Below are 70,202 nucleotides of genomic sequence, written 5' to 3' on the forward strand. Positions count from 1 at the left end.
TATGACGTAACCTGCAACACCCGCGTCAACGCCGCCGTAGTAATGCTGCTGTATAATATCTAAGGACAGGCCTTAGGGGCACTAAAAATGGTACTAATTCAGCGGTGTCACTCACGAATTCGAGCAAATCGTGCAGTCTAACGCAACTAGTTGTGACCAATCGCGCGCGTGATGCGAACTCCTCAACCAATCGCGTTGTAGCGGTGTCACACCGCTGTCTGTACTGGGGGGCTACCGCGAAAACCGAAATTCGCAAATTGCGGGGATCTTTCTCTTTTACTCCAATGAATGCTTAATTAGAGGGACAGAGAAAGATGCACGCAATTTGCGAACTTCGATTTTCGCGGTTATAGCCCTGGCCCCATTCATGCCCCATTCTTATTGCCCGTAAGGCCAGTCCTTAGATATACGTCAATGTGATGCAGTAGTTATCTGCATGTCAGCTTTACCTACAAAGCCTATAGTACCTATGTAAGGTTAGTCGCTTATATAGGGAAGGCTTTTCGGTCAACGACGCTGTAAAAGCGTAGCTTAAGAGCCAACGGGAGTGCTCATTTCTCCATACAAACATACTCCTCGTTTTCCTACGTGGTTTTTGAAGCTAGACTAGCTAGAGCAATGATTTTTTCAACACAGATTAATATTGTCAATATCTGTATCGGACCGTTTTGCTTTTTTTGATATTTTTGTTTTTTAAGGCGCTAGAGCCCTTCAAAAATGGCCAAAATGGCCTAATTGACTATGCCGCAATGAGAGGCGTGGCATTCAAAACTGATATCAATTAGCCAAAAAAGCAAAACGGTCCGACACAGATAATTTTATAATCATTTAGATTTCCAAATTTGGTTACGATTGGTTAAGTTTTGGAGGAGGAAACAGAGGAGTACGAAACCTCGATTATTTTGATTTTTACGCAGGATTTTGCGCCTTGTCCTTATCGCACTACTTTTAGGTGCCGCTTCCGTTAGCGAGACGGGTATATTTACCTAAAATATTTAAAATTCAGCTCCTGTTTCGTCTTAAGGGTCCTTAGTTTAGTAGTAGGTACCTACGTGCAAACTTATACGAAGGCGTCTCAGATTAAGAAAAAAACAATTGGTACTGTACTGTACCGTCATTGGTCTTATTTTTGCGAGTGAGATGCACAATTGTCATGATATTGTTTTGTTTTGTGAGTAAAACTCTAACAGATACCTAAGTACTTCTACTACAACATGAGTCTAAAAAGATCATAGATATTATATTTATATTTTAGTGACAAAGACATTTGAAGGCGTATAAAACAAAACGCCGCCTGCCACATACAGATACGCAGTTTAGTAACCATAAAGATCCCCTCGCAAAGATTTCCTTAAAACGCTAGTGGAGAGAAAAAATGTAGTAATAAAATTGGCAATAAAATAAACGTCAGGTACGTACGTACTTTATAGGTTCTGGGTCATTAGGTCTGGTCCAATTTATGGGTTTACATCATCTGAGTTGTGCTGGACGAAAGGTCCGTAGTTAAACTAGCTTGACTACGATTACAAAAGATAGTAAATTTGGGTTCAATTCAGTTAGTTGCGTCTTTCTTTAATTGAGATGTATTTTGGGGTTGCTTTAGATTTGAAGTGAAACTTACTGCACGAGACGATCTTATATTTGGTCGGTGTTTTGTGGTTATGTGGTATTTAGGATCAACGTGTATGTAGTTACATGTAGATTCGAATGCAGAGTCGAATCCGTGGTGACGCGAATCGAGTGTGTAAAATTTTCAGTGGTAAAGAAACGTCTTTAGATAGGGCTAGTTTAAAGGCCATTACGATGAATACGAAATACTTGTTAACTACTGTTAAGAGAGAAAACACCATACATCATTAAATAAAGGATTCTATCTACGTACATATCATTAGTGCTCTATAATGCGTTCAGAAACCATAGGAAATGACCAGCATTATTACAACCAATTTTACTATGAGAACTTTCTTATCTGTGGTAGTAGGTAAAATGTGTATTTTAATGTTTTTACATTATAGATTTTTGTAAGGTTATGAGTTTAAATTTGGAACAGCTGTCAAAACTCAAGTGGGTCTCGATTCTAGTATCTATATCTATATTAAAACAGTTATCGATACGAAACGTCAATTCAGTATGTTTATTTAATATAATCCATACGCCATTTGATCTCGAGTGACATGAGAATAGGGACTTCATTCGTTTGTCTATGAATTAAAAAAAAACTACGGATGTGTGACATGCGTGAAAAAAGTTTTCATTTACCGCCATTTGACGTACAGTTTATCTTTTAATTAGTTTTAAGTATAAAATTAATTTAAATTTGTTGTTTTTAAACAAACTCAAAGCAAAAGTTTCATGTAAAATGAGCGATAAAGATATTTCGGAGACGCGACCTCTCAAATCTGCGAGTTCCACCAGAGAGCAACGATGCCCCATGTCGGCTGAAATATGAGGTTAGTGAATTTATCATAGAAAGTTTATATGTGTGTAGATAAAGTAGTGTGTGTAACTGTATATAAATAGGCATTAAAATACTCGTGTGATCCTTTTAAGAAACTCACTGCGTTCGTTTTTTTAACCCTCACTCGTATTTTAATGCCTTTCATTATGCAGCAGTCACATAAACTACTATAATACATAAAACACGGAAAGGCGCAGCTCAAGATCACAATCAGACGCAGTAATGGCGGGCGATCCTCGTCTGACAGTTCGAGTCGTAGTGTCATTTATTTGAGCTACGCCTGTTTTCCGTGTTTTATGTATTAAATCCTTTATTTAATGATGTAGGTATGGTGTTTTCTCTCTTAACACTACAATTTAAATGTTGCATCGAAAATACTTCGTAGAGGAAAAACAAAAACGATTCGTGATTAGCGATGAATGCGTTAAGAAAGCATTTGGATTCCAACCCGAAACCTTTTTATAAAACCGGACAAGTCCGAGTTGGACTCGCCCACCGAGGGTTCCGTGCTTTTTAGTATTTGTTGTTACAGCGGCAACATAAATTTTCACAGATGATATATCATGGTGGTTGTATGATGAGATATCACGGTTCATGAGATACAGCCTGGTGACAGACAGACGGACAGTGTAGTCTTTGTAATAGGGTTCCGTTTTTACCCTTTGCGTACGGAACCCTAAAAATGATACTATGAAGTATTTGAACAAATTAAATTATTTTTCAGAAAATATTTTAATTTGTTTTTATCAAGTAGAAACACTACTATATAAATTATAAACTGAAATAAATGTCATATACTAAGAAAAAGTGACCAAGGCCTCCAGTGCCCCAGGCTGGAATCGAACCAGCGTCCTCTGCTATCGCGGCAGGTGCCTGAACCACTCGGCCACCGGGCCACAGCGACATTAGTGAAATTTTCCAAGTATATGCACTTCCTACTGAAGGCTTGTGGCGCCCCCTAGCCATCTCTAAGGTAGAACAGTATGGTTCGAACCTTCTATCTGGATCATTCTCATGATGATACCGAGCTAGCGAGAGAGATGGCGCTGCCAATCAATACTATGAAGTATTTGAACAAATTAAATTATTTTTCAGAAAATATTTTAATTTGTTTTTATCAAGTAGAAACACTACTATATAAATTATAAACTGAAATAAATGTCATATACTAAGAAAAAGTGACCAAGGCCTCCAGTGCCCCAGGCTGGAATCGAACCAGCGTCCTCTGCTATCGCGGCAGGTGCCTGAACCACTCGGCCACCGGGCCACAGCGACATTAGTGAAATTTTCCAAGTATATGCACTTCCTACTGAAGGCTTGTGGCGCCCCCTAGCCATCTCTAAGGTAGAACAGTATGGTTCGAACCTTCTATCTGGATCATTCTCATGATGATACCGAGCTAGCGAGAGAGATGGCGCTGCCAATCAATACTATGAAGTATTTGAACAAATTAAATTATTTTTCAGAAAATATTTTAATTTGTTTTTATCAAGTAGAAACACTACTATATAAATTATAAACTGAAATAAATGTCATATACTAAGAAAAAGTGACCAAGGCCTCCAGTGCCCCAGGCTGGAATCGAACCAGCGTCCTCTGCTATCGCGGCAGGTGCCTGAACCACTCGGCCACCGGGCCACAGCGACATTAGTGAAATTTTCCAAGTATATGCACTTCCTACTGAAGGCTTGTGGCGCCCCCTAGCCATCTCTAAGGTAGAACAGTATGGTTCGAACCTTCTATCTGGATCATTCTCATGATGATACCGAGCTAGCGAGAGAGATGGCGCTGCCAATCAATACTATGAAGTATTTGAACAAATTAAATTATTTTTCAGAAAATATTTTAATTTGTTTTTATCAAGTAGAAACACTACTATATAAATTATAAACTGAAATAAATGTCATATACTAAGAAAAAGTGACCAAGGCCTCCAGTGCCCCAGGCTGGAATCGAACCAGCGTCCTCTGCTATCGCGGCAGGTGCCTGAACCACTCGGCCACCGGGCCACAGCGACATTAGTGAAATTTTCCAAGTATATGCACTTCCTACTGAAGGCTTGTGGCGCCCCCTAGCCATCTTCAGTAGGAAGTGCATATACTTGGAAAATTTCACTAATGTCGCTGTGGCCCGGTGGCCGAGTGGTTCAGGCACCTGCCGCGATAGCAGAGGACGCTGGTTCGATTCCAGCCTGGGGCACTGGAGGCCTTGGTCACTTTTTCTTAGTATATGACATTTATTTCAGTTCCTAAAAATGATGTTGTTAGATATTTCAAAACCATCGCGTTTGTTTGAAAACTGATTTAAATTGCAAATGCCACTTCCGCAGACTTTTTAAAACCTAAGTATTTTTTATTTTTAGATAAATCCATATTTAGCCTCAACCGATATTAGGTTGGCAGAGCTAATTAGACAGTAGGAGCAATTTGTCCGCGCAGGTAAACAGGGCGACGTCGCCAAGAAATTCAATTAATCCCGGCAGCGTTGCATGTTCTTGCTGACGAGTTTGCAGGCTGGTGGTTGTTTTGCGGGTTTGCTTGCGTTTATTAAAATACTGCACAGCCTCTCAATTTTAGTAGGAATCATTTGAATATGATTACAATTACTTATGGAATCATGACAGGGCGAAAAAGAGGTAGATGTTATGGCTATATGGACAAGAATTAAAGTTACCGCAATTGATTGTTAATAGTCATTTAATCGTGCTTTTTTGCTTACCTTTTTTACACATTTTTATTTAGCTTTACTGCGTATATACCTAGTACCGTAAAATGGGGTGAGTAGGGTCAAAACTGAAATTCAAACCTCGGTAACATTTTATTTTTACATATGAAAACTGAATGGTGTATATAATAAGTGTTCCGGACGTTTATATTTTAGTTTTTATTTTTATTTTGGGTAGTTCCATTTCATAACTTTGACGATAAAGAGGAAAACCCACCTCACCCCGTAGTGCCTCGTATTTGGGGTGAGAAGGGTTTTCATACAAAGGTGATTTTGGAAGATTATTGTATCGATTTTTTTTTATTATGCGTACTACTATAGCTCCATTTTAAATTGGAATACATTATTTTTGTAGCAGTAGCCTTAAAATCCCTCCTCACCCCCCTCTCAACCCTTCTCTCCCCATTCATAACCCAACTCTCCCCGCGAAACCTACTCACCCCGTTTTACGGTACCTATATCTTTTTGTACCTATGGTGCTTCAAATTTTGTAAATTAAATTTGAACCACTTCCGGGGTGTCTGATTGAGCCGAAATTTCGCATACTTCCATATTTCCGATGACAATGCAATAATATGCTAACATGGAGCTGATCTGATGACGCAGTCGGAAGGTAGCTAAAGGAACTCTTCGATGGAAAAACATAAACAGACTACTTGATAGACATGCAAAGGAGAGAAAGTACAGTCGGCAATAAGTGTGTATCGAAAACATTTTTCACGGTTACTATGTTATTCTGCTTGATTTTATGTCACTGGTGCTCGCATTTAAAACTGATTCACTTTGCGATATATGTTCAAATAATGAATCAAATACTCGCGTTATACCTTTTTTTTTGCAGTTTTTAAGAATTGGATTTCCACATTTTTCTTTCGAAAACGAAAAGTAAAAATTTAATTTAGGTGATTACCTCGCAGTGACGACCTTCATATGTACATAGTATATATGTTAACGAATGACACAAAATAATGTGATTTGCTTGTATCTCATATTAGGTCGGCTTGTCTAGGTTCTAACGTGAGGTTATTTTAGGTAATATATTGTAATACAATACTTCTGCAGTTTGAATTAATCTTTGATCTTAAAAATTTATCCTACCTATCTTAAGTTAAATTCTCATGCTCGAAGGCACTCCCGAGTCCCGCAAAGTGGCCTGTATCTCTTTTTTCCGTTATAATCGATTATTAATCATGACCTTCCTTTTCATCACCTGTGAACCATACTCTGCTGTTGACTCCACCAACATCAGCGTCAAGTTATATTTTAATCTCAAAGTTATACTGATAATTGATTGCCACAACAATATACCTATACATAATTATTAAACGTTAGTTGGCAAGCACTGTCGTGGGTTACGTGTAGTTAAATCACATTTCCCGCCGCACATCACGACGGGGTCTAACCAAGTTACGGTGCGCGGTGACGACAGCTCAACTTCAGCGCTAGTTGAAGCACACTTAATTACAGTTGGGAAACACCTATAGGTTATGAATATGGAACCAGCATTATCAGTGTCAGTGACCGAATAAGGTAGCTCTTTGACGGTAACTTTTATTGGAAAGGCGTTTTCCGAGCATTAAAAAAATTACATCTATTTTTAATAAAAAATATTGCTACATATTTAACTACGCTCATTTTGAAACTGTGTAGGTCAAGAATGAGCATTTATACCATTTGAAGTTAGTTACACCTTCACAAAGAAGACCAGTAAACTATTTCAGAATGACTTTGGGTGACAGTCGTTGATTATTGTTGTTTAGTTAATATTCTTTGTCTGGAAACCGTTAACCGTTATACATAGTTTTAAACAAACGTTATGAAAAATAAATAACACAGGCACAGGTTATTTTATTCTTTGTAAATACAGCAGTGGTAGAAAAGAAATAAACACTGTGGTAAGGCTTTATATGTTTGTATTCTTGGTATTACTTGGTGCATAAAATGCCAGTCACACTTACTAGTACTCGCATTATGATACGCTGCGTATTGTAATTCCAAACAATGCTCCAAGCAAATATCTCCTTCTTGCGATGACACACGTATCCTGTAATTTAAAACTCGACTTCGAAAATCGGTTAGCCGAAAACATTCCTTATTTAATTATCGTTAGAGCACAGTCCGAATGCAAGTGAAAGATGGTGTAATGTCGCTATAGCAACAGGTTGTCTCTTACATTCCCACCACCACCCCTATCTCAAAGCTGGCTTAGTTGACTTGAGTTATTGAATAAATCGTTGGTTCGTAAACACTAACGAGTTTTAAACTTTTAGTCGTAAAATGAGAATCTACTAGGACTGGATAAACATGTCCTTCTTTAACTTTATTTTGGTATTTGTTTCTAAGTACACTCAGCGTCACGGACATCGCACACCTTCATATGGTGCGAGCGATTACAAGTGCTTCTAGCTCTTAGTGAAATGGTTTTGTCTTAATAAATTTGACATCATCTAAAAGTTAATTTAATTACCTTCGATCTCTCTTTTGTTTATGTGTTTTATTTATTAAGGAGATTGTCGGCCTTCGAAAAAATCCCTTGCGCCCGAAGATATGCGCTTTCCGTGACGCTGAGTGTAGTTCGGATAAACATGGGTAAACAAGTTTCTGTTCATAGGCACACTAGAAAATGGCGTAGCGTATCTCGGTTGGGTTTCGTAAAATGAACCCTTATTAAGAAGTTGATTGTTGCCATCATAGTCTACTCGTATATCGACATAAGTTTCTTGTCAAAAACTCGGGTGTGCCCCCCCCTATCCAATGACTGCCTGCGATTTAGACGAGATCGTCGATCTATCCAGTTGGGGTTTTTATTCCTACAATGCATCTATTCAACTAGGGAACAAAAAAAAAACCCGCTCGCTCGCTCGGCCACCGGTGGACTTGGTCACTTTCTTTATTAGTGTATGCTGTCTTGTCTATTTTAGTTTAATAATGCATCTCTTGCTACTTAGCTGCCCCAGTGGTTAGCAGTTGTTCGAATATATTTACTCAGTTGTATCTACATAAAAATATTAAAAATACTGATGATCAAAATATAGGTCGCGTAGGTGCAATGTGTTACCTACGCCAGTTTTCCTTATAATTATTTTCATTACCAATATACAGAATTGGAGATATGGAGAATTCCAAGAACATGCGAATTGCAGTTAACATATGAATTGGCTGAATATTTCAAATAACAGTCCCCACTCCCCCCTAGGACACTTTGTATGCAAATACGCTATTCCATTTTAAACTCGAAACAGCGCCGTGCAGGGTGAACAATTCATATAAGAAAATTATAAACTTAAAGAGACATGCTAGATATAAGTTAAAACTTAGGAACGGCGCCATTACTTTTTAGATTTTTTTCTAGTTTTATGAATCGATGAATATTTTTTCTGCTGTTTGCCTGAAGAAAAGTAAGTTATTTGTAAAAAAAAACTACTTAGTTATATTTAAGAACTGATAAGTATTGTAAATAATAAACGTCTTTAGGGAACCATATATTTCCGACCAATGGACACCGCATCGACACTTAGATTACTAAAACGATGCCCAAGAGTGGAAGCAAATTCATAAAAAAAATTACGAATTCTACGAATGTACGAGTATTTAAACTCTTTAAAACAACGTTAGTTTAGTACCGAATAGCAATCCGATTCCTTGAGGATTTACCTAAGTACCTAAAACAAATAGGTATCGTTTGCGGTACGATAAAGAAACGCTTTGTGTATCTCTATCACTCTTCAATATTAGTGCGACAGTGACAGCTGCATTTCGTTAGCTACTGAGCGTAAACGATTGGCACGTTGGCTAGGCACCCTGGTGTTGAACTATACATTTTGCTTAAGTATCAGCTTCTAGCACATTCCAACCGTCTTAACTTCTCATGTCAAGTGCCACGTCAAGCACATTTCTCCTTAGGATACGTATTCAACGTCACTGCCAAGTCGGTACAAACGTAGTGTAGAAGAATCTAAATGTTCCTTGATAAATCCGTTATTGATCCAAAAGAACGAATATGAACCGCAGCAAGCACTTAGTCTAATTATCTCTTGAAAAATCTGATAAAATGAAACCCATTACTTCTCCTATCCATTTCTTTCATATTCGTTTTAAGAAAACGTTAATATTCCGCAGTGCAGCGGCGCATTTGCGTCTGTAAGCAGATTTGTCGTTTGGATCGCTTAGCGAGCACTGGCCACTTTAAGACAGAAGTAGTGCGTGCATAATTATATTGCATCGTATTTTCACGGAAACGTACGAACGTGTCTTGCTATTTTAGTCAGTTTTGGTACAAAAAGTACTGAATTGACTAAAGTAGCATGACTAATATTACGAACGTTCCGAGAAAATACGATGGACAACAAATATGGTGTTGTTTTCCATAGTATTTTTCCATATAATATTTAATTTTAAGAGAAAAAAAATTACTCTACATATTGCTTCATTTTTCGTATCACCACGAAAAATGATTACGGAAACATTTAATCCAGTAACTTTGTCGAATTTTGTAACCTGGCTCTTTTGCGTCAAATCCGGTGGTTCTGATTATTTGCAGAGTTATTTATGATGTTGGCCCAATGAATAATACAAGTTTGTGACTTCGAGCGCCGAACGCAACTTTGTCAAATATCGAAAAACCCGCGAAAATTTCGGTTTTCTTTAAGATTTGGGCGATTATAACCCTAAAGGACTAGTTTTTGATAGTGCCTTCTCAGGGCGTTTTTAAAGTGGACTAGATTGGCTACAGTACGAGACTAGAATTAACTCTGTACATTTAGTAGTTTCCGAAATAAAACCTTTCAAAATTTATATTTTTTTGAAATTGTATTCGTAGGCTAAGTAAGTGCAGTGAGTATGCACTTATGTCTCAGGCGATGCTGCTTGGCACAATTGTTTCTAAGATCAAACAAAGCTGCTACCCCCCAAAAAAGGGGGGGGGGGAATGGTCGGCTCCCCAGGTGCAAGCTATGCTATATTTCTTCCTGCTCTTAGCAACTAGGGCAAGTTATATATCATTTTCATATAACTTAAGGACGAGCACATTATATTCATACTTTTAAAACGCCAAGTTAAGTTTTTTTTTTTACCTTTGACTTTGGCCATAAGTAAAGTAAGTAAGTAAAGTAAATACACTTTATTGCACCACAAAGAAAAAATACAATAACAGATTTACAGTGTAAATAAAGGTAGCAACAGGCGGTCTTATCGCTGTAAGCGATCTCTTCCAGACAACCTTGGGGTAGCAGGATATAAAGATAAGAAAACTTTTAAAACAGGTAGCGCACGAAATAAATTACAGGAATAAGAAGATTACACATTCATAATTACATTTCTATGGAAATCGTCACTCAATCCGCTTCATATTTTTCCAAAAAAATGTATGACTGCCTGCTTTGAAGTGATACTTTATAGAATAAGGAATCCCTAAATTATATGAAAATGATAATAATTATTTGCCCTAGTTGCTAAGAGCAGGAAGAAATATAGCATAGATTGGACCTGGTGATCCGACCCTTGCGTCTCCCTTTTTGGGGGGTAGGCACGGTACGATCTCGTGTCTACCGGCTCAAATTAGCTTTGTTTGATCTTAGAAACAATTGTGCCAAGCAGCATCGCCTGAGACATAAAGTGCATACTCACAGCACTTACTTAGCCTACGAATACAATTTCAAAAAAATATAAATTTTGAAAGTTTCTCTTTCGGAAACTACTAACTAAATGTACAGAGACAATTCTAGTCTCGTACTGTAGCCAATCTAGTCCACTTTAAAAACGCCCTGAGAAGGCACTAAGCAAAAACTAGTCCTTTAGGGTTGTAATCGCCCAAATCTAAAAGAAAACCGAAATTTTCGCAGGTTTTTCGATATTTGACAAAGTTGCGTTCGGCGCTCGAAGTCACAAACTTGTATTATTCAACATCATAAACACGTCTGCAAAAAATCAGAACTACCGGATTTAACGCAAACGCGAAATGTATAAAATTACTGTATTAATTTGACGGGCTCCAATCTTTTACATCGGAACCAAATCGGTCAATAAGTTCTGAAGATAAATGGTTACATTCATTCGTGTGCACATACAAACAACCACCCTTCCTCACCTCACCTCCACCACCTCACCTGTCACCTGTCACCCTGTTTCATTTACGGGGGTAAATTAAATATATGGTAATGAATTAGTAAAGCAACTTCAATCAAACATCTTTAGGCTATTATTACGTAGCACTTAGTGCTACGTCTAAAAACCCTAGTCGCCCGCGCTAGCGTAACCAATAGAAGCACGTCCTGGTCTAGGATGAATTGAATAGGCTAAAAGCTATTGGTTGCAAAATTGCTCAGCGCAAACGGAATAAAATAGATTTTTCTTTCATAATTTTGTAGGAAAATCAGAAGCATGAGCAGAAAATCAACTGTCATGTCAATCAATCAATTGCACTTAGAGTGTATAAAAACAATACTTCATTCTATAATCTAATTACAAGAGTATGCCACCAATATAACGATATAATAGTCGGTAATCATTGCGGTAGGGGCATTGATATTTGTTAGCGACGCTACGACAAGACGCGGATAATTATAAGTTAGATTAAGATCAAATTCGATTAAGACTGTATTCTCAATAAAGATTTATTTGATAGGTAGGGAAAACCGCGATTAGATTGTCAGTAGTCATAAGTATTCAAAATATCCGTTATTTAACTCGTAGGTTCGTAATAAGTTTTAGGTCACCCAGTAAGTTAGGAAAAAACATGGTTAAACCTATTTCCCAATTCCCAAGTAATCACTATAAACTTGGTAAAATAATGTAGGCTCTGTCATTGGTTAACCAAAGAAAGGCGGATCAAGACAAGGAAGTCTCAATATGAAAGGGACAGACTGACCGCTTCTCATTGGTCGGCCAAATTCGAGCTCAGCGCTCCGATACAGCGTAATTTTCACTTAGAAACATACACGTTTCATTAATTAATTCGTAACCTGTTAAAGTTACATCATAACAATATTTGTAGATATTATAGGTCGTTAGCCTAGTCACCTAGTTAGATAAGAATCATAAGGCAGTCACAGGTAGACAAAGGCCTGCGAGTCGGCAAAAGGGCCATAAACCATCCATTGTATTCATTTCGGCCGCTTTCCTATCTATTGTAAGCCAAGTCGTAAGGACTAGTGAACTTGTTATCGTTTGTTTTTATAACTAATGAACGTAGTTAACTATTTGTAATAGTTTTAAGTCAGTAATTAATCGGATGTATGTAATATGAGTCGCAGAACGATAGCGGGATAATGAAAATTCACCCGAAAATGACCGTATGACGTAAGCGACCAATCACAGGCCGATTAATTCCGCGAATTAAGACATGATTTTATCTCCCTATCGTAGGTGACTCTCTTTCTTGATTTTTCGTATAAAAGTAAGACGGAACCGCTTCGGATCGTACAGTACACCAGGAGCAGCCGAAAAGGAAAAACCAAAAGGAAGAAAACCAAAGGAAGAAAACCAAGGAAGACCTGAGGGATCCGAAGCTGTACCGCCTAATCGTTGTAGGAGTATTTTTATATTTGTACCGCGTAATAAAAGTCAGTTTTTTAAATCGTGTAGTTTATTCTTTATCGCGAGGCGGTTGAAGATATTCGTCGAGGGCTTCGCACATGGGCATCTAGTAGGCTGGGGCGACTGCGGTTTCGAGCGAGGCGCCAGTAGACCAGTTACCTTCTCCAACTGCTATCGTCGGCTATATTGGGCGTTGAGAGTTCAATATTTTCTGGTCCTTCGAGCCGGATCTACTGTCAGCGCACCGGGACGTCGTGCTCAAGTCTACACTTGCTGCGAAGAAACGTCACAAATGACCGATAAAATGGTCGGTACGCGTTCGCGAAAGGCTGCGTCGATGCAGAGCGACGAAGATAGGCGGCGTTACCTAGCGGAGGGCGCGGCAGCGGCTCAGAGGGCTGCCCGCGCGGACGCCGAGAGGTCAGAGGGCGCCGAGGCGGCGCGCCCCCTCCTCACCCCTGTAACGTCGTCCGACGCGCTCAGCGAGCGTCCGCGCGCCGCTAGCGCCGAGCCGTTTGGCGTAGCGGCCGCACCACAGCACTCCCTCAGGGCGGACGACTTCACGAGGCCACCGGGGTCTCCCTCGCAAGTAAATACACTGCTGTGGAGCAGAGAGCTCCGCAAGCGGTTACGACGACTTGCGAGGCCCACACCGTTACCACTGCGACGGGCGAGAACGAAACTGAAGGACGTCGCAGCTACGCAGCAGGGAGGCACTATGGAGTCGAGCATTCCGTATGCACCTGCCCCTACTCAGTCCGTGCACTCATGCGCTAGTACGGTCATCGAGGCAAGGCTATCTCAAGTGGAGCTTGAGGCGAGCGAACGTCTAGCAGAAATTCAGCGAAAAGAGTTGCGGATCGAAGCCGACTTAATAAAGAAGAGGCTAGAGGCGCAGAAATCACAGATTATAGCGGAAGGAAGCACGGGCGCAGTCTCAGATGCGGGTGACATCGAGCCACAACAGAAACGAATCCTGAAGTGGATGGACGACTCTCAGGATGACAAGACTATAACCGAGCCAGTTAAGAAGAGGTTAGCCAACGAGCCACCACCGGACTACGAGACTCCTAGACGGCCTCTGCGGGACGAGCGACATATGCGACGCCGCTCACCGAGCCGCGAGGAACGTCAACGGCGATCGGAATCGCCACCGGAGGAGCCCCGTACGCCGCACACGGCGCGTACGCAACACACGCAAGAAGGCACAGTTGCGGAGTCTATGCTGCATTTGTTCGAGAAGATGCAGATGGCGGCTCGTCCGGCACCTAAAGATATCTTCGAGCTACCTCACTTCTATGGAGATGTGAGCGAATGGCGAAGCTTTTACAATACCTACATCGAGACATCGAAGCGCTACAAGTTCACCGACTACGAGAACGTTGCAAGACTGCGTATGGCGTTACGCGGGGACGCTAAGATGTGCGTGTCACATGTCCTGTCTACAGCTACTCGTCCAGACATGGTTATACGTATTTTGAAGAAGCAGTTTGGCCGAAGCGAGGTGCTTTTGGATAAAGCAATCGAGGACCTACGAAGACTGCCACCGTTGGGGCCGAGCGCGAACGACCTCAATACGTTTGCGATCAAGATTATGAACGTCGTATCTACTATCATGGACATAGATAGAAGACACTACGCCGACAACCCGATGCTGATACGGAAAGTAACCGATCGATTATCGCCTCATCTACGAAGCAGATGGTGCGACTACGCCAACAGACATCGCGATACCGACGACCCCGAGATCCTGCAGTTGGCTGATTTTCTGATGGAAGAGAGCGAGCTAGAGATGTCATTCTGTCACGCGCGCGCACCAGCGAAGCGCGCGCAGGGACCGATGACAGCACCGTACGCGCGCGCGCCTGGCGCTAGACTGAACGCGCCCGGATGGATGGATGGATATTCTTGCGATACCTCGAAGGAGGTATGCGTGGCCGTGCCCGCCTTCCGGCTGTGACGGCTGATTCGGGTCGCTCCCCACCTCGTGGGGAGGTCAAACGTCATCATTTTGAGGATGACAGTGCTTCTGTTGTGAGGTGGGTTTCTGTGCGTCCATGTTGCTGGCAGACGCGCTGGTGCTGCAGGAGATGGAGCTGTGGTGGTCGTCCAAGGTCGTGCGGGCGGTTAAGCCCGCTACGGCGATGGTGTCTGTAGATGTAGTCGTGCGGGTGGTGTGTCCCGCTCCGGCTGAGGTGCTAGAGGTGTAGGGTCATGGGCGAGCGGCGCATCTTGTCCGAACGGCGATGGTGTCTGCAGTTGTAGAGTAGTAGCGTCCATAGTCGTGCGGGTGGTGTGGCCCGCTACGGCGATGGTGTCTGAAGTTGTGGGCGCCATCGGGATGGGACGTGAGTCCGCTGCGTCGATGGTGCTTTGTTGCTGGAGCCTGTGTTGCCAAGATGGTAAGCGTGACACACACGACTTCGTGGCATGGCACGAAGTATACGTGCGGTCACGACGGCGGCGCGGTGCGAACTCTCAGTGATCATGTGAGTGAGTATGTCAATGTGAACGCGCCCGCGCCGCGCTATCCCATCCCCACTCCAGCTCCGGCCGCAAATCGATGCAGCGGAGGGCAGAAGGCGACGTATGCGGCTCGACAAATCACAGCGAAGAGCACGTGTTTGTACTGCGGTGGCAATCACTTTACTACAGATTGTCGCAAGCTGGCCGCACAGAGTATAGGCGCTAGATGGGAATGGGCAAGACTCAATCGTATATGCTTCAGATGTATGGACGCGAAACATTTGAAGTCGCAATGCAACGCGAAAGGGTGCGGCGTGACAGGCTGCCCGCACACGCATCACCGTTTGCTGCACACCGAGCCTACACAGGCGAACAACAGCAGTGGGGCTACAATAGCGGTAGCTCAGTCGACGCATCGAGCGGTCGCCTCACCGAGAGTGACGTCATCGTTTGCGGCAGCGGCCGAAACGGAGTCGCGGCCTACAGAACGAGAGGACAACGATCCGCGCGTCTACGTGTCGTCAACCCCAAACTTCAACGTGCTACTGAAGGTGCTGCCTGTAACAGTCACGGGGCCGAAGGGTACGGCTCAAATATTCGCTTTCCTCGACGACGGGTCAACGCTTTCCATGATAGATCAAGACGTCGCAGATGAAATCGGAGCAGTAGGCGAAGACGAACCTCTCTGTCTACGTGGGATAAGAAACCTGAAGCACACATCTATCACGCAAACTGTAAAGGCGCAAGTGGGACCGCTGCGAGGAGGCACCGTGCACGAGATCGTCATGAAGACCGTAGAAGGACTTGGCATACGATCGCAATCACTCAACAAGGCCGAATTGATGAAGCACAAACACTTAGAAGATTTGGGCGACGAATGCTACGTGGGTACAGGAGTACCGCAGATGCTGATTGGAGGCGATTTCTGCCACCTGAAGACTCCCATCGAGATCAGGCAGGGCGGAGAGGACGAGCCTTGCGCAATGAAGACACCCTTGGGTTGGGTATTTTTTGGGCGAATGCCGCGCATCATTCGCACGATCGAGCAAACCGTACTTCATTGCCGCACAGAGGACGACGAATTAATCGATCAAGTTAAGAAGCATTGGTCGATCGAAGCGTTAGGAGTAACGAATAAAGAAAACGTCAGTCCGAGCGATCAGCGAGCCATCGACATTTTCAACGCTACGGTACGCAAGACTGCAGGGGGCCGGTACGAGGTCGGTCAACTGTGGGCGTCGGACAACGTGAAGCTACCACCGAGTTACGTAATGGCGCGGTCGAGGCTACACAACTTGGAGATGAAAATGCGGCGCAACAAGGACTTCGCTGAAGACTACGAAGCCCAAATTCAGAAGTTACTACAGAAAGGATACGCGGAACGTATCATGGAGCCGCCGCAGACCGACCGAACCTGGTTTTTGCCGCACTTTAATGTATTTAATTTAAATAAAGGCAAAGGAAGAGCCGTTTTTGACTGCGCGGCAAAAAGTCAAGGAAATAGTCTGAATGACTATATTTTATCGGGGCCAGACCTACTACGAAGCCTATTAGGAATTTTGCTACGATTCCGCGAATGGAATTTCGCGGTGGTCGCGGACATACAAGAAATGTTCCTGCAAATTCAAATGCGAGAAGAAGATCAACAGAGCCAACTCTTCCTGTGGCGCGGCACTAGAAGAGATATGGAGCCCCAGGTGTACAAACTAAACAGAGTTTGTTTTGGCAACGTGTCATCGCCTTTCCTCGCGCATTCGGTGCGTAATAGGAACGCGCTCGACAACCAGGACAAATATCCGGACGCGGTCTACGACATCCACAATAATCATTATATGGACGATTACGTGGCATCGTACGAGACCGAGGATGAGCTACTACGAGTATCACAACAAGTGCGAGACTCGCACGCGGAGGGCAGTTTTCATCTACGAGGCTACGCGAGCAACAGTACGCGAATGCTGGCAAGCGTCGAGCACGAACTACACGCAGCGCAAGGACCGACGCATCTGGGCGAAGGTCAACCTACAGTTCTAGGCATGACGTGGGACCCTAGGACGGACACTCTGGGCTACAACACGAAAATGCTGCGAGTTCCCGAGGCTGTGAAGACGCAAGAACGGCCGCCGACAAAAAGGGAACTTCTCAGCGCGATAATGTCCATATACGACCCCATGGGACTTATCGCTCACTACGTCATCAGCGCTAAAATGATATTTCAGCGAGTTTGGACAAAAGGCACTACGTGGGACGCACCGCTACCAGATAAAGAAGCTGAAGACTTTTTTCAGTGGCAGAACGCACTGAAACACGTAGCGGCGCTACGCATACCTAGAAGGTATGAGTCACCGGGCGGAGCTACGAGATACACGTTACACGTTTTTACCGACGCGTCAACTGAAGCCTATTGCGCCGTGGCGTATTGGCGTATCGAGAACAAAGAAGATGTACGAGTCAGCCTAGCAGCGGGCAAAAGCAGAGTTTGCCCCCTGAAAGTATTGTCAGTACCACGACTAGAGCTTACAGCCGCAGTAATCGGAGTTCGACTGGCCGAGACGATTAAAAAGGAGCAACGATACAACGTCGAGAAAATTATCTACTGGACGGACTCTCGAGTATTGCTAGGATGGATCAAAGACGACGCAAGAAACTACAAGCCGTTCGTGTCACACCGTTTGGCTGAAATAGCTGAAAAATCGGACCGGCGGGCGTGGATGTACGTGCCAACCGACGTGAACCCCGCAGACCACGCTACGAGAGGGAAGCCGGCGAGGAAAATCACCGCTCACGACGAATGGTACAAAGGACCGTCATTTCTTCACCGACCAGAAGTGGAGTGGCCGAGTCAAGAAATAGGCAGACCGACTGAAGACCTTCCTGAAAGGAAAAGCGGAGTCACAGTAGAGACTACGTTATCTACTACTACGTCAAAGTCAGATCCGTCGAGCGTGCTACCTGACATACGACGCTTCAGTAATTACGATAGGCTAATGAATTCGACGGCCTACGTTCTACTTTTCATAGATAAGATGAAAAATAAGAACAAGACGCTGCAGCTGCAAGTGAACCACATAAAGCGAGCCGAGCATATGTGGCTACAGAATAGCCAACGAAGAAGTTTCCCGGACGAGCTGCGCACTCTAAGCGCAGGACGCGATTTGGACAAGAAATCGCGAATATACAATCTAGCACCCGAGCTGTGCGACGACGGCGTGCTGCGAATGAAGACGAGGTTAGGAAACGCTCCAGTGTTGTACACATCGGTACGACCCGTAATATTGGACGGCAAGGACTCATTTACCAGACTAATGGTCCAACGCGCACACAGGCGAATGGCGCACATTCATAACGAGGCAGTGGTAAATCAGCTACGACAACATTACTGGATATTACAACTGCGACCTACCGTGAAAGCTGTAGCGCGAGACTGCGCGCTGTGTAAGCTACGTCGAGCTTCACCGCGAGCGCAGCCCCTTGGCGATCTACCACCCGAGCGGCTACAGGCTTACCAGAGGCCATTCACCTACACCGCGCAAGACTACCTCGGGCCTATGTACGTGACCATAGGACGACGACGAGAGAAACGCTGGGTGTGTCTGTACACATGCCTAGTAACTCGGGCTATTCACCTCGAAACTGTACATAGCCTGTCTACGGATAGCGCTCTACTGGCGCTAAGGCGCTTCGCCGCACGAAGAGGATGGCCGAGCGTTATGTATAGCGATAACGCAACCTGCTTCAAGGCGGCATCGAACGAGCTGCGCGAGGCCTACAGGCAATGGCTTCCGCAATTGCAACACTACGGCGTGCAGCGACGAATGGATTGGAAATTCATTCCCCCCGGCAACCCATCTGCAGGCGGAGCTTGGGAGCGAATGGTACGCACCGTGAAGACAGCGATGCTCTATACTTTCAACACTAGAGCACCGAAAACCGAAGTGTTCGAGACTCTACTGGCAGAGATCGAGAATATCGTTAACAGAAGGCCGTTAACACACGTGAACGTCGACCCAGAGAGCGAAGAAAGTCTCACACCTGCGCACTTTCTTCTACTTCATAACGCTAACTTACCTATGATTGGCGCTTACGAAGAAAACGACAAGCGACAATGGAGGGCTGCCCAGGCGCTAGCAGACCACTTCTGGCGGCGCTGGACCAAGGAGTACTTTCCACTGCTGGCACCACGCAAATCATCCGACGACGGAGGGCGACAGATCCAGCCGGGAGATGTTGTCATCATTTCTGAACCCAACGGACCACGCAGCATGTGGCCTAAAGGAGTCGTCGAGACCGTCTATCATGGACCTGACGGGAGGGTTCGCTCCGCAGACGTCAGAACGAGGCACGGGACGCTACGCAGGCCGAGCTGCAAGCTGGCGGTCATCGCGTCGCAACCCATGCACCAGGAGTCTTCGACTGCGGGGACAAAATGTTAGCGACGCTACGACAAGACGCGGATAATTATAAGTTAGATTAAGATCAAATTCGATTAAGACTGTATTCTCAATAAAGATTTATTTGATAGGTAGGGAAAACCGCGATTAGATTGTCAGTAGTCATAAGTATTCAAAATATCCGTTATTTAAGTCGTAGGTTCGTAATAAGTTTTAGGTCACCCAGTAAGTTAGGAAAAAACATGGTTAAACCTATTTCCCAATTCCCAAGTAATCACTATAAACTTGGTAAAATAATGTAGGCTCTGTCATTGGTTAACCAAAGAAAGGCGGATCAAGACAAGGAAGTCTCAATATGAAAGGGACAGACTGACCGCTTCTCATTGGTCGGCCAAATTCGAGCTCAGCGCTCCGATACAGCGTAATTTTCACTTAGAAACATACACGTTTCATTAATTAATTCGTAACCTGTTAAAGTTACATCATAACAATATTTGTAGATATTATAGGTCGTTAGCCTAGTCACCTAGTTAGATAAGAATCATAAGGCAGTCACAGGTAGACAAAGGCCTGCGAGTCGGCAAAAGGGCCATAAACCATCCATTGTATTCATTTCGGCCGCTTTCCTATCTATTGTAAGCCAAGTCGTAAGGACTAGTGAACTTGTTATCGTTTGTTTTTATAACTAATGAACGTAGTTAACTATTTGTAATAGTTTTAAGTCAGTAATTAATCGGATGTATGTAATATGAGTCGCAGAACGATAGCGGGATAATGAAAATTCACCCGAAAATGACCGTATGACGTAAGCGACCAATCACAGGCCGATTAATTCCGCGAATTAAGACATGATTTTATCTCCCTATCGTAGGTGACTCTCTTTCTTGATTTTTCGTATAAAAGTAAGACGGAACCGCTTCGGATCGTACAGTACACCAGGAGCAGCCGAAAAGGAAAAACCAAAAGGAAGAAAACCAAAGGAAGAAAACCAAGGAAGACCTGAGGGATCCGAAGCTGTACCGCCTAATCGTTGTAGGAGTATTTTTATATTTGTACCGCGTAATAAAAGTCAGTTTTTTAAATCGTGTAGTTTATTCTTTATCGCGAGGCGGTTGAAGATATTCGTCGAGGGCTTCGCACATGGGCATCTAGTAGGCTGGGGCGACTGCGGTTTCGAGCGAGGCGCCAGTAGACCAGTTACCTTCTCCAACTGCTATCGTCGGCTATATTGGGCGTTGAGAGTTCAATAATATTTTTGACCCTTACATTGCTAAATCAACTTGCCCTTAAGTAAGTACATAATAGGGAGTGCTCCCGGTACCGGTTTTCTATACAAACACAGTACCGGAACCGGGAATTCCCGGTTCTCGCCATACAAACTCAGTACTGGGAGCATTCTCTAGTACATAAGTAAGAAATCCTCAAAAAAATCAAGCGGGCGTATCGCTTGATGGAAAACAGTCACCACAGCCTAGGGATGGAGCGAATGGTATGGTTTTCCCACAGTTGAATAAGTGTAGGTACAGTCACCCGAAATAATATATGTTACACAACGAATCCCGCGAAAGTATCTGACACGATCTTATTTGTAGAGCCATAAGAACGTGTCACATATTTTTGCGGCCTACGAAGAATATTAACGAACGAATAATATTAAAATGTTTTATAAATCCATATTCTGCCCTTTCACTCAATCGTGAAAAACAAATAACAAAGTCATAAAAATGTAAATGCAATTAATTATTCCCTTTCGTTTCATATTTCAGCGGCGGTGGTTAGAATTTTTATCCGATGAAAGTTTGAAATATTGAGTGCCGATTCACAATTTCGCAAAGATTCTCGCTTTGTGGAGTATATAGGTAGGGTACCTACATAGAGTTAGACCAAGAAAAGTCTGCAACGATTTTGATAGCACGCGTAGTGCAAGTGTTATCATTTATACGTCTTAATTTCATAGAAGTTTGACGTTTAAAATAACACTTGCACTCCGTGTGCTATCAAAATCGTTGCAGACTTTTCTTGGTCTTACTATATATATATATGGGTATAATATTTTAAGGAATAACCTTTCATAATTGCCAATACAGACGACTCCTAAAGGAGTCATTACAGCAGGCCTCATTGACAACCTGCAAAAAGGTATCGTTTTGCTGGAAATTACTTTTTTTATAGATGGACTTGCTTAAATCTCCCAATTACTCTTTAAATCAAATATCTCAGATGGAACTAATGGCTGGACTTCAGTCCCGTCTCAGTTTACTGAATTCGTAATGTCATGGAATGGAATCGAATATACCTATACATATATCGAATATTTATATGTCCTATAATATTTATTTATTTATACATAAAATACGATCAAAATAATGAGGTAGGTAACGTAGGTGTAGGTCCCGAAACCAGTCTTAAACCCTATATCGATTTCTTTTTTTTTAAATAATTAGAATGTTAAAAACTGCAACCATATTATAGTCAAGCTGAAATATAGAATAGAATCAATACATATATTGTATGTAATGTACCTATATGTATTATATATTCACAACATGTATGCTCAGCAATCAACTTTTAACTAAGCGTTAATTTCACGGAACCCAACTGAGCTATCCTACGTCATTTTGATAATGAATGAAATGCCTGAGATGAATTTGCACGTACCAGCGCCCACACTGTTAACTGACACTTCGTAAACCTTATTACAAAAGGCATAAGGTTCACTATGATTAGTTAAGAGTGTTGCTGCTCAAAGTCGAGCATTAGCAATCTTTTCATAAAGCTGAATGGAGAAGTCGATTTTTTACCCCAGAAAATAAATGACGGCAGTGGTAGCATGAACGGGATACAAATTGAAGGTTTTTTGTAAATATACTTTTACGTTTCCATTATTTGTTCCTACTTACTTAAAGCCAAAGCATCACAATTCAAAGAGGAAAGTGGGGACTACGTTTGTATGGTGAACCGGTCGTCCCCTTTTCCTCTTGTGTTGGATGTTTAGTACCAACTGGCCCAATAGCATACTTGCCACTTTAAATGAGAGAGATTTCCTTATCCTGTTAATTTTAATTTATAAAGGATCACTGTAACTAAAGCCTGACCAGGAATATATGACTACGCGCCATGTTGCGGAATTTCACTGGAACTAATTTTATGCATACAATACTGAACTGTCACTGTCACCCTATACATGAAAATAACAGCGCCCTCTTGACAATGATCATATATTACTGGTCAGGCTTTACCTGCAAATGAATATTGGCGTAAGGTAGGCACCTTCCAAAAGAAAGGAGTGTGATTTTTTAGTACAGCAACGTTTAACATATAAGCTACAATAACGTTATGCAAGCCATATGTCATTTGTAGTTTAATTCTACACAAGAATTGTGATTGAATCATCAAATGAATCATTAGTCACAGTTGCAGTCCCTTTTCTAAATGAGTAACTAACTACATAGCTCTCACAATATTAATTACCAGCTTTGTTTAAAATAAATCAACGTGGCATTTATTGCCTAAGCTCCGATGTAAATTTGAACAACCGTGTTGGTTTACTCGGTAAGATATTTACATTCAAAAACACTAGTTAAAACATAAAATATTCCATAAATAATTTATTTTGATTCGTTAGCACTTCTCACCCTAAGACAACAAACCACACACAAGTCCATACTACAATACAGATGTACAATACGAGTGCAAAAACTAGGAAATTCGAAACGAGTGGCGATAAATTAAGACACGACCGAAGAGAGTGTTTTAAATTGACACAAGTTGCGAATTACCTATTCTCACGTGTGTCTTACACACAAATACGTATATTATATAAAAAACATGGCCTTTCAAATTTTCGACGTAGTTGTGTAAATGAGCTTATTATAGCAAGGGGTGTCGTAATCTAGCACCAGACGTATTGTAATAGTTATTTACGATACCAATTAGTGAGGAAATTCGAAACGAGTGGCGATAAATTAAGACACGACCGAAGGGAGTGTTTTAAATCGACACGAGTTGCCAATTACCTATTTGCACGTGTATCGTACAACGTTTTACAGTACATATGGCCCCTAAAACTTTTGGTATACGCACGGAAAGTCCTCTTTCCCGCTAGTGTGCGGGAAAGAGGACTTTCCACCGCTAGCGGGAAAGTAGGACCATATGTACTGTAAAAAGTGCTGGTGGCCTAGCGGTAAGAGCGTGCGACTTGCAATCCGGAGGTTGCGGGTTCAAACCCCGGCTCGTACCAATGAGTTTTTCGGAACTTATGTACGAAATATCATTTGATATTTACTAGTCGCTTTTCGGTGAAGGGAAACATCGTGAGGAAACCGGACTAATCCCAATAAGGCCTAGTTTCCCCTCTGGGTTGGAAGGTCAGATGGCAGTCGCTTTCGTAAAAACTAGTGCCTACGTCAAATCATGGGATTAGTTGTCAAGCGGACCCCAGGCTCCTATGTGAGCCGTGGCAAAAATGCCGGGATAACGCGAGGAAGAAGGACATGTACTGTAAAATAAATTATTTCACACCATGCACGAAATAAAGCACCGGAAAATTATTCATTTTTTCATTCAAACAAAAAGTTTCTGTAGAATCGTTTGTACATTTTTCTTAAGAAATCCAGTAACAACTTCTTAAAGACTAATCCAACGCACAAGGAGGAATGCCTTTGCCTCGGAAACTGGCAGGTATTTTTCTAGTTTCCCGGCACAAAGACTTGCTTTGGCGAATAAACATCTCAATCTTTCCTATATTTAGTATCCGTTTGACCCTAATGCGATCGATACTAGGAACCTCTCTACCTAGTTCTGTTTACGATCCCTTTATGGTTGCGGGAAATGTATTCCAGCTACGCTACAAAGTAACGGAAAGCTCAAGTGTTGTGTGTGTGGAATTAGTCTGTTCGAGAAACTGAAAACGGTGAAAAATAGAGATACTACTCCTAAAAATACGTGTTATACCTCATTCGATTCGTCATGATGCCTAGAAAAATGTATTCGAAGCGTGTATTAGCACACAAAAAATATCAAAAGTTATAAACAAAAAAAGGGGAAAAGAAGTAGATATTTTTTATTTCCCCAATATCTCAAAAAGTATTAATATTTAAGAAACCAAAAATAATATTATAAAAGAAGAGGATATTTCCAATCAAACATTCTATACTTGCAGAACTGTATCTCCATTATTTATACTTTTTATTCAACGCTGAACACAGCCCTCCGCGCCTCATTTTCGGGAAACGCGCGCGGCAAGAAAAAGCGATTACGTAACATTAAATATAATTTTAAAGGTATTAAATATTCATTGAAAAATTTTAAAAAAATATGGTGTATTCAAAACATGTCAACAAATGTAATAGTTGTAGAAATTTATCTTAAAGTTATTTTTTCAACAAGTTAGGTAATTGTTAATGAACAAAATTTTCTCGAAATTCCTTCTTTATTGAAAACGAAAAAAAAAATGTATAAATTACTATTGTAAAATTTTCTCGCTTTCTAGATCCCTTCTCATATACATGCTTAATAAGATCACATTATAAAAGTTTTAATAAAGTATATAAGTTATATAAGTTTTAGTAAATACTTTGCTTAAAATAAGTTTTAGAATAACATAGAAAATTTACGAAAAACGAAATTCAAGGTAAAATTGTAAAATATAAAACAATATTATAACCAAACTATTAGTTTTTTCGTAACGTGATCTTATTACGCATGTATATGAGAAGGGTTCAGCGTTGAATAAAAAGTATAAATAATGCTTGATTGGAAATATCCTCCTCTTTTATAATAATAATCTTGGTTTCTTAAATATTAATAATTATTGAGATATTGGGGAAACAAAAAATATCTACTTACTTTTTTTTTGGTTGCTCACGCTTCGAATACATTTTTCTAGGTATCATGACGAATATAATGAAGTATCACACTTATTTTTAGGATTAGTATCTCTAGTTTTCACCGTTTTCAGTTTCTCGAACAGACTAAATCAGAAAAGCGTACCTACATATTTTATTTGTTTTCCAATTATAAATGTTACTACTTTGCAGAACTTTACTATATGGTACAGCCAGCATAAAAAGTAGCGGATCAGACTACCGGCCCGATTCAAACTTTAAGATACGTCAATTAATAGTAATAGATCTAGAAACGATATGGATTGGATGTATCAGTGTCAAAAATGACGTTTTTGTTTGAAGAAACTTCACATTTGACACTGACATATCTAATCCATATCGTTTCTAGATTTATTAACTAACGTATCTTAAAGTTCGAATCGGGCCGTACGCGTTTAAAGTGTTTACCATTCTCTAACAGCTTTGTTCGGTATTAGAACCTGAGATATGTCTCCTTATGTAGAACAATTAGACTTATTTATTTTATTTATTATTTATAATATGTAATATTTTGGGATAAAAACACATCCACGTAATTTTTTAAACGATGACTGTGATGAGTGTCAGAATACAAGCATAAGTAAACGTTCAGTTCCTCTTAGATCAAAGCGACAAATATCTAACGAATCGAATAGCATAGCAGATAGAGTACTCAAAGTGGATTGTCGAAGTCCACGTCAAATATTACGTCTAGATACGATATGGATTAGATATGTCAGTGTCAAAAGTGACGTTTTTTCAGACAAAAACGTCACTTTTGACACTGGGTTTTGAATCGGGCCGTAAGTCAGGGGCTATGTGAAAAAAAATCGTAGTAGTCAATAGTGCATAATATATGGATGTGCCCAACAATTTAGGACAGGGAAATAATTGAAACTAAATAGGCACTTACTGCTTTTTTGTCTCTTTAGGGCTCGGCACATTTTAATAACACCAAAATAGTCAAATGTATTCATTTATTTATGCTTATAACATTTAACAGAAAACTTATCATACAAGAGGCGGACTGGATGAATCTAGAATACTACTTATTGTGACACTATATTCATCAAATGAATTATGCATAAGTTTGATATCTAATTATGTTTTAACTGAAGCATTTAAAATATACTCGTATATTAAAATTCGTACAAACTTATAGTGTTTCAAAATCCTTCTAGTTAATGGTATGATTATCCGTTTACTATCAAGTGATCGGCACACTTGTGCATTTTATTGTGTACCTATTTTATTCATCGTCTTCATATTCCTCGTCAGGTAGCATGGTGGTGGTGTTGAAGATGGCCTTCACGATCGACCTGACAGCTTTCCGTGCGCCTTGTCGAAGTAAGGTGAGCTTGAACTGCATCAGCACGATGAGGTACGTCGACATGAAGGATATGTTCTGCAGACAAATATTCTTTATAAAGCACTCTGCTTATCATATAATATACTTCTTCTTCTTTTCGTGTAAAGGGATCAAACTTCTTAAAACTAAATTTTTGTCTGCCAAGGTTTTGCCACTTCTAGCCCTCGGGGTAGAATATAATATACTAGTAGTGACAAGGGCGCAAAAGCAATTAATGGCAGTGAAGTGATCAGAGACGACCGTGTCTGGTACAAATTTTTAGTAGGTATTTATCCGAGAAATGTATCTGTTATAATATAGGCACTCGGTAGACTCAACGGCAGCTTTGCGTGGCATTTAAATTACTATTCAGGTTTATTTGTTTATTATTATTTAAACATTATTGCACAGTACACGATAGTATAATTGGCGGAATTAATTCCAGAAGACATTCTCTATCAGTCTACCATGGGCTATAACTATAACCGAAACAATAAGTTGGTAGAGGGGTCACACAGTTAAAGTAAAATGAAGAAGTCATATGACTTCTACAAGCAAGTATATTATGGCTGTGGCAAGTGTGTGGCTGTGTGTGTGGGTAGTGTTGTTGTTTGTATGGCAAGTATATCCTTGCATCTAAACGCTGCCTTATGTCCTGATGCTAACTCATTGGTGATGGCAGCTACTAATTATTTTTTGAGGTAACTGATTGATAAACTAGTTGTGCTATTTGGCAGTAATAAAACGCTTATAAGCGTGACCATGGTATTAATATACTCCGCCTGGTACTCTCTTCCGACCACGTGACTGACACAAGCCTACGTCATCAGTGTCATCATGCGACAGCGCTATACATAATTCGCTCCTTGAGAAACACAGTGTCATTAAGCGAAAAACGTGTTTTTTGGGTACAGAGCTTTAAAATTTTCGAAATCTTCAAACGTCTAAAACTGCCGTACTAGAGATAAAAGAAAGAGTTTTTTGCTATATTTTGTTAGATTTTAAACTAATCTTGTGAGTCATTTGAGTAAACTGTGTTTTTTTTGTTTAATTTCTAAGATAATTCAATTAAAAGAAAATTGTAATGTCACTATTCCGTTTAGTTTTGCTTAATGTCACATGACGACTTCGCAATATTGATTCAATTTATGGAACAGTGACACTATATCCAGTTATTTGATATAACTTAACGTTTATTTCAAAGAAAAAGCGCAAATAGAATCATTTTACATGGATGTTAATTAATATTTACTAAAGTAAGCGACTTTCAGTCTTAAAAAATTAGCAAATAAGACTAGTTTTTCTTTAAAACTAGAGTATTCATAGCTTGTTTTGTTTGGCTATATTTTTACGATCAAAAATTACCAAAGTAAATAAACAAAGGCGAGGATAATAATTGGGGGATGCGATGTAAGGGGCCCGAATGCCATGTAACGGGCCCCAGACCAGCCTCTCCTGCACGTGGTCACCCTGTTGAATACCAAACAAGCCTCTGGCGATCCACCAACCCGCACTGAACCAGCATGGTGGGCTTATAGCCCAATCTCATTTGACATGTACGACTCCTCGTTACGGCGCTAAGTACCCTGTAAAAGTGGTGCTAAGAATCCCCGGGCGGAAGATACCCACGTCATCATCATCCTGCTAGGCCTTGTTCTCATTTACTTGGGGTCGGCCTTCCCTGTTCTTTTCCTCCATTCTGCACGATTGAGTGCAACGTCGGCGTCTATATTGAGGTCTTTCAGGTTTCGGTGAACCGTCGTCAGCCAGGTGGCAGGTGGTCTTCGACGTCCTCGCTTCGTCGTTGAAATATCGATCGCTACCATGTAGTCTACAGGACGCCTCTGTACATGACCGTACCACCTCAGACGTTTTTCCCTTAGCTTTTCTGTTATTGGCGCTACTTTGAAACTACCCGGCGGAAGATACCCACACGCTTTGTCGTCAAAAAGAAGTGGCAGGACAACATTGTCGGATTATCAAATTACTCCGACAAGATGGCTGTGTTGACGTTAAGCATATCCCAAATCCCAAAGCTACCTATATACCTAACCTTAACCGCAATCAAAGCCTACGCATCAACATCTACACATTGCGATGATAAGATTGAAGAGTATTACGAGATTATGACCCTCTAAATAAATCTACTGATGAAAAGCAGGAAACATGGACCATTGTCCTTGGTGAAGTCAGATCAAGCACACATACATAGTTGGACCACATATGGCCTTGGCAGCAGAAACGACCGTAGTTCTAGGTCTATTCCATTTGCCTTTGGTCGAAACATGAACGTAGATAAGTAATCCCTTCTTTCTCAAAAAAACTTCAAAGTCGCTGGACCCAGGGACTTCGCCTGGCGGAATATCACACACGAAATTGACTACTTATATAATAATATTTTCATCTGACAAAAGTTTAATTAGATATTTATGTATGTAGGTATTAGGTACATCAATAGGTTTAAATTTAGTTCCGATCACAGACCCGTGAGAGCAAAAATAAAGTTTAAGACTTAAATCCACCGTAAGCAATTAATTCATAAATAGGCAAAACACCTAAACAGAAACACACTCTTATTTGTAACCACGATCAGTTTAACTTAGAATTACGAAGTAATTTTGACACCTTACAAGAAGAGATACCACAAATACACATTCAGAAGTTCAAATTCAAAATAACAACATTATAAATAGTTTAGAAACAGCCAGTAGCAAAATTAAACCAACCCGGAAAAACAACAAAAAACTCACAAGTGACACATTACGTTATTAGAACTAGCTCTTCTGAAGGAGGTACGAATTCTTCATCATCATAAGTATTAACTTTATTATAACAGTTTCAACTAAAACAGTAGTATTAACTTTATTAAAATAGCTTTAAACTTTTTTGTCATTCAAGACACATTGAGACATTTTCTACTGTAAGAGAACAATAGTTTTATGGGTAATTAATAGGTAAGTACCTACCTAGTGATAATAATAATTAATGTGTGTTTTGTGTCAGCTTGTCAGAAATAAAATTGGAACATAACAGACATCACAAAAATAACTTGCTAATTTTGATGAATGAAAAAGTATCACACAACACATAAATAATATTATATTATAATTAATAAATATGGGAATCTTACACATACCAACCTAGTTCCACAGTTAGATCAATAGGGCTCGTAATGTGGCTATATCTATCTAATTATAAATAGTCGTCTAGTAGGTACCCATAATACAACTCTATTATGAACCTTATAGAAAAAATACAACACAGTGACATTAAACAACGAGTGACATTCATTAACCACACCGTTATAAGCGTTCTGTACCCGTTGTAGTGGCTTTAAGCTTAAAACGTCATTTTTCACTTAAGCATGCCAACTGTCGCTATGGTAAACTAAGCTAGCATATTGACACTACACAGATAATGACGATCGACCTGCTAAAACTTCTGTCAGCTTCTTAAAATCACAATGTCACTTAAAGTAAAAGAACAGTACGTTTTTATTTTTAGTCAGCATTATGGCTTTAAGTTTTAAGCAAAACCGTCATTATAGGTATAATGTCACTTTACTTATTTCAAAACATTATTCTATTCTATTAAATTCAAAAGTACAAGTGTCCTTAAAGGGAAAAGTACGATATTGCTTTAAATTGAGTTTTGATTTTGATACCATATTATAAGTTTAAAGTGACATAGTACGTATAGATACACTATTTCTTATGTAAATTGACGTACTTACCATTGAATCTCATAGAAAACCGTCACTAAGCAAAAAATGCAATTTACTTCCCTTTAATGACATTGTTCCTATGAGACAGGCACCTATTCCCTCTATTCGCCATAACGACATTAGCGCCCTCTGGCGGTTCTAATAGAACTAGGGCGATAGGTGTCTTCGTATTGCGTGCGTTACGATCATACGAGCTAGATGGCATTATTAACTCAAAAACCCCATTTTTTGGGTAATGACGTTATGTTTCTCAAGGAGCGAATATGATAATATGCAATAGTGCTAGGTATATAAAGTGGCAATGTTATTGTAACGTAAGTTTGTGTCACTCTGGGAAGAGAAGACCATGTTTTATTAGACTATGAGCGTGACAAACTCTTGTCTTAAAGAGACTTAAAGTATTAAAACGTGCTCAGCAGAAAAATATGACCCTGTTGTAGAATTTTCATGATATTTTCGGGAACAGCTTCTAGAGTTCGTTTTACGAGTTTAAAGTAATAAAACAACGTTCACTTAGAGCTAGCAATGAATAATGTAGAGTACTCATGATCATAGTTTCTGCGTACCTACTTGATATTTTTATTGCAGCATTCAAACTTAACAAATTGCTTTATTGATCTTATTTTGTCCTTACACGGAATGCATTTCGCCTCTCGGTTGATTTTGACCTTGATTTTAATCTTAATAATGTTTTCTATCTATTACTCGTTTTAAATAGAAAGCCATAGGATAAAACATATTATTGTTCATAACATCCTACTTTGTGTCGTTGCTATTCCTTAAGGTCTCCTCCAAGTGCCGCGTTAAGACTAAATAAAAATATATAGGTACGTACCAGTATTACCAAGTAACTAATTAAAACCCTTTTCCAGGCATAGCCCAATTTATCGATCACTTAAGCGCTAATATCATTTTAAGTTTAGCTTTCCGATTTAAGGCTCAAATTAGATTGCGGGAAATGTGAATTGTTTTCAAATTAATCATTAAAGCTGGAATAATTGGAATATATTTTTTTGGAAAAACCTTGTAGATTGGTGCGGCCTGGAAAAGGGTCGGTCGGTCGCAGAAAATGTAGCTGTGTGTGAAAAATAGCTGCCTACTAAAAATAGAAAATCCGAAACCCTACCCTACATAGGTAATAGCGCAGACTAGTCCCCATTTTGCACAATTATAGTTCAACTTACCGCAGTAAATAATTCACGGTTTATATTAGTGAAACCGTCCAGGTTCATAATGGGTGGGTTCTTGGCGATGGCCACTAAGAACATCTCCACCTCGCGTTGCGTGCTGTGGTCGATGGCTCCGAGGTTCACGTTGAGGAGACGCACTTGGAATTCGTGACCAACCTTGAAAATACATGGTTGTTTAATTAAACTATATAACACTTTAAACTCTCGCGTTTTGTACACATATTTAATTACACAAACGGGTCTACCGCGATATAATTTCATTGTTTTTACCTTTAATTCCGACGTTTCAGCTGAGTTGCACCAGCTGTGGTCACGGAAAGACTGACGTCCCAACAAATGTCAACGGAGATATTAATAAAACACCACTAAACTACCCAAAATTAGTTTATAAAAATGTTTGGGGTAGACAAAGAAATTGCAGCTACCCGTTAAAGTTTAATGTTTATTGTCCACGGCACGACACGCAACACTCACAGTATCCGTACACTGGTCCGAAGATATATCCGCTGGTTTCAACATTTGAATCACTGGTCCCCAAGTAGACGATAATTTGTACCCGTCCTCACGATTGAAATTTTTAGGGTGTTTTTTAATTTCAATCGCCTCTCTCACAATCCGCGGATAATAGTGTCGCTCGTTGGAGAGGACTTTGGGTTTATGTAGCTCAATCCAGTGATTCGTTCCTGTTGTCAGCAAGTGCTCAGCTATTGCGGATTTGTTTACATGGCGATTTTTAACAGCTGCTATGTGTTCCTTCACCCTCTCTTGAACGCTGCGCTTAGTTTGGCCAATGTACGCACTTCCACAACTGCATTCTATCTTGTAGACACCGGGATTCTGGTACGGAATGACATCCTTTGGGCTGCGTAAAAGACTTGCTACTTTAGATAACGGCGTGTATACAGTCTTAATGGAGAATTTCTTCAGTACTGATCCAACTCAAGAGAGGGTGAAGGAACACATAGCAGCTGTTAAAAATCGCCATGTAAACAAATCCGCAATAGCTGAGCACTTGCTGACAACAGGAACGAATCACTGGATTGAGCTACATAAACCCAAAGTCCTCTCCAACGAGCGACACTATTATCCGCGGATCGTGAGAGAGGCGATTGAAATTAAAAAACACCCTAAAAATTTCAATCGTGAGGACGGGTACAAATTATCGTCTACTTGGGGACCAGTGATTCAAATGTTGAAACCAGCGGATATATCTTCGGACCAGTGTACGGATACTGTGAGTGTTGCGTGTCGTGCCGTGGACAATAAACATTAAACTTTAACGGGTAGCTGCAATTTCTTTGTCTACCCCAAACATTTTTATAAACTAATTTTGGGTAGTTTAGTGGTGTTTTATTAATATCTCCGTTGACATTTGTTGGGACGTCAGTCTTTCCGTGACCACAGCTGGTGCAACTCAGCTGAAACGTCGGAATTAAAGGTAAAAACAATGAAATTATATCGCGGTAGACCCGTTTGTGTAATTAAATATAATTAAACTATGGTTGTAACTTATTACATAGTATGGGCACAGCAATATACGTCTCTTAATAATGGGGTTCTGGGCTGAGTAGGGTAGGACTGCTTTAAGGATGACTCACGTTAGACCGGGCCGTGTCCTGGCCGGAGCTTCCGGCGCATCGTTTCCTATGGAAAGCATCACGTGACGTGATAGCCTGTCATGTCATAGGAAAGTAAGCGCCGGAAACTCCGGCCCGGACACGGCCAGGTCTAACGTGAGTCGTCCATTACTCGGAAATCGTCGGATACCAACCAAGATATTTAATCAGTCATATCAAAAAGTACTCAACTTTCCACTTACCTTTCTGGAGGCATGATACGCCTCATTGCATATAATGAACAACAAAGTCATGCAATAGCCGACAATGACAAACAAGCCCATCTCCTTGTAGCTTAAACCGTGCTCCAATATCTCCGACAGCGCGCCGTACAACGAAATTGTGGTCGTGAAAAATATGACCATGCAGTAAATGCCGTACATGTTAGAATATGCCCGACCTGTGAACAAGTTTTTTTTTAATCTATTTAACAAAGCACAAAATACAGTGTACCAATAATTAAAGTTTCGCCAAACTGTAAAACAGTTTATTGGCGATGCGCTCAAGTTTCGCACAATTTTGAGGAAATGCATTTTTGGCTGGAGAATGTGTTATGTAGTTACAACAGAGATTTTATGTACTCTATGGAGGAGAGTATTATAATAAGTTGAAAGAGCTGAGCATAAGAATATGCATATAAAATTTCGTAAGGATTTTTTTTTTTAATATTAATTAACAGATGTATGTAGGTAACTGACACAACTAAATGACGCGAAACCGTTAGAAGACACACACACACTGACACGTTTTTAAAAACACGTATAGCATTCATACCCGCAATTCTTCAACTATTTCAAAACTCATATTACCAAGTTTAAGAAAGAAATGCCTCTAGATCACGCCAAGCTTCAGATTAGTTGCTAACTTGTTTAAGATGGGCCAGATGACGCGAATGGCTCCTTATTGCATGCCACCTGCCACAAATGGCGTAGACGTTTTATCTTCAAGATTACATTTCATGAGAGATTTTGATGGCTGCCATTTGTTCGGCTTATCTCTTATTCATGAAAATTAGGAATTTGAAATTTAATTTAAAGAAAAGTGTTTTTTTTTTTAAAAGAGCTTGTTCGAGTGTTACTCGTAACTGTAATATTATACAAAATCTAAAATTGCTAACGCCTAAAACCGCTAGTAAAAATAAAGAACAAATATAATTTCAAAGAATATTAACGATACAGATGTAGTGCATTGTTTTCCATCGTATTTTCTCGGAAACGTTCGTATTTGTCATGCTATATCAGTCAATTTCAGTGCTTTTTGTAACGAGGGTAAATCCATTCGACCCTCTCAGCAAATATGTATCTACCCTACCTTTTCTTAATACCAAAATCGTATATAATCTGACAGATGGATTTACCAGAGTTTGAAGCTAAGCGACTCGACTGAAATAGCAAGACACGTTCGTTCGTTTCCGTGAAATAACGATGGAAAATAATTATGCACTACTTCTGTACGCGCAGTACATCACACACGTACATATGGACACATCCAAATGTTTTCTTGCTTGCTTGGAGCACCCTGTGGGAGCACAGGCAACAAATTCTTAATAATTTCCAACAAAGGGGCAGGGGTTTAAATGCACCAAGCAACAGGTTAAAGGGGGATATCAAGCGAGAACTCCTATCGTTACTCGGGACTGGAAATGGGAAGGAAGCTAGGCCGATAAAAGCTATATATACCTATAATTTGCACACTTTGGCTCCGTCTCTTGGGACTATTTGGAACTCCTGGGTTTATTTGGAACTATAAGAGGTGTGAACTTTGAGGCAAAATATTTATTCGTTGGAGAAATTATTTACGATTTGTTCAAATATTGCTATGGAAATGCTAAGTCAGACTAAATACGTGTAGTTCGGTTATGAAAATATCTGATACGAAATCTTGTTCGACTTTGTACGACTATGTCATACACTGTACATACCCAACTGTTGCATCATGTGCGACAAGTCAACCCAGAGATGGCGGTACTGAGCGAGCATCAGGGCCGGATGGTCGGCCTCCAGAGCCTTGTGCAGGTTTTGGGCTAAACCTTTAGATGCTGTTCCAAATGCGTTACAATTGATGTACCTGAAGATAATAGAGTAAATTTTATCATTTATGGTATATATTTTTTGTGCTACTAATACACAATTTTAATTAGAAAACTCGCTCAAATTGCCGGATTATAATTTATCTGACTCACTAGACTATCACCATCTAAAGTAGATAATATCATATACAGGGTGTATTAAAACGGCAGATAGGTTGAGTCATTTGCTATCTTCCCAGGCCTAGAAATTTTTAATTTTGTGCACGTTTGTTTTTCAGCTCTATGCCAGTTTTTCGTAAATTTCAAATTTTTACTTGCGCAGTAGTAAAAAAAACCATGGCCAATTTTTTTTTCTAGGCATGAGTATACAGGGTGTTTGGTACATACCAAACAGCCTGTATATATATGTATATATATTGTGGAGGGTAAGTTTTTAATGGGAACGGTATTTTATTCCGGGGCAGCACATCTTAAGCATAATTAGGTCTATGATTATAGGTAGGTACCTACTAAAGAAAAAATAGCTAGAGATTTTTTTTCTCTTTGGCTCTGATACCAATAACAAATACGCAACCTCCAAGCTCCTCCGCTACATGTTTATTTTAATATCACACTTACCACAGTGAACAGAATCCATCCAACATGGCAATGATATGGTAATAAGCTAATGAGTGCCACAGCTCGAAATCATCCTGCAAGTAGTGCTGGGACAGTATGACGGCGAAACTCAGACCCCATGAGAAGAAACACAAGCCCCACGTCAGGGAGTAGAGGTTAGGGAATACTATTGGGGTCCCTGTGATCTTGAGGTACTTTAGCTGAAATTAAATGGTAAACTATATATAACCAGATACAGTTTTAATACGAGTATATGGAGATAATTGCCATATTTATAGACTTACCGCTTAAATGAGTCCTCGCCTGCGCGGTACGGGGGCGACGGGGTAGGACGACTAAAGGCGGCGAGGAAGGTGCGCGCGGCAGGCGTTCGGTGCCCGCACCTTCCCCGCCGCCCCCGTACCGCGCAGGCGAGGACTCATTTAAGCGGTCGGTTTATAGTACCTATATTTTACCTGATAGTGAGTCCACATGTTTTTAAATATAGCAACCTGTGGTCCATGCCGCCACGATGCGACGGGTAAAAGGAAATGCGGAATAAGGATGCTCAGAAAAATAATATTGTAGATCACCTCGTCAAAACGCTTGTTAGAACTTTTTTGAAAATTTTCGTAGCGCTCTTTCCCAACTGAAAAAATAATGTAAATATCATATCATATCATATCATATCATCTCATATCATATCATATCATATCATATCATATCATATCATATCATATCATATCATATCATATCATATCATATCATATCATATCATATCATATCATATCATATCATATCATATCATATCATATCATATCATATCATATCATATCATATCATATCATATCATATCATATCATATCATATCATATCATATCATATCATATCATATCATATCATATCATATCATATCATATCATATCATATCATATCATATCATATCATATCATATCATATCATATCATATCATATCATATCATATCATATCATATCATATCATATCATATCATATCATATCATATCATATCATATCATATCATATCATATCATATCATATCATATCATATCATATCATATCATATCATATCATATCATATCATATCATATCATATCATATCATATCATATCATATCATATCATATCATATCATATCATATCATATCATATCATATTATTTATTCAGTAACTATCATACATTGTCATTGGTATACATTTTGCTCAAAGAAAAGCATAGAAAAGCAAGCTTGGTTAGTATCACATGTCGAAATTAATCTTATTGTTAGATCTACATAAGTAGGTACCTATGTATAAAAAATTTAGTTCATTAATCAATCATTCAATTCTATCCACTGTGCCCTATATCATTAAATCATTAAATCCTAGGCTGTCCTCATCAATTTACTACCAATAGTTTAAGGTCACGCCTTTCGTACTCAAACGTGGTTTCTATTTCGGAACCCAAGGGTTCACGACCTCGAATCTCCGAGAGATAATTACAAGTAAAACAAGTGTTAATCAATGTCACGTCCATAAAGGTGACTCGCAGGTGATGACGGGTTGGTCCAAAAGATGGTAGGACCCCGTCTACTACAATTCCAACTTATGTATTTAATTAGCAAATTTTCCTTTTTTAGGTTTAGGTAGTTTTAATTTTAGGTTACTATTGAATAAAAAATGAAATTAGCGAAGTAATGTCAATTTCATTTACCTTTTACTACGATGATTGACTCAAGAGACCACACGAGATAGGCCCAAAATGTTGCTTTTGAAATCCAGTTGTAGGTAGTTCGCTTAGTTGTCTGTGCATCTAACAAAGCAAAAATTGCATTTTTACGTACATAGTCCAAATATTTTGAAAAAGTTTACAAGCCTATAAAATAGTGTATCTTAGGATACAAAACTCGACGTCCTGTTGTTTCACAGTCGAATTTCAATAGTTGACAGTTTATTCAAATATATTTCGTGATTGTTGTAAAATTAAGATTAATCTTTACACCATAAAGACTTGTCTTACAATCTTTAGGATGACTCACGCTAGACCGGGCCAAGCCCGGGCCGAGGCGGCCGACATTTCATTTTTTATGACGGCTGATCGGTGATCACGTGGTGCTCCATAGAAAACGAAACGCCGGAAGATACGGCCCGGCCCCGCCCATCTTTACACCATAAAGTCTTACAATCTCACCTTTCGGCACCCTCATGATGGGCATGATGCCCATGATCTGAAACAGGACCAGCAGGCTCTTGGTGGTAATATAGAAGCTGTCGTGCTTGTCTAGTAGCTCGCCATCTTGTGCAGTGATCTGGAGACCGGGCAGTTGGGCAGTCTCTTTGTTTTCATCTGTACATCATTAAGAAATATTGAGGTACCAACCACAATAGTTTCTACTAAGATTTTAAACATCAGTTTTTAATGCAAATTATTTTGTTACTCTCACATTTTCATAATCATATAATTTATTCAAAATATTCTTAAAACGTTACATGGCCACATTATTACAATCATCACTAAACCTTATAGAACAAAGTCCCCCGCCGCGTCTTTCTGTTTGTGTGTATGTATGTTCACGATAAACTCGAAAACTACTGAACAGATTTTTATGCGGTTTTCACCTTTCATTCAGTGATTCTTGAGGAAGGTTTAGGTGTATAATTTGTTTAGGTTATGTGTAACACGTGCGAAGCCGGTGTGAGTCGCTATTACTTTAGAAGAAAACTTTACGAAAATTGTAATAACATTATCATTTTCATAGCTTAACTCAAACAAACTTAAGAGCGATGATGTAATTTACCAAGGCTGATTAAATAAAATTATGCGCCAGGCTCGGTTTAACTTTACGAGGGTGAAATTATTTTAAACCTCAAAATTTAGGATAGAGGATATCGCTATATGTGTATAACGCACCGAGAGTACCTACCTACCTTGTTAGGATTAGAACCATCTGATTGTTTAATAAACAGAGCATTCAATTGAGTCACCTACGATTATATAACTAAGTTCGATACGAACAAAACTTCCGTGAGACACAGACATAATTAAATATATTAAGAACGAGTCATTCACGTATTCGACGTAAATACGTATCTATGCCTATTTTGTAAAAACATGCCAGACGATTAAATAAATAAATATATTTAATAAGTTCGATACTATGTATTAACGTTTTCTAGGTACCTACAACGTTATTCTATGAACATTTTCCCGAAGAAATGCATTCGGGCGTATTTCTGCCAATTTTTTTAAATACTCGTAGCATAAGAATTATGTATATTGTAGGTATGTTTCATTTGTCATAAAAAATAATTAAACAATATTAATTAACAGTGCTTACCTGCATCTTGTTGAGCATTTTTTCCATACATATCTCTCTTCCTGATTTGTTCGTTTTGATTAGGATTAAACATTTTGAATCTTGGATTATCATTCTCCATTCTTTTGTTTCCTAAATTCCGAAGCTCTCGGAAGGCTCGGGGAGGCTTTTAGAATCGTCCGCCTTCACGGGCCCTGAAAGCTGTAGTAACAAAATACTCCATAATCAATCATAAATAATCCACCCTTCTCGCCTTACTTGGTTATGCGCATTTGATTCTTAAAAACTGTGGAGTCGCTTTAAAGTTAAAATGTAAAAAATAATTGAATATTACCTACTAAATATCTCCTTTATCCGATTTAAGTATCAACTCATCACTCATCTTTGATCTGTTTTATTTTATTTTAAATTACATTTACGACAAACTTTTTGAAGTGAAAACTTCTTTAGCGGCGCTGTGCACTTTTTGTGATGGGGAAAAATGTTAAACTCGCGACAGGTCGCGTGACCGTAAGATTAGTAAGACGTAAGACGGACACGTGACCTGATCGAAAAACTGTTACAATGTCATTGAGTTTTCACTTCTGCCGGCACTCCCGGAGTGCAACCCGTTGTTTTTTTTTTACTAAGAATATCTAGAATATCTAGAAGCGAAAAGAGATATGAGAATTTACAAATTATACAAAATTTAAGTACTCGCTTTAGCTACCTTCAAACAAGTATGTAAAACCGTGGCTCTAGGGAAAAAAGGTACCTACACGCAGATGATAAAGGGCACGACACGAGTATTATATGGAACTTGTACTCTTATTAACTTGCGCTGTGCTTACTTGGAACTCTTTCCACTTGAGCCACAGAATAAATAATAGTACTAGGTACAGAAGACTCACTCTCTAACAAAACGCGTCTGTTACGATCAGGACAGATATGGCCGCTAGGTGGCGACAGCGCCACGCGCGGCTTATGGCTAGCCACCAAAATTGGTGTGGAACGGATGTACTTTTAGCTACCTGTAGCAAAGCGACGAAATCGCGGAGTGAGCCACGCCTGCTAGAGCTACAGGTACTGTTTATTCGAAGTTGTGTATATTGCCTACGTATATTAAATTTAGTAGAATTTGTTTCGTTTTAATCCTTCTGTAAAAAGAAGTTGCTTAAATTCATTTGACGTTCTCCAGCGACAAATGTATCACTTCTCGTTATCATCAAGATTTTTACTAATTATTATACTAGTACCTCTCATTGTCAATTTATTGTGCTTTGTTAATCGAGCCTTCTTTCTAGAAATGACAAAAAGATAAAATTACGAGAAGCCGCTCCACAGCTGCCCTAACCTCAGACACCTCTTGACAGCCGTGTGCCGATGACGCCGCGCTCGGCGCCCATTAATTCATATTTCACACTAATGGCGACTTCGAAAACACTTAACCACTAACTGAGACGTTAGGTTGGCCTTGCTGCATGCGTAATGCTTGTGGGCATTGGACATTTAGCTAGGAACAATCAAGTGAAATTAGCTACATATAAAATGTCAAATAATAATTATGTAGGTATAGTAAGTAACTGATCTGCAGAAAAAACCGGACAAGTGCGAGTCGGTCTCGACCACCGAGAGTTCCGTACTTTTTAGTATTCGATGTTATAGCGGCAACAGAAATACATCATCTGTGAAAATTTCAACTGTCCAGCTATCACGGTTCATTAGCTATACAGTCGGGTGACAGACTGACGGACGGACAGACGGACAGTGCAGTCTTAGTAATAGGGTCCCGTTTTTATCCTTTGGGTACGGAACCCTAAAAATGGTGTCAGAGCTAAATAATAGACTTAGAGCAGAGCCTGACTTCTTTAAGTTTGGATTAGTACGCAACCGCGCTATAAGGTGCGGAAAATCAGAGTAAAAACGGTACATTTGTTTTACTCGTAAGAATTAATCCAGTGAAATTGTAAAATTTTGTAACGTGGCTCTTCTGCGTCAAATCCGGTAGTTCTGATTTTTTGCAGACTTATTTATGATGTTGGCCCAATTAATAATCCAAGTTTGTGACCTTGAGCGCCGAACGCAACTTTGTCAAAAATCGAAAAACCTGCGAAAATTTCGGTTTTTATTTCGTTTTGGGCGATTCTAACCCTAAAGGACTAGTTTTTGATAGTAAGTACCTTCCTTAGACGTTTTTAAAGAAGACTAAATTTGCTATAATACGGGATTAGAACTGTCTCTGTAGATTGAATAGTTTCCGAGATAAAGGCTATCAAAATTTAGATTGTTCCTAAGGTCAAACAAAGCTGATTTGGCCCAGTAACTACGAGATCGTACCGTGCATACCCCCCAAAAAGGGAGGGGAAAGGTCGGATCCCCAGGTCCAATCTTTGCTATATTTCTTCCTACTCTTAGGAGCTAGGGCACGTTATATATCATTTTCATATAATTTAGGGCTTCCTTATTCTACTTTTGATACTACCAAAAACTAGTCCTTTAGGGTTAGAATCGCCCAAAACTAAACAAAAACCGAAATTTTCGCAGGTTTTTCGATTTTTGACAAAGTTGCGTTCGGCGCTCGAGGTCACCAACTTGGATTATTCATTGGACCAACATCATAAATAAGTCTGCAAAAAAACAGAACTACCGGATTTGACGCAAACGCTAAATGTATAATTTTACTGTATTAAATACCCTGAACAAGCTTTTATGCTACCTCCTATTCGAGCAATATCCAATCTACAAAGGCCCACCCTCACAGCTAATTATAAATCAATAACCAATCAAACAAGTCATGACTTAATAATTGGTATTATTACATGAGTGTAGTTTTTGATATCCAGCAGCGCCATCTACAGTGTTTGTTTAAATATGGAACTGTGATGTTCCGAATATTATTATGTTTTTGATATGAATTGCTATCATGTCATTCTGTCACACAATAAATAGTCTTCGGTTAACATGCACGTATTTTATTAATTATAATGAGCCATATTCATAAGTAAATCCAATTTAAAGCACTTTTATCTTTTACTTTGACCGTGTTGGTTTCAGAGCCAATTTGCACCATAAACAAACTCCATACATGTTTAAGGCTAATTAAAATTGGTAAAAAGCAGAAAGCCTTCATCAAGGCTGTTTGAAAACGCTAAATTGAAAATAAATTGACGTAAACGTGTTTGATCACTGCTTGCCGGTTGGTTAATTTGAAATGTTGCGCTTGACACTTTGGTTCGTACCTTAACTCCAATAAAAATAAAATAAATCTGTAATATTATTTGTTTTACAAGGGGGCAAAGTTGTTGTATAATCTCTCGTACTAATATTGATACCCGAGCAAGCGAGTGGTTCGAATAGTGGAATCTTGAGCGTTCCGAGGGTTTCAAGGCACGAGGGTTAAACAAAAACATTTTTTTTAATCCTTATTCGGGACTTATTGCGGTGGTTGGGATATTTCGGTTTTGGCAGTTACTTATTGCACAAATTCATTATTTGGCCCAGAATCGTGGTATTTCGTACAGGTAATTGAGTAGATAATATCAGGCACAAATCACAACAGCTACCTATTGCAACTAATCCCAGAACTTGTGCCTCAAAGTAACTACTACCTACCTACAAATCGTTCTTACAGGTATAACTATAAACTTGCAGCACCATTTTACCGCCTAGTATGTAGCCAAAAACATGTATATTATATGTGCATCAGAATTTATAATAAACTGCCATCAGAATTCAAAGAAGACTGCCTCAATATTTTTAAGAAAAAAGTGACAAAATGGCTTCAACAAAATTGTTTCTACAGCCTAAATGAATATTTTAATTATAATGCCATTTAATTATTGGATGAATATTTCTATTAATTGACCGGAGCGTAGCGAAGGTCTATGTTTCGACTGGAGCATTTTGCTTTTGTATGTCCGGATGTTCTCCTCTACAAGTCGCAATTCTTAACCGAATCTCGTGAAATTTTGTGACTGGATTCTATGTCTAAATAAAATTTTTTTGTCCGTCCGGTTTTTTGAATTTTTTTAAAATGGCGGAGTTGTGATAGCTCGCGCCTAAACAAATAGTGGTATCGGTACCATACGAGTGTTTTCTTTTTCAGATATGTTTATAGATTAAATGGCCTAAAATTCAGAAAATTTATTTCGCTGGTTTCGGAGGTATTGAGATATTTAATTTTAACTAATTTTAATTTGAGAAGGAGTAGCTAAATTTCGTCAACCCGTCTAAGAACTATTTGGCTCAGTTTGTAAACGTTCGCTTTTTCTGTTTGCACAGAGGGTCTGGGTTCGATTCCCAGTAATTGTATGCTGGGATATTATAACTTTTTGTATTTTTTTTACACATAAATTTCGTATTGTTTTTTTTTAATTTACTATATTTAAAGCTCTTAGCACCATGTTATTTAAAGCTCTGCTCGCGAGGTCTACAGCTCACAGAGCCACTAGTTATATTTATATGTGATTTAAAATTTGACATTCTAATAAATGACTTATGTGCCTAATTTTACTTTATTTTGGAATACTTACTTTATTTTTTCTTGTTTATTGGAATTCTGATAATTGACATATTTGTATCTCCTGACTTAAAATATTTGTAATTTAGTTAAGTTTAGTTTAAGCAAACCTTTGCATGCTTTGTTAAGCAGAATGTATTGAACATTTTTATATTGTTAAGAACTTGTTTTGTGTACTACATTCTTGCAAATGAATAAATGATTTAATGATTTAATGATTTAATTCTGAATTTTGCTGCTGCCGAGTCAGTGACAACTTAACATAGACTGAGTTTAGAGGTACCTAGTAAGAGGTAGGTAATAATTATAGTAATTACCTTGTAATACATTATGTTAAATAAAGAACTTATAAAAAAAAATTATAACAACAGGTACTTACTTGAGGGTACATTTTAGTCAGCATTGGCCGCTTTTCCGCTAATAATAGTTATTTGTTTTACAAGGGGGCAAAGTTGTTGTTTAACAGCTCGTGCTAATATTGATACCCGAGCCAGCGAAAGACTCCAAAATTGAGCCACGAGCGTAGCGAGTCATGAGCGTTGCGAGGGTTTCAAAGCACCAGGGTTAAACAAAATTTGTCCCCGAGTGGAACACAACATTTTTCACCACACCAACCCGAAGCAAATATTAAATGTAAAATATCAAACAAAATCAAACCAAATCAAATCCGAATGAATCTTATTAAATATTTATCATCCAAAATCATAATTTAAAAGTCAATTATACCAGCAAACATAAGAAAACAACTCAAAATTTGCATTTGATTACTTTGCCTCACATGTGAATAAAATGCAACTTTGTTATCAGTTTTTGAAGTGCAAAGTAAGCCTCTCCGAGCTGGTGTGGTGAAAAATATTTTATGGCTCCTCTACACGATGGGCCAACGCCGGCCACTCCAAGGGACACATTTATGCGTTAGAGGGAGCAAGTGACATTGCTATCTCATTCTACCGCATGGCTGCGTCCCTTGGAGTGGCCGGCGTTGGCCCATCGTGTAGAGTAGCCATTACGGGAGCAGGATCAGAGGGCTAGCTTACTGCCGAAATCGAAAAGCGTTATCTGCCTCTGTATCGCCCTTGCATATTGGAGCGATACGTAGAGAGTACGCTATAGCCTGAATACACCTGTATTTATTCGGTCTCGATCAAGCGTACATCCAATCAGGTCTACCACGGACCAAAGCGGCATCCGCCATTCATTTAAACCGCTTAATTAATATTTACGCTGTTATTGTGCGCTTTAATAACGTTGTCAGATGCTTTTGTGAGCTGATCGCGTTATGCAAATACCATTGTACCGTGACACCGCTTATTTATTGCATTCTGGATTAATCAGACTTCTGTATTCATTACATCTTCAGTCACGTGCGGGAAGAAATAAAAAGCCATATTCTGGTGGCGCTGAGACAAGACTTTAACAAAAACGTAGGGGTTGTTAAATTTCGACTACAACCAAACGCGACCAGAATAGGGAATATTAGGCAAAGCTCTGCGTAGGTGGCACCTTTGTGGCGCATACAGCAAACAAACCACATTGACACATGGCCTACCGCGAAACAAGAAAATCGAAATTTCGTTATCTAATCTCTCTATCACTCTTGCAAATTCGAGCGATAAAGAGGCAGACAACTAAATTTCGATTTTCGCGTTTACCGGTAGGGCCTTGTTAACAAACCGCCTTGATGCATCAATGTCATATTTTATTGTCTGTGAAAACTTGTCAAAAAATAGTTTAAGGCACAGTATGTATAAAAGTTAGTCTATGAATTTACTGAGTCGGTAGTGCTGCACTCTGGCGGCAGAACATTGCAGTAATATCCCCTATACTCGCATCTTAGATACACTCCGCACAATTAATCTCACTTTCGGCTCATCACCGTCCCAGGATTGGGACAATTTGTACCATTGGAGTTTTTGTTTAAAATACTTAATGTATAAAAAAAGAGTATGTAAGAATAACGTCAGATACCCCGTAACATAATGGCGATTTCATGCGATTTTACTAAAGCCACATAAAACCCCGCCTGCCAAAATTGGCAATAAAAGCACATAAGTACTTTTTTGTCTATGTCATAAGACAAAAACTTATTTAAGTAAAAATAGCTATTGGGATGTAGTACTTAACAAACATTTTTTTAGAACTGGAAATAAAACATGCTGAGATGTTTAAGATAATCCTAGGTATGTATTATAAAATCATGAATAAGGCTGCAGCACATCACCTCGCATCTAACGCCAGACGTAATTTTTCAACACTCATACGTGAGCATTTTATACCTCGCGTGAACTTCGCAAAGGGCCAAAATGCTTTTATTTGTCCTTATAAATTGCGCGCTCCGTTGATGTTGTTAAACTTTGTATCTTCAGAGAAATCTTGTGACTACAGTAATTGGACTAGACTGTAAAATAAAGAACGAACGAGGGCGCGGTAGACATTGTTTATATCCCTAGTTTGTTTTCAAACCAAGTCAAGGATGGGCCACACCGCTGCTCAAAATACGGCGACGTGACGATACGGAATCGCAGTGCAGAGCATGCGGTAAAGTAGTGACGTGGCACGTCACTGCGATTCCGCATCGTCAGCGTATTTTTGAGCAGCGGTGTGGAGGGCATGCGATAAAATCGTGACGCTTACAGCACGTCACTGCGATTCCGCATCGTCACCGTATTTTGAGCAGCGGTGTGACCGATCGGTCAAGTCGTACACATTGGAGAGCTGGTTGGTTTTCACACCAACAATTAATTAAGTGCTACTGAGGATTACCTTTTAATAAATAATATGGTGTCTAAACATCTTCAGCATTATGGTTTGGAGTGAAACGGAATCCCGGCGGCTAGTTATGATGGATAAGCATGTCAATAACCAACGTAAAAGAAGTTGAAAACTGAAGTTAATGTAGGATAAAAATGGACCCTACATTTGCCCTACATTCAGTAATGAAAGAAATCATTTAAATAAGGTTTAAAAAAGGATTTATGCAATAATACTACAGAATTTGTGAAAATTGGTTAGATCCGTACAAGCAACAACGCCTCGCTAACAGCCGGTATTTGTTTGTGCATCCGCCCGCTTTGTCACTGTTCCCGTCGCTAGGATTTGCTTTGAGATATCTCCTACTATTTGGAATATATTTGGGAACTTGTATTGAACCATACATATAGGTACATATAAGTACATGTACATATATTGTATTTATAAACCATGCCTATTTTTTTAAGGTACCTACTATGATTTTACAACATGATCGCTATCCGCTTACAAAGTAATTAAAATACTTTTGAAGTAAGTAGTTAAAAATACTTTTGAAAGTAATTAAAAAATACTTTCAGCAAACAGGTTTGAATAAGCCGTCTGTATATTAAAGTCGTTCTAAGTTCGTCCTCTACTAGAAGGAGAGTTTCATGTACAGATATCTTAGGAGTAGGCAAATAATTGTAGCTATTGTTGCTACATTTTTAGGGTTCCGTACCCAAAGGGTAAAACGGGACCCTATTACTAAGACTTCGCTGTCCGTCCGTCCGTCCGTCCGTCCGTCCGTCCGTCCGTCCGTCCGTCTGTCACCAGGCTGTATCTCACGAACCGTGATAGCTAGACAGTTGAAATTTTCACAGATGATGTATTTCTGTTGCCGCTATAACAACAAATACTAAAAACAGAATAAAATAAAGATTTAAATGGGGCTCCCATACAACAAACGTGATTTTTGACCAAAGTTAAGCAACGTCGGGAGTGGTCAGTACTTGGATGGGGGACCGTTTTTTTTTTTGCTTTTTTTTTTGTTTTTTTTTTTTTTGCATTATGGTACGGAACCCTTCGTGCGCGAGTCCGACTCGCACTTGCCCGGTTTTTATTTTAAGTGCTTACACATATGTACATATGTTACGGTTACGTTACAGTCGAAGAAAAGAAAATAACAAAAAACACGTACGATTATTCATTGCGTTTCTTTTAATGTTGCAAAACCAATCAACTTTCTAACTTTCACACGATTCTGCTCCAATGTAGCAATAATGTATACATATATGTATAAGGTTTATCTTTGATTCGCAATTCCACAATCGGTTTTTGTATGGCGACCTCGTACAGAAACAAGAACAAGAATTAGGGTAACCTGAAAGGAGTTTATATCAATAAATGAGCCAAGTTTTAATATTATGTGCCTCTCGACTTTGCATTTTGTTTACGAGTTTACTTGGTATTTTTATCTATGGTTGAGCACTAGGAAAATTGTACTACTCGTTAAGTTTACTGTCGCGTTAAAATTACTTTTGTAATTAGATAACTCTGTATAATTTGCACGATTAGACCTTTAGAGATAGCAGTTTGAATTGGACAAAGTTGCAAGGAACGTTATAAATATAATCCTATTCAGATTGTAGAACAATCTTGTCTTCTGCTATTTATAATTTATAGATTCACCAAATGCGCTTAATAGGCATAGAGAGTAGGACATTGATACGAAAATCGAAACATTAAAAATGCCCAATGCGTACAATATGTATAAGATAACTACATCGCAATATATACATACTATCGCAAGTTCGTTAGTCAATCAAATACCGTTCTCATAATTAAAACATATTTTTAACACACTTATATTCACTTGTAACAATGTACCTAATAACATTTTACTTCTAATAGCTGTATAGTTTTAAAACTTTGCAAGTATATAATAATAGAGATGAGAATGTAATAATGTGGTACTGGTACCTGATAAAGTCGGCAACAAATAAGCGTGTTTAAAAAAAATTGCCACAAGCTTATTATCCACCCATGCTGCGTACAACACGCTCAAGACTCAATCTGCGTTGCCGATCATTAGACTAACTTGAAATTCTTCTAGCATAACTGAAATATTTAAATAAACAAAACCAGAATACCAGTTTAAATCCTGACGACTACCTACTGTCGTTTTTCTATTTTTCTGTATAAATTATAAAGCCTAATGGGTGGCTAGCAGCCCCGGCGGCGCTGTTAAATCGTGCAGAAACAAAGTAACTGAGCTGATAAACCGTACTTTGTTATGAACTAAAAATGTAGGTACTGTTTCTACCTTTCATGCTGCCAACACTTGCTTCTTGGCATGTTAGCATTTTTTTGTGACTATCCAAAATTCTTTTTGCAAAGGTACTGTGTTGTGTATTGTTCGTTGTTTTAGTCACCATTCGTACTAAATGCTATTATATAGATAGTAAATCAGTCTGAATCAGATATCATACAAGACTTAAAATATTAAGTGTTGAGTCTAAACAGTAACTACAACGCTGTAAATTCGTCAAAACTTTTACACTGAGTCAGACTGATTCATCTAATATCGATTTTCAAAATATAATATGGCTGCAATAGGGTATGGCTGCTAGGCAGAAATCTTTTCACAACAAAAATACCTGAGTATACATTTTCATCTCTCTGCTCCGCTGGCTTGGTCACCTGGAGAGGATGGGGGAGGATCGTGCTGTGAGAAGAGCGTATGTGGGGCACCCGAGCGGAAAACGTCTGTCTGGGCGTCCCAGATACCGCTGGAGTGACGGAGCCCAAAAAGACCTGTCCACCCTCGGAATACCCAACTGGCGTGAAGTGGCGCAGAAAAGGGCAGAGTGGCGCTCTCTTGTGTCAGAGGCCAAGATCTTTTTTGGGTCACTGAGCCAGTGATGTATGTATGTATGTGTATGTATACATTTTCATGTTAATGCTTTAACATCAATGAAAGTTTACACAACTGCGTAGAAAGCCTACTTGAAAGATCTGCTCAATCGATCCGTCTCCCAGTGTTTATACAGCGATGTTTGTATTGAAACAGTATAGTATCGTATAGAATAGGTAAGCAGACGGAAGATTGATAGGTAGCTTTTTACCCCCTTATTCATAAAGGCGCTACAAACCTTAGTTAACTAATAATCGTTTGTTTTTTATTATTATCAGTCTGACTACTTGATTTGTAAAAAAATTGACTTTCGTATTTATTTGTAAAAAAAGGATAAAACAAAAAAATTGAGCTTGTAGCGCGTTTATGAGTAATAATGACATAGTCTTTATGTTTTGTTAGGACAGAGATATCATAATTATTATTTTAGAGCAGTTTTATATTATTTCGAGTCAGAAGAGAACTGAACAGACGCCAGTCACGTCACAGCAAAAACGAGTCGCGGATCATTCACCCCTTAATGAAGTGGGACGATCTATATTTGACCACAAAGTATCTTTTACCTTCTTTTATTTCTCTTCTCTAAATCACAAAACCTTACCTAAAAATGCAATTTATTTAAACCTAAAATCTCGACAGATATTCAGCAGAGCAGTAAAGGTGATATTTATGGATCTTTGAAACGCCGCGCCGTCCGCCATATGCCGCAACTGTTCAGCCTCAAATCTTTTTGTCCCTCGTTCTCTCTGAAATGATATTTCTATTTTATACACTGTGAGTGCTGTTATACGAAACTTGATAAAGGTTTTTAAAGGTTGAATTGTTAAATTTGGATCAGACGAATAATTTATGAAACAAAGTTAATTTAATATTTTAAACTTTCGCGTTTTGAACATATACATATTAACTCACATTTAAATCAAGGTAAATCAAGGTAATTTAATAAAATTCGCGTTAGACCTGTCTATAAATGTGAGTTAATAAAGTTAATTTATTTTTCATGTGTCTAAAAAATGTGTTTAACTATATAAGGTATTTTATGCGTATTCAATACTTATTTATTTTAATTAGACCGCTGCCATGCTTTTCAAGAGCTCTTGAATATTTTAGTGTTTTTTTTCAATTCCCTATAAATAAATTTACGGTTTCAGAGCCAAGTTTTTTTCTAGTATTAAAGGGCTTTTCAATTCCTTTTGAAGTTTTTAAGTTAATATATTTTTACGCCTGTATTAAATATTCATTTTCTACATTGTGAAATTGAACAGAAACGCTCTTTATTGTTACTGAAAAGCGGCCTTCTTTTCAATTGTGAGGGAGCATTTTTCTAAATTATGTAGTATTTATAAGTTCTACTGAATTTCGACTTAATCTGAGGTGTCTGCAAAATAAGGGCTGATTTTGACGGCGCGCGAACTCGCATGCGAGTTTCATTACATTGCGGGTTTTGATCGGTCGGTTGAATTGGACGTAACCAACAGTCCGAAATGCAGCTAAAATTGCATGCGAGTTCGCGCGCCGTCCAAATCAGCCTTAAAGGTAGTTACAACTTGCAGATTCTATTTTAATAGAATACTTTGACAGCGCACACTTTTTATTAGAAGGAACAGAAAACAATGTCATATACGGCACTGATTTTTTCTTTTCTTAACTCGCTATACCTCCGAAGGAGCTTTTAACATGCTTAACATTTAAAGCCATGAAACTCGTTGGAATTATCATCGACGTACAAAATGCTAATGGGTTGCTATTTAATTTTCGCTTACAGTCAGATATCTGAGTTAATTTAGGCAAATCCGATTCATAACAGAATCAAACGTCTTCCACGCTCCCTCGGCTCGAACATTTCTCAACGTGGATCCTGAGCCTTTGCGAGGAAATGGTAGCGACTGTATTTCATTATAATGAATGGCACATTACATGAATAGGTCTCTTCTAAATTATGTCACCGAGTTGTTGAGAATGAATTCCTAAAGTCTGTCTGGCAGTCTAGAAGTTGCGTTCTCGCGCGCGAGTCCATACTTGAAGTCGCGCTATATAAATGTATGGAGTCGCGCGCGAGAACGCATCTCATGCTAGCAGGTCTGATCACGAAACGAAATTTTTAGTACCTATGTGTCAGTTTCATTTTGTATGTACAATTGTGCATATTATTATATTATGATGACCCTTCGTATGGATTATCGCTGTTACAGTTTCCCCTGGAGTAGGTACTTACGTGCCTTAATTGGCTTTGGTTTCATTGCACCTTAATTGTATTTAACCCATTTACTATAATTCCTAGATTTCAAAACGGAATAGTGTCAAAAACCTGAAACCAGAATGCCAATATATTTTTTGTCAAAATACCACATTCCCAAAAAACCTAAACTTCAAATCGGCTTGGTGTTATAATACCTAAGTCTCAAATTACCTACATTAATGAGTGCTATATATTATCCTCTTCAGTTCCAGCAGGCTGTTAAAAACTAATTAAAACAAAAGTATTGCTTTGCTAACCTAATATTTTTTTTGCGGATTAGCAAAGCAATATTTTTATTATTATTAATATGGATTTCAACAAACCTGCACCTGTTTCAGCAATTCGGCATTTGATGAAACATCCTTTTTAACATATTGGGTATTTTTGGGACTTGGACGATATGAATAGGTCATTATGACATTAACCCATTTTAAAAACGAAACAATTGTTTTGAATTTTAACTATAGCGTAACTCGTAGTAACGATTCTTGTTACTACATTACTAATCAAGAGAGCAGACATCCATTTGTAATCGAGTTATTACTAGATTATGGTTAACGCTTGAACGTTGCATGGGGGATTTTATTAACTTTGCGCTCGATTATCGTAATGTATAGATATTTGAGAGATTTTCCGCTGACGGCTATAGCTTAACTCGCTAACGTAACTCTAACACTGGAAACCGTGTTAATTGTTCCGAAACAGACAAGTACTCCTTGCGCAGCTTGTAACAAAATTACTACCTGTGCGCGGGGAGAGGCACAGTCTGATTACACTCCAGTTGTCTACCTAAACTCGCATCTTACACTAATGTATTCAAAACACAACCCTATTAAACACTAAATAAAGCTTACATTTAGACTATAAGAATTATAGATAGGAGGTAGCGAAAATAAGTTGTTCGGATTACGGTGGACGATAATTCGTTTGTTTATCGCATCTCACTGTTACAGTAACAGGTTGGAATTTTACTAGCTGTTGCTCTAAAAGAAATTAAATTAGAACTGGGAGAATAATTATGGCGTCAGTACTTGTTTTTTTTAATAGTTTTTGCTGCAACGCCTGCAACATAAAGCACTTACAAGCTAAGTATACTAGTGTTCTATCACACGTTGTCGTTTTTTCGTAAAGTGCCGTCTGCCTCATAAATATTATCTTTTTGTTCTTCAATACTTTTCTACAAAGCGAATTAACTTTGTACGCAATAGTCGTATGAAAGAAGTAGGTAGTTATGTAGTTCGAGAAGTTCAATCAAATAGAAATTCATATTACCGTTAGAAGAGACACGCTCTATCTCCATCAATCGAAAATAAGCGTGAGTAATATTCATGCCACGAGGAGGATTTCCATACCAAATAATCTCAGCGTAATGAGTAGTAATTCAACTAAACTACAAGTTTAACTAGCTTAAAGCTCCAACTAATATGACGTGGATTAGTACTTAGACCTCTCAACGGTTATGTAAGTAATTAAGCCGGTGTTAATTTGGATTATGACGTACTAATCGCTGTAAAGTAAATGTAAGGTGATCAACAGAAGTGTTGGTAAACTAAACTGGTACCTACTTACCCAGGATTATATGTAGTACCTACATAAATATTGATAGGAATTTCAAAAAAAGAAGAAGAAATATATTTACTAGCACAATACTTAACATAAACTTAAAACTAAGTTAAGATAACACAAAATTACTTATACACGCACGGAATATGACACACTCCGCGGCGCTAATTTGCAGAAGTAAAATGGATTCTTAATTTCTTACGATGGATGGAAATTGGAAATGTTTAGTTTATCACGAGCTTAGAACGTGCCATACACAAAAATATTTTTATTAAATTGCCTTCTACAAAGTACGTATTGCTCCTAAATAATTAGTGCTACAAGTTTGTAAACGCTGCCCATTCCTGTGGGTAATAAAAGCACTAATAAAATTACAGAGCACGGTCGGTTGGTCTGTAAACAAAATTCGTGGCACATTTATCTTGATGAGGAAGCTTTACGATCGTCGGAGTTTTCACTGGCAACTTTTAAAGTATTCTTTTTTTCAGGATTTTCACATGCTTCACAAATAAGGCCCTTACTGAGAAAATTGCGGCGGTAAGCCGTGATAAGATACAGTGGTTAATTTATGCTAGAATTTTCAACAAATTAGTGATGTACATTACTAATTTGTTGAAAATTCTGGAAAGTATTTTTGTCGATAACATTGTACTTACTTACACACTTTTTTGTTATTTTCAAAGTACAAAGTAAATTCACCATTCTCGGTGTTTCAACGAATTATTGGAGTGAATACAATTATTGTGCGAGTGCGGCATATTTGAAATATGCCGCACATTTATAATTTGTATATTTCAAATATATGAGGTATATTTCAAATATACAAATTGATCTCAATTTGACATTTCTCGTAGTGTATTCCACATGCGTAATTATAATAAAGATATATTTCAGCAAGCGAGATCGAAACCTATGTATTCGTAAAGTCCATGTCATACAGAATGTTTATGAAACGAAAGGTTCCGGTTTGTTAAGAGGGAAGGGAAATGTTCAAGACAGAAACACTAAATTCGTTTCCCTATACGCAATACCTTACTCATATATTTAGCTGGCCACGACACTTAAGCTTCATCCTTTTCTAAGCTTTAATTATTATAACGTTATAAGCCATCATAATTCATGTGCATTGTTTGATTCGTAAACGAATAATTCGAAAAATGCCCAATAGCAACCGCACTGTTTCACTGAATGCATTAACAATTTACCCGTGCTCCACTTTAACATTGCTTTTTGGTTCTATACGTAATTGCATCACGTCGTACGGGTAACCATAAGCGGGTGATTCTAATGAAAATGTAATAGTAGCGTTTCAGATTGCTGTTGCCCACTCCATCCTTTCAAACGTGGTGTCAATAGGTACTGTCAACTGGCAAAATGTGGCGTACCTAACTGTAAAAGTAGGAACCAGTTTGACTAAATTTGATAAAACCAATCTAGATCCAGAATGTCTACATTATTTTAATTCTTATCACCATACTACTTTTGCTGTGTAAGTCATTTTGTTGATATCGTTCGCCGATCTCGAAATGGTGACACACACATGATCTACGCAGTTAATTTCAAAGACATCAATTACTGTTTATGTGCAATAAAGTGACATACATACATACATACATACATACATACATACATACATACATACATACATACATACATACATACTGTTATTTATTGTTACACAAAATTGACTCTAACCATTTTCACATGTTTTACTTCATTATCATGTGTGTCATTTGTGTAAATCTACGTTAATATCACTACCTATACCGGGTGTGGCCTGTAATATGAGCAAAAAATTAAACTGTAGGCTGTACTCCTCATACTGACCAACATTTGTTCAGCGACTTTTAAAGATAACTTGTAGTTTGATTTTTAATACACTTTAAAGTTTATTCTAAGACGCAATGTATTGCGAATTTTGTTATGTTTAAGGCGTGACAAGCAGGGACCGGAACCGGTTACCTTAACCGGGGTTTTTCATAGGGTTATTTTAAAAGTGGTTATAAAAACCCCTACCATAACGGTAACCGTCTGATAAGGTAACAGGTGATTCGGTAACCGTATCAGATCGAGTTAACCTCGGTTACCGGTAACCGAAATAAAAACCCAGTCGATTCAGTTACCTCATAATAAGGTTTTGAACCAGTTCAAACGATTGTAATCTTTACGCACACTTAAATTGAACTTATTATTGAATAACCGTGGTTGGCATGGGCGGTCTATTAAGTCTCCAGCACAAACATGTTTTTTTGTCGGTAACTTCGCTTATTGTCAATTCAAACAATATTGTACTTTGAGTCCTTAAGCTAAAATTGAAAACATTATTGAGCGATTACAGTATTACTTTGGAGCGACAGCCGCAGCGCGGCCATTCCTTTGTTTATCTTTATACCTGTGTGTTCTTATTGTTTTTGTTCATTTCGGAGCAATTCTAGTTTGGAATTTTTAGAAAAGGGCTTGCTGCAAGTATAGTGTGAATCAAACGATCTGATCTAGTTTACTCAAAGAGTCTCAAGAATACAATACCATTGAGTGGTAAACCACAAATTAGGATAATCCCCTCGTAGTAAAAGCAGATTATAACCGCCTTGAAATGTTAGTATAGATTAACGACTCTATTTGTTAAACAATAGACTACAAAATACACTAACTAAATAATGGCTAACCTAACTTTTTTTGCATTTAACAACCATCGACACTCAAAAAGAACACACTCAGTAGAAAAACAGCTATGAGATACCATAAAATTCCATTATATTTTCGGCTCTATAGTCTTACCATAAGGATAAAAATGCTTTGAAGGTAAGAATAACATTCACACGTTTTGCATTTAGAGATAACAGATGTGCCGCCAGGGTCGTACTCGCATTGTTGCAATTGATAAGCACGTGGTTTATCTGTTTATGTCGGAATGTTATTTAGTGGTAATTTTTTCTGACCTATACCTAACTACAATTGTAATAAAAGAGCGAGCGAGACACCAATAAAAAAAAAATTACCTGGCTTGTTATCAAATTGTGGGACACATTATGATATGATTGTAGTTTTAAATCTTAGTGTCTAACTGGCTTTCGCTCGTTCAGTACATGTGTTCTTATTCAATTCCTACTGATCTTTTACGCAACTTGGCTAAGTTTTACCGGACATTCCCTGCTTTCGATTGGATTTTGTACCTTGTGATTTTAACGACCCTGGCTACGTTTTACTGGACTTGATAATAATTATGTGGCGACCGTGGGTCAACGCGAGTGCAAGTGGACATTAACTAATATGTATAATAATTATACATTTTTATCTTTCTACATATTTTATTTAACACCAGAATACGTCCCTATCGTGGCTAAGGTGCATGTGACTTTCCAAAAGATTGAATATGATATTATCTTTTTAGACCATTTTAACCCCTATTCAACAAGAAATAAGGTTTAGAATTCAATATACATGCAATGTACTTCTAACTTATTTTGTAAGTAAATTGGTTGGCGCCTACGAGAACAAAAGCAGATAATAGGATTGTAATAGAACAATGCCATTGTTAGTACAGGTAAGTGAACAAGATCAGTTCAAAAAATTTTACCTATAAACACCATCCTATCCTAGCAATATCTGCTATTATTTAGTTATATTTTTAATGCTACTTAGATATTATTTTTCTATTTTCGGGTTCGAACTTGGTATGTACATACAGAGTAAAGACTGATTTAAGGAAATATTTTAACCTAACTAGTAATTTTACTGGTAGGTATAGTTTATCTTTAGATAGAGTGATTAAATAAATCACTTTGTGATAAAGATACATGCGTTAGCGGATTGTGGTAGTGTGGTAGATATTTAACCATTGTTGACAAATGACATAATAGGTAGTTATTATGGGCTTATTTTATAATAAGCAACTACAGTCAAAACCGTTTACGACGACATCGTTTAGAACAACATACCGGTTATATTGACCAAAATCAAAGGTCCCGGCTGAATTCTATTAGACGGCCTTATAAAAAACACCGCTTTTTACGACATCGCTTATTACAACATATCTCTTTAAGCGACTACATTTAACTGATATTTTCGGAGAATTATATCTGTTAGAACGACCAGCCGTATTTTAAACATTTGAATAGGTGAGGGCAGCATCCCCTTCCCACATCTGGCACACTAAAGTCATTAAGATCGCAAAAGTAAACAAAAACAACTCGAGTTTAGTGTCTATTGTATTTCTCAGAAACAAAATCGGTACACGTGTATGCAGTATAATCGAAACCCAAAGCCCGCTTTCTCATTTCTTTTCAGTCAGTTTGTTACTTATCCGAACACAAGACAGACGCACCTAAATATATTGTTGAGTTATTCGTGAAACTTTTAACATGTCGCAAAGAAAAAGAAAACAAATTACTATAGAAGAAAAATCGCGTATTATATCAAAGCTTGAGAGTGGAATTCCAAACAAAGACTTGGCCGCGGAATATGGTGTATCACACTCGACAATTTCAACCATTTGGAAAGAGAGAGAAAAAATTCAAACACTTTTTGAGAACAATTTATTGAAAATGAAACGAGCAAGAACAACGAAGCATACGAAGATTGAGGAAGCTTTGCTAAAGTGGTTTAAATATCAAAGGACAAATAATGTGCCAATAAATGGACCAATTCTTCAACAAAAAGCAAACGATTTTGCTCAGCGTTTTGGTGAAAATTTCGTTTGCTCGTCCAGTTGGATTCAACGTTTCCGAGCTAGGCACGGTATCGTCGGCGAAAAATGAGTGGTGAAGCTGCCAGTGTTGATAGTGGTGTAGTAGAAGAATGGATGTCGCAAAAGTGGCCTGCGTTATACGAAGACTACGGACCAGATGACATCTTTAACGCTGACGAAACCGGACTTTTTTATAATATGACACCAGACAGGACTTTAAAGTTCAAAGGAGAGAATTGTTCTGGCGGAAAATTATCTAAGACGAGACTGACGATCATGGTTGCAGCAAATATGACAGGATCCTGTAAAAGGAAGCTTTTAGTTATAGGCAAATCTAAGAAACCAAGATGTTTTAAAAACATACGCTCACTGCCGGTAACGTATGAAAACAATATGAAATCATGGATTACATCGGAAATTTTTGAAAGATGGTTGCGAAACTGGGACGCTGAATTAAAAGCACACAATAAGAAAATTCTACTTTTAGTTGATAACTGTCCTGCTCATCCGGCTGTTACTAATTTGAAGTGCATTAAACTTGTGTTTTTACCACCAAATGTTACATCTGTACTGCAACCAATGGACCAAGGTGTAATAAGATGTTTAAAATCTCATTATAGAAGAGTGCAAGTGTTAAAGTTAATTCAAAACCTTGACAGTAACGACCAGAAAAGCTTTACGGTTCTTGATGCCATCTTGATGATATCAGAAGCATGGGAAAAAGTTTCACCAAAAACTATCGCGAACTGCTTTAGACATGCAGGTTTCAAACACCTCTTGACAATATCCTCAGATGATGTGACTGATGATGATGAAGAGGACAATATTTCTTTGGCTCAATTAGCCCAAAATTTAAGACCTGCTTTATCTACTACTGAAGCAGAGGAGTTTATTGATGTGGATAACTCTATCGCAATTTGTGCACCAGCTACGGAAGAAGATATTGTACAAGAAGTTCAAGAGGAAAATGACGAACAGGAAGAGACTGAAGAACAATTTACAGTGCCAACTTTGAATGATGGTCTCAATACTTTAATTAAAATTCAGCGTGAACTACAAAGTGCGTACGTACTAAAGATTTTGTTAATGTAGAAAAATGAGAATTATATGTACGTAATGTCTTTTTATTATAATTTTCATGTGAAATAAATAAAATTTAGTTTTATTTTATAGATGAGTATATTAATCACACATTTAGGTAATAATAAGTATTAGGTACGTCATCGGCTGTTACGACTATCGGTTTTTACGACCAAATATGAGTAGTCCCTTCGATGTCGTTATAAACGGTTTTGACTGTACTTTTAAACGTTTTCAGATGCGGTGAGTTGTGTTAGCTAAAAGTCGTAATTTACTTTGTTTTGCTTAATGCAGCGAGCAGAATATATATATATATATTATCTATAGCAGTGATAACCTTATTTTAATACTTCAAATCTTTCATTAATACCAGTGGGCGCAGCACGGTTCCATTTTTATCGTCTATCACTATGCGCTTCCCTTTCGCACTTACATACTTGTTAGAACGTGACAGGCATGGTGACAAGGGATAAAAACGCGACCGTGCTACGCCGCCAGAATTCATTATATTTATTGAGTATCTGTAACATTGGTACCTAGGTGAAATAATTTTGATTAAATTAAATAGATACATACTTAGTAAGCAGTGTTGGGCATTCAAGAATAAAATCATTATTTGAATAAGAATTCCTAAGAATAAAATCATGTGGATTTTATTTCCGTCAAAATTATTCCAATAATTTTGATCGGAAATAATAAACGTATGTGAACAAATTTAATAAGAATAATCTCATTCTTAATGAAGTAAATGTAATCATGATTTTATATTCTTAATAATATTCCTGGATTAAAATGCAGTCTGGGTGCCGTATAGATAGAAGTAAATAATAATAGTTTCTTGTCTAATTTATACCTAATTTTATTACTTTAATTTACTGCCGCATAGTCTTTGTATTGGTCGATACCCGTATTGCTTTTAATGTGATAACTAAATCATCAGGTACAATTCAGCTGATCTGACCGGATGGTGGATAGCGAAACACTTCAATGGCTCACTGTGCCTAATTTAATGTAAAAAATAAAATACCGGCCAAGTGCGAGTCGGACTCGCGCAGGAAGGGTTCTGTACCATTGCGCAAAAAACAGCAAAGAAATCACGTTTGTTGTATGGGAGCCCAACTTATATATTTATAATATTCTGTTTTTAGTATTTGTTGTAATAGCGGCAACAGCAATACATAATCTGTGAAAATGTCAACTGCCTAGCTATCACGGTTCATGAGATACAGCCTAGTGACAGACAGACGGACAGCCGAGTCTTAGTAATAGGATCCCGTTTTTGCCCTTTGGGTACGGAACCCTAAAAAAGGTATTTTTAAAGGTATGATAAGGAATAGCTCGATATGGTGTATTCCTATTTCTCTCCGCCGGGCACAGATGGGAATAGGCATTAGTATGTAGTTTCAGTGTCCGAGTTACTACCGAGACTCATTGTGTTTTAAAAAGTTCAGCTGATATTTAAAATTTGCATTAATTATTAGACGGAAATCAATAGGTATTAATATCGTTTCACACACCGCCTACCGCACGTGTCTCAAAACAAATGCTGTCAAAAAATTCACCACGCCACGACTAAATCTTATTGTTATTGCCAATGAGTAATAAATGACGGTCTCAAGTGGAAACACGCCAAATAATACAATACAATAATTCATGCTGCGATCTGCGACTTTCTGCAAATCTAGTGATAAGCGTAGGACTCTTTTCTTACCTGCTGTAATTTGCTATCTCATTCACTTTCCGTATGTGTGAAAGAGATAGCATAGGTAAGACCTCAAGGCTGATAAGAATAATAAACAAAATACATACTTAATTGGCAAAGGAATATACATTGAACCATCATAATTATAATTTCGCAGTTTACTTTTTATGTAGCTTCATTATCAAATTATCATCACCGTTTCGAAAGCTCCTAAAAAAAATGTACCTACCTATCTATCACAATCACAACTTTTACGCTAAAAAAAATTCAAATCAATCCGACCATTGAAAAGAGGAGTGAAATTTATTTTACAAATTATATACATTGTACTACAAAAGTTAACTTAATTCAGAATAACATTCTAATTGAATATAATGCAGAAAGTCGCAGGTCACAGTATGAATAACTCTGTCACTGAAACCACATACTAAACAATACATGAAATGAATGAAATGAACGAAATAAACACAATAAATACAATAAACAAAATAATCAAAATAAATAAATAATATTAACATTAATAAAATGAATATTATTAATAAAATAAATTACATTAATAAAATGAATATCATTGATAAAATAAATAACATTTATAAAATAAATATTATTAACGAAATAAATAACATTAATGAAATAAATGAATTATAGTAAATAAATAAACAAAGAAGTAAAAAAAACAAAATTAAGAAAGTTAACAATTAATAAAACAACTATTTTTTTAGTATTCTACTGACGGCACATCACTAAATACGGATGTTGCAAACGTATAAGCAACCGATAATAAAGGTTACCATAACCGAATAAAAACCTGTTAAAAACCCCTAACAAAAACCCTATCGCGATGGGGTTTTGAATTAACTCGGTTAAAGGTTAAGGTTACCGTTTCAATAAGCTTACCATTACAATCAGGTAACAGTATGATAGGGTTACCGAATGATACGGTAACCGAATCGATTGGGTTACCGAATGGATAGGATTAAGCGTAAAGAGGGGTTTTCCGGTCCTTGGTGACAAGCAACGTCAATCACAATGATATGGCGTGGCGATGGCGTCCATTGAAGATAATATTTATTTTGTATGAAAAATAGGGAGTCTAAATACTTCATAATTTTTAAAAGTTGTTGAACAAAAGTGTCACCGTTTGAGGAGTACAATCTATGTTTTAATTCTTTGCTCGTGTTACAGGCCACACCCGGTATATTATGATGCTTTTAGTCTCCCAGAGTCTACCTAATATACAACATTAGTTAGACTGTAAATAATATTTATTTATATTTTATTATCTAATTAATGCAATGCCGCCAGTGTAATGGGGTCCATGCCGCAGGCTGACCTGTTGGATGGGGTATTATTTTTATGAGCGGGGAGGTTTTATTGTTAAGTTAATTAATAAGTATTTTTGTATTTAATTTTAGTTGTAATAATATATAGTTTGGACTACGAATGATATATTTTTATCAGATATATCTCTCATTAATGCCACTTTTTATTGAAATCACTCCACATCTATCCATTTCTGTAAACTATAGGTACCTAACTTAAATATTTTAAAGAATAATTGTCGGACGTGTTTGGGAATAACCCGCGTACACTTCAGATAGTGGACATCGTGCACTAACATTTGCTGTGCAGACACTTTTGTAATTTTCCTGTTCACTGTGCATTCGTTTCACTGTCCCACTGTTGACTGTAGGACCCGTTTCTCTCCGGATCAGACACTTTTCTGTTAAATAAATAAATAGTGAAACAGCTTGTTAGTATTTGGATTACTACAGAGATCGTTGGTAATGTAGAAAAAATGTAGTCCCAGACTAATTATATTGATAAATGGGCCGCGTTTCGTGATAAAGCCCGAAAATTGGAAACGAAACCATTATCAACTAAATATCAATTTTCGAATAATATATAACGAGAGAAAATGACAAATTATTCTAGCTACGTCATAATTTGTCTCTCAGATTTTATAAAACAGTTAGCAAAAGTCATCATCTCAGCCATAAGACGTCCACTGCTGAACATAGGCCTCCCCCTTGGACCTCCATTCGTACCGGTTGGAAGCGACCCGCATCCAGCGTCCTCCGGCGACCGCCCATATAACCATTCCAGTCGCAGAATCACAAAGTGGTAACTAAATGTCAGATGTGTCGTAACAGAGTCCACACAATGTGTCTAGAATTGTTTCGAAACAAAGTGTCGTCGCCGTGTCTACACTTTTCCGTAACAAGGTGTCGACACATTTGTGTGCACTTTGCGTGCGGTTTGCGACTAAATCTGACAGCAAATTTGTGACAGCAAACGTCAATATAAAATACCTCTTGAAAACCAAGGTTTGTCAAACTACTATTAGTGTCTCGTGTGCTCGTAATTCTAGTAAGTCATCATGGGCAATGCAAATGATAATAATCGACCGAAACCATATAAACACCCAACACCCGTCAACCTTTTACAGAAAAGTTTTTAAAGAAATTCAATAAGCTACTTAGGTCAGGCAACGAATGCTCCAAAAGTTGTAGAGGGAAATGCTCGGAACACAATTTTTGACTCCGTAACTCGGTTTGACAAGTTAGGAGGTGAACATATCAAAAGTCCCCGGCCGTAGCCCTTGAGCGGGGGGGAGAGAGGGGGTTTTGAAGGTCCCATTTTCCCGTTTTTCGATTATATCTCGGAAACTATGCATCTCAGCGACATGGCCACTTATACAAAATGAAAGTTAATTTAATTTGTTACAAGTTTATTCAGTCAATTTTTTCGATATGTTGAATAGTTTTTGAGATATCCGCTCTTGAAAGTTTATTTAGGGCTCTCAATTTTATCTTGATATATCTATATCAGTGAAGGTGCTAGGCCGTGTTTGGTATCGTTTTCGTATAAATCTGGGGTGCTGAATCCATTAAAGATATCACATTGACACCATTCCACAAAATAAAAATAAATCTTTTTAGGGTTCCGTACCTCAAAAGGAAAAAACGGAACCCTTATAGGATCACTCGTGCGTCTGTATGTATGTCCGTCTGAATACACAAAATAGTTCTTTACCTATAGATGACAGGAAAACCTATTAGAAATGTGCAGTCAAGCGCGACTCGGACTTAATGTACGGAACCCTTAATACGCGAGTCCGACTCGCACTTGGCCGGTTTTTTTGAAACTCTTCTTGACGCTTAACCGCTGAACCGATTTCGTTGAAATTTGGTATAGAAATAGTTTGCGTCCCGGAACAGGACATAGGATAGATCTTATAACCAAAATCATCTTTTGAAGGTGTGAAAAGTGGCGTGAAAATTTGTACGGGAAATTAATAACCGCTGAACCGATTTATATGAAATTTGGGATGGTCTACATCTTTGATTTAGTTAAAAATGATGAAAAAACATGACTTCAAACCTAAACTTAAACAGTATTAACTTGAACTTGAAGTCAATTCTGAATTCCCCCCTACACCTCATTTCACACCTTTAAAGGATGATTTTTGAGATAACTTATTATATCCTGTCTCGGGACTCAAAATATATGTGTACCAAATTTAAATTAAAACTGTTCAGCAGTTTAAGCGTGAAGAGGAGTTTAAAAGAAAGTATTTTAATAAGTTTATATGTTTTTACTTCGGAATGGTGTCAATGTGATACCTTAACTAAATTTGGTACTGCGAATTTATACGAAAACGATACCAAACATGGCCTCGTAGCTTTACTGTTGTAGAAGTCAAAATAAAATTGAGAGCCCTAAATTCTTATTACTTGGCCAAACTTGTGTAGAAGGAAAAGGTAAAATAAAAGTCTTCGGCAGGAATATAAGACACAAATATATTTTTGCGTTACTATTTCATTCATCAAATATAAACATACCTTGATTATACTATTCTAGTGAGATCCTCATAGATAAACAAAAACATTTACTTAAAAAATTACAAGGTCGCAATGTCACGGAACTTGTGAGAGTAATATGTGAAAAATATAAACTTTTATGACAAAAAAAATCTGGACACAATTTAAGAATCACCCAATTGCGTCGAGGAATCATCTGTATTTTTGCTTGTTTCATTACCTCCTCGCTTCTTTGTATTCTGTAGCAAATTGTTAGATCTGAAAATAAAGATAACTTGCGTCGTCACGGATGTCGATTTATAGGTTTTAGGGAGTGCAGAATTCGAAAACGATGATCATTTTATAATCCAAGATGGCGGCTACGTATTTTGTCATAAAAGTGGAATCCAAAATAGTCATCATTTTCGAAATCTGCGCCCCCTAAAACCTATAAAACGACATCCATGACGACTTTTATGACATAGTGCATGGCCGCCATCTTGGAATCCAAAATAGTCATCATTTTCGAAATCTGCGCCCCCTAAAACCTATAAAACGATATCCATGACGACTTTTATGACATAGTGCATTGCCGCCATTTTTAAATTGAAAATGTTATCATTTTCGAAATCTGCGCCCCCCAAAACCTATAAAACGACACCCATGACGACTTTTATGACATAGTGCATGGCCGCCATTTTGGATTCCAAAATGGTCATCATTTTCGAAAGCGGGGCCCCCTAAAACCTATAAAACGACATACATGACGACTTTTATGACATAGTGCATGGCCGCCATCTTGGAATCCAAAATGGTTATCATTTTCGAAATCTGCGCCCCCTAAAACCTATATATCGACACCCATCTCGACTTTTATGACAAAGTGTTTTGCTACCATCTGCATGCAAGACATTTCTATTATTTTTACGTACAAAAATGGCCCCCTGTCAACTTTCAATCGAGATTTAATCGATAATTTATTCGATTAATATTCAGATTAATTCAATTTCAATCTATGTTAGGTCGACTAAACTAATCGCGATTAAAATTTGAGAATTAACTTTTTTTATTCCATTAATTAGTCGAATAAACAGTTAATCGATTAATGCCCATCTCTGACCACGGCATTTTTACACTTTGAGAATATCTGAAAACAAATCAACACAAGGAGCCATTTTGCAAATCCAGTAACTTTGTTATTACTTTTGACAGCGCGTGTGATGTGTCAACACAGAGTCGACACAAAGTCGAAACATTGCAACTACTTTGTGACTGCAATATTTCTCAGCCTTAAACCATATTTATACATCATAATTAACAAGTTTCGTAGTATGTAAAGCGTTATTTCTGTTATTTAAGTATAGTATACGCATCGAAGTACTAAAAATGCTTCAAATAATATAGTTATGAACACAGGCACTGAGAAGTAAACAATTTCATTTCCGGCTAAACTAAAACAATGTGGTGGCGCGTTGATTATATTACACTTAGTTTATCAAATCACTCGAGCAGTTTAATTCCCCATAATAATTTAAGTCATATTGTAATATAAATGCAAACAATATATAATTACGTCTTGTAATCCGTTTTAGAGATGGCGTATTAATGTCACTTATTTTTATTTAAGTATTTTTCCATCTGACAGTTTCCATTTGACAGGAACAAAATGAACGAATGAACGAATGATTTTGGCATAAAGTAGTCGCAAACCCGAAACAATGTGTGCACACGGCGACCACACTTTATGTCACTTTGTGTCATGTGTCGACCCTTCCCCATTTCTGGTAACTGTGTCGACACGGCGACGACTCTGCGACTGGAATTGTGACCGAAACAGACGGTGTCGACACAAGATGTGTCAACACCGCGTCGTAACGGCGACTGGAAATGGTTGTATGGGCGTAACAAGGTCGTCTGTCCATCTTGTGGGTGGACGTCCTACGCTACGCTTGCTAGTCCGTGGTCTCCAAATTAGCAAGTTAGCAAAAGTAAACAGTTGTAAAAAAATAAAAATAATAGCAACTGTGTGTACGTGACTTCATTCCAGCACAATACCTAAACCTATATTACCTACTTACTTATCCACGTTAGGGTAAATTTATGAGAAAAAAGGATTTATGGTAGCCACGTTACGGCTCCCTAGTCGTTGAAGTACAAAAGAAAGTTTCTTTGAGTCCAATAAAAGAAAAACACTGCTCAGCAACAAACTGTACCATTTTACGTGCATTCAAACCAGATTTGAGGTTTTTTCTATCCATTATTTTTTAAACGGGTCACCCATTGAATTCACGCGGTGTTCCGTTCACCAAATTTTCGGTTCGTTGGTGTCGGAGATCACCTTGTATAGACTCTGCATTGTGAAGCCATCGCCACACGTAGGTAGGTGATTTTAGGCATTTTAGGGCCGGATGCATTAACCACGTTTTACTAGAAGTTCGCCAAATAAAGATCTCGTGATACATACATACATTTTGAGCCATCTATTCTTAATCTCCAGGCTTATCTTTACCATGTTTGAACTTAAAGAATATATTTAGGTATAAAAAACCAACTTACAAACATGTAACGTGCATCCCAAGTTGACCCTAAAATCACATTTAGCCTCGTCGATATGTTTATTAAAGTGGCACAGCAATAGCTGTGCCACTTTAATGCCAATCTTCAATAGTAATCCTATTAAAGATTGGCATCCATAAAATATATTTTAGTGAATGTAATTAGCATCTCAAAGGTACTGCCATCCTACCGAAATACTTGTCAAATAAATAACACACAGAGTTGCATTACTTACTTGAACTCTACACCATTATATCATATGACACATTATGTTTATTACCTACTGAAAATAGTTGGACGCAAAAGTCGTAAACGTGAACTGTGAACTCTACTGAAAAAATAGCGGTTGCGCTTCTATACTAAGTTGGTAGGTATCAGTGTGTTATGTAGGTGTCGTAGTCAGATCGTATAATCCGCCGTATTACATTACGGCTAGCCGTTATCAAAAACAGGGGCGTTTTGAAATGCGGCGGTTCGACGATTAGCCGGATTGTCATTGCGATACGTTCTTCAATAAGGCGGCCAACGTTTAGCCGCATCGTACTACTATTTTAGATTGTAGAGTGACCAGTTCTTTCGGTCGCCTACGTAACCGGAGTTTGACAATGTTTGCAATTTAATTTATTTTTACCATGGTCCCACCGCACTACATGTATTTATTTTCCAAAACATTTCCTTCGCAACTTAAATAGACGGAGCCCCGCAAGCGGGGCTCCTATTTCTGGGCGGTTTGCCCTTCGGGCATCTGAAGCTACCTAACGAACCTAACCTACTTACCTACCCAACTAGCAAAATAGCGTATAAGAATTGATTTACTCAGCCTGTAATCGTATAACAGCCGAGTTACGGTTGTTGAAGCACCAATATATCGTATAATAGCGGTTAACTCGACTATTTAGCAATTTTCGCTAATTAGTGCTATAATCATGTCGTATAAACGTTTATAGCACTATCTTTTAGCACTTTTATTCCACCTTTTAATAAATGCTGAGTTAGCGCTACTAAATCACTTTTATTCAGCATAATTGTTCTATTAAAATCATATAACAGCTATAGATTAGCTAATTGTCTGAATAAGGCGCTTTAATACAACTGTTACTTAACTCTCTTCTCTGTTGCTATAAAAGCCTATTAAAAGCAATCAAATAACCATTTGGCAACAATGCTGCTGTAACAGCGCGCTTATATCATAAATCGGGTAATGGGGTTCAAACCGCTGTTATAGGAGCTGAAGTGTATTTACAGGTTTTATTCAAAATGTATTCAGCTTAGAGTACTTTTAAAGAGTTTTGAACTACATTAACATCACAAGTCAGCCATGTTGACGTTTCAATATAGTCCGGTGGCCAACTGCATGAAACCCTACCTGACAAAAAAATAGAATAATCCTACTCTGTAGGGGTAGCTGACTTTTAGTAGCATCGACTGTTCTTGGTCGGCCGCGGCTTAATTTGGAAAATTTTGCGCTAATGGCAAAATAGGGGCACAAAAATTCATAAAAAAAAACCCCCATCGTATAATAGAATGAAACTTGCATGGTAGGATAGCTGCCTTTGAGGACAGCAAAACAAAACTGGTCAGCTACATCCTGTGTTGGCAGGTTCTTGTGTCCGACCGAATTTGTGGTACCACGTGACAGCTACAATTTACCTCATCGAAAAATAGAATCAAAACAACTGATTGTAATACATACATTAAATTTGTTGACATATGTCTTGGTCGGCCTCACCTTAGCCTGACAGCGTTTTCAGTCCGTCCGCATTAAAAAAAAAGTCAATGGCAGCTATCCTACCATACAAGTGACATTCTATTTTTCGATGAGGTAAATTGTAGCTCACTTGGTACCACAAATTCGGTCGGACACAGGAACCTGCCAACACAGGATGTAGCTGACCACTTTTGTTTTTTTGATGAATATTTGTACCACTTTTTTGCCATTTGCGCAAAATTTGCCAAGTTAAGCCACGGCCGACCGAGAGCAAAAAGTCAGCTACTTATTTTTCAATTTTTTTATCAGGTAGGGTTTCATGCAGTCGGCCATCGGACTATAAATCCATAAACATGGCGACATCATGTGCTATAAGTGTAGCAGTAAACGCAGTTACTCGACTTATAGTCGAATTAATGAGATATAACAGAAATTAGATCGTGTAAGCAAATTTTTACTTATTTTTATTAATATTTTTTTATTTAAATTTAAGAAAATAGGCGGCCCATGAATATATATGAACCAGTGCCTTTGGTTTTATCAATAAAGTATTTTTCGCGCTGGGTTTTACTGTATTACGTGTACTTACAGACAGTAAAAACTTATGTACACAATCACAAGGTAAAAATAAATGTCATCGATGACAGCAGTAAAAAATACTTAAGTACCTTTTTGTTTTATTAGACACGCGAAGACGATTAGGCCTCAAACTTAATCAAATAATTGAAATATAATCGCTTACCTGAGATCGTTTTTAGCACATATTAGTTGAATAAAAGCATTTACTGCACTCTTACACATTTAAAATGCCGAGTAAAAGCAATCCGGCTACCTTTACGAAACATTTTTGCTGAGAAAAAGCAGTGCGGCTGCTTTTATAGAACACTTTTACTGAGTAATAGTAAATTGCTAATGTTTATAGAACAAATAGTCGAGTAAAAGCACTATCGTTGCTATTAAAACACTAGAAGTGCTTTTATCCACTTTTACTCAACTCTTACAGCATCGATTTGCTTCTTATACAGCGCTTACTCGATTTTTATAACACTTTTAGTCTGTATAAGTGCGCCTTTTCGCGTTGAGTAAATTCTTACAGGACTTTTACTCGACTGTTTTTACACCGTTTATAGCACCAAAAAGCGAAAATAAAAACGTGCTCTCAACTATTATAGCACATAGATTTGCTAGTTGGGTACCTACGCTTTTTTCCCCAAAGTGTAATGTTTTCACGGACGTCTCACTAAATCAATAGGTAGGTAGGTTAGGTTCGTTAGGTAGCTTCAGATGCCCGAAGGGCAAACCGCTCAGAAATAGGAGCCCCGCGAAGCGGGGCTCCGTCTAGTTAAGTTGCGAAAGAAATGTTTTTTGAAAAGAAACAGTCCGACGAACTCCAGATTTGATGGACACCCCAGCGTTTGTCAGGCAGCGCCACGGGTGTTAAAAATGGGAACTAAAAACTGTCAAAGCG

General features: G+C 38.3%; 1 protein-coding gene across 1 annotated transcript; it reads right to left on the reverse strand.

Annotated features, from left to right (window-relative positions):
* Nucleotides 1-26,675: 26,675 nt before the first annotated feature.
* Nucleotides 26,676-39,477, reverse strand: LOC134794224 (gustatory and odorant receptor 22). The gene is made up of 9 exons (XM_063765964.1): nucleotides 39,276-39,477; nucleotides 38,129-38,284; nucleotides 37,652-37,750; nucleotides 36,417-36,589; nucleotides 35,962-36,161; nucleotides 35,236-35,381; nucleotides 33,518-33,714; nucleotides 31,693-31,854; nucleotides 26,676-26,841 (listed from the first exon to the last, which is right to left on the reverse strand). Exons 1-9 carry the CDS (start codon nucleotides 39,373-39,375, stop codon nucleotides 26,686-26,688), a joined length of 1,389 nt encoding a protein of 462 aa, XP_063622034.1. The 5' UTR covers nucleotides 39,376-39,477; the 3' UTR covers nucleotides 26,676-26,685.
* Between the last annotated feature and the right edge of the window lie 30,725 nt (nucleotides 39,478-70,202).

Source organism: Cydia splendana, chromosome 10, assembly GCF_910591565.1.
Source record: "Cydia splendana chromosome 10, ilCydSple1.2, whole genome shotgun sequence".
Classification (NCBI taxonomy): domain Eukaryota; kingdom Metazoa; phylum Arthropoda; class Insecta; order Lepidoptera; family Tortricidae; genus Cydia; species Cydia splendana.

Bases quoted from the DNA above. Each gene is read 5' to 3' on its own strand.
- LOC134794224 (XM_063765964.1), bottom strand. From the start codon at position 39,375: ATGGAGAATGATAATCCAAGATTCAAAATGTTTAATCCTAATCAAAAC. The intron at 31,855-33,517 runs GTAAGTGGAAAG...TGTATTTTCAAG, and splicing joins CGTATCATGCCTCCAGAAAG to GTTGGTCACGAATTCCAAGT. The intron at 26,842-31,692 runs GTAAGTTGAACT...ATTTGTCTGCAG, and splicing joins ACCGTGAATTATTTACTGCG to AACATATCCTTCATGTCGAC.